Genomic DNA, 72,089 nt, shown 5'->3' with positions numbered 1-72,089 from the left:
GGAGGTGGGGTGTGGTCTGCAATAGCAAAATAAATCTATTTACCTTTCTGTGTGAATTGTCTTAAGGGGGTGTAACTTGCCATGCTGAAGGATTTTTCAACACTCTTGTTACTTTGAATACTATGGTAGCCTGCATTTTCTGTTTTTAATCAAGATTAGGGCAGTATGGCCCCAAATTTTGGATGACAATAAAGGTTATTTCTCTATTAATTGGTGAATGTGTACTATTTTCCTATCCACCTCAAAAGTCCCATATATTTCTATACTCCAGATTAACTTGGATACCAGTTGCCTAATAGTAAAAAGGGATGTGGTGGTAAATACTGATTTCTTCCTCTGATATATATCACAAGTACCTCATTTTTAATTTTATTTCCTACAGCACATAACAGCATTTCCTCTATACAGCCTAGCAATGCCAAAATTGGTGGCTGGGCTAAGTAGCAGCGAGTCACATGTCCTGTTGACATACACTATATTGCCAAAAGTATTGAGACACCCCTCCAAATCATTGGATTCAGGTGTTCCAATCACCTCCATGGCTACAGGTGTATAAAATCAAGCACCTAGGCATGTATACTGCTTCTACAAACATTTGTGAAAGAATGGGTTGCTCTCAGGAGCTCAGTGAATTCAAGTGTGGTACAATGATAGGTTGGCACCTGTGCAACAAGTCCAACCATGAAATTTCCGTGCTACTAAATATTCCACAGTTAGCTGTTTGGGGATTATAACAAAGTGGAAGTAACTGGAACAACAGCAATACAGCCATGAAGTGGTAGGCCACGTAAAATGACAGAGCGGGGTCAGAGCATGCTGAAGCGCACTGTGAACAGAAATCGCCAACTGTTTGCAGAGTCAATAGCTACAGGCCTCCAAATTTCATATGACCTTCAGATTAGCACAACAGTGCATAGAGAGCTTCATGGAATAGGTTTCCATGGCTGAGCAGCTGCATCCAAGCATCACCAAGTGCAATGCAAAGCATCGGATGCAGTGGTTTAAAGCACGCCGCCACTGTACTCAAGCAGTGGAGATGGGTTCTCTGGAGTGACAAATCATGCTTCTCTGTCTGGAAATCTAATGGATGTGTCTGGCTTTGGCAGTTGCCAGGAGAACGGTACTTTCCTGACTGCATTGTGCCAAGTATAAAGTTTGGTGGATGGGGGATTATGGTGTGGGATTGTTTTTCAGGGCTTGGGCTTGGTCCCTTAGTTCCAGTAAAGGGAACTCTTAAGGCGTCAGCATACCAAGGCATTTTGGACAATTTCATGCTCCCAACTTTGTGGGAACAGTTTGGGGATGGCCCCTTCCTGTTCCAACATAACTGCGCACCGGTACACTAAGCAAGGTCCATAAAGACATGGATGAGCGAGTTTGAGGTGGAGGAACTTGACCTTGACCCGATAGAACACCTTTGAGATGAATTAGAGTGGGGACTGCGAGCCAGGCCTTCTCGTCCGACATCAGTGCCTGACCTCACAAATGCACTTCTGGAAGAATGGTCAAACGTTCCCATAGACACACTCCTAAACCTTGTGAACAGCCTTCCCAGAAGAGTTGAAGCTGTTATAGCTGCAAAGGGTGGGCCAACTCAATATTGACCCCTATGGATTAAGACTGGGATGCCATTAAAGTTCATGTGCGTGTAAAGGCAGGCGTCTTAATACTTTTAGCAATATAGGGTATCTTCAGTTATTGCATGTCTTCTTTCCAAACCATGTCAAGCAGCTGATCCGCTAGTAGGCCTGGAATGGCCTTGAAGAGAGGGCATGCAATAACCACCAGGACATGTGACAAGCTGTGGCTTAGTCCAAACACCGACGTCACCAGAACATGTGACAAGCTGTGGCTTAGTCCATATACCAATTTGGAGTTGCTGAGTTGTATATAAAAAATAAGGTAATGTGACCTTAGAAGTAAGCCATGTCTGGTGTCAGGGAATTCCATAGCATCACTCATAGAAATGAGCATAGGCTCATCGCTAATAGCAATGAGCACAGACTTGCACACGCATGCAGGAATGCGCACACACATACACAAGAGAGTGCCCACAATTTCTGGTGCCAGACAGGCTATTTAATGGAATCTCTTGCTCACTGTCAGTGCTGACAAGTCTTTCAACTATTCCTTGTGCCTTGCTACTACTATGCTGTTTGCCTTGTGGCTGACCCAGCTTGTCTTTGACTTGAACTTGGATCCTTGTTGCTAGTTCATGACCCTGGCTGTGTTCCTGACTACATCTCTGCCTTATGATTCTGTACCTCGCTGGCCACATGCTGCTGACCTCGGCTGTTCCTGTGAGCATGCTTCTGTTCCTGCTTCTGTTCCCATGAGTGCCTACCCAGCTGTCATCTGTACCAGTTCTGCTCACCACAGTGCATTCCTGTCTCAAATCTGCTGGGAGTCCTGACAAGCCTTGCATCTGGAGTGCCCTGTTAGCTTCACCTGGATCTCCGTGCACTATTACAGTTCCTGACCGTATGTTCTGCCAGCCTGCCTGGGACCACATCATCTTCTACAAGCGCTCCTTTCTACACCTGCCAGCACTCGTGTTCCTCCTGTCCCTCAGTTTCCTCTGTTCCACCTTCAGCAGGACCTGGGCTGGAGATACAAAAAAGGTGAACCTCATTATTTCAGTCTCTGATCAGGTACAGTGGGGCAAAGAAGTATTTAGTCAGCCACCAATTGTGCAAGTTCTCCCACTTAAAAAGATGAGAGAGGCCTGTAATTGGCATCATAGGTAGACTTCAACTATGAGAGATAAAATGAGAAAACAAATCCAGACAATCATATTGGCTGATTTGGAAAGAATTTATTTGCAAATTATAGTGGAAAATAAGTATTTGGTCAATATCAAAAGTTCATCTCAATACTTTGTTATATATCCTTTGTTGGCAATAACCGAGGTCAAACGTTTCCTGTAAGTCTTCACAAGGTTGGCACACACTGTTGCTGGTATGTTGGCCCATTCCTCCATGCAGATCTCCTCTAGAGCAGTGATGTTTTGGGGCTGTCGCTGGGCAACACGGACTTTCAACTCCCTCCAAAGGTTTTCTATGGGGTTGAGATCTGGAGACTGGCTAGGCCACTCCAGGACCTTGAAATGCACTCCTTCATTGCCCGGGCGGTATGTTTGGGATCATTGTCATGTTGGAAGACCCAGCCACGTTTCATCTTCAGTGCCCTTGCTGATGGAAGGAGGTTTGCACTCAAAATCTCACGATACATGGCCCCATTCATTCTGTCCTGTACATGGATCAGTCGCCCTGGTCCCTTTGTGGAGAAACAGCCCCAAAGCATGATGTTGCCACCCCCATGCTTCACAGTAGGTATGGTGTTCTTTGGATGCAACTCAGCATTCTCTCTCCTCCAAACACGACGAGTTGTGTTTCTACCAAACAGTTCTATTTTGGTTTCATCTGACCATATGACATTCTCCCAATCCTCTTCTGGATTATCCAAATGCTCTCTAGAAAACTTCAGACGGGCCAGGACATGTACTGGCTTAAGCAGGGGACACGTCTGGCACTGCAGGATCTGAGTCCCTGGCAGCGTAGTGTGTTACTGATGGTAGCCTTTGTTACGTTGGTCCCAGCTCTCTGCAGGTCATTCACTAGGTCCCCCTGTGTGATCCTGGGATTTTTGCTGACCGTTCTTGTGATCATTTTGACCCCGTGGGGTGAAATCTTGCTTATCAGAGATTATCAGTGGTCTTGTATGTCTTCCATTTTCTAATTATTGCTCCCACAGTTGATTTGTTCACACCAAGATGCTTGCCTATTGCAGATTCAGTCTTCCCAGCCTGGTGCAGGTCTACAATTTTGTTTCTGGTGTCCTTCGACAGCTCTTTGGTCTTCACCATAGTGGAGTTTGGAGTGTGACTGTTTGAGGTTGTGGACAGGTGTCTTTTATACTGATAACAAGTTCAAACAGGTGCCATTGATACAGGTAATGAGTGCAGGACAGAGGAGCCTCTTAAAGAAGAAGGTACAGGTCTGTGAGAGCCAGAAATCTTGCTTGTTTGTAGGTGACCAAATACTTATTTTCCACCATAATTTGCAAATAAATTCTTTCCAGATCAGCCAATGTGATTGTCTGGATTTTTTTTCTCATTTTGTCTCTCATAGTTGAGGTCTACCTATGATGCCAATTACAGGCCTCTCTCATCTTTTTAATTGGGAGAACTTGCACAATTGGTGGCTGACTAAATACGTTTTGCCCCACTGTACATAACATCTAGTATGTAATCTGTATACCAATTTTTTCCGCACTTTACTTATCAATACATATGCACTATGATGTTACATATACCTATGAACAGGGGCGGACTGACAAATCATGGGGCCCCCGGGCAATAGGGGATCATGGCGCCCCCTGTGTCCTTGCCCACACTCAAATCACACCCAAAAAAGCATATGAAAGGTACCAGGGACATCTCATGGGGCCCCCTACTGACCCCAGGGCCCTCGGGCAGTGCCCGAGTTCCCCAATGGTCAGTCCGCCCCGCCTATGAAACGTGATCAAATTAGTAAAATAAAAAATATAAAGTGAAGTATACTCCATTACAAAAATCTGAGTCTGCAGATTGTTGCTAGCAAAAAAGGAAGCACTAATGAACTGCAGAATAAACAGGTAATTTATTTTATAGCAAAGCTTAGTTTAAAAATTAAAGGGCATGGAGATTTGTTTTTAGGTTTACAACCGCTTTAATTGTCATTATTTGGGCTGCACATATCCAAATCAGGACTTAAATGGCAGTTCAGTCAAAATCTATCTAAGACTAAACCTACTCCTACCCCCATTCTAAGACTATTCTATCTACGCTGTGAAAAAAAAGATGCTTATACTTACCTATTCTGAAGCCAATCCGGTCCGGTCACATGATTGGGTTCCAGGCTCCAGTGTAGAGGATGGGCAGCTGACAATGGATGCCCCATAGTAAGCCTATGGGTGGCATCACCACACAGGCATTTGAAATTGTTGTTGGCAATCTCTCCTCTTCATTGAAGCCACCGCTGGAGAGGTCATGGGAATGGATTGGAGCAGCTTCAGAATAGATAAGTGTAAGCATCTTTTCTTTCATGGGGTATATAGAATAGGCTTAAAATAGGGGTGGGAGTAGGTTTAGCCTTAGTTAGATTGTGACTGTACTTCCATTTTAACATTCTCTTTATAAAGTCAATAACCTCACGATGTAGTTTGCTCATATGGCTGTTTCTTGTAACTGCATTATATAAAGTGGCCCACTTTCCACTGACTAAAAGGTAGCAAGGGTGGTCAGGGACCTGGCTGCCATTTGAAAGATATACAGTAGAAGTAGGTTAGTAAGGCATCCTTTCACTCCGAGCTAACAATCAGTTGCAAACGAACTGTCTTGTGAAATCATTTATAGAGATGCTTTCACCTGTAGTGAATTTTTCATAATTCGATCATCACTAGTGGTGACATGTGTCTACTTTTTTTATGAAGGCTGTTTTCTGCACTTCACAAGCTTTAGAGAATTGCCTCCTTATTGCCCCTCACTCAAACACTATAGCCTATCTATTTTTTCTCTTGCTGCCCTCCAAGGCCTATGCCACAGAGGCAATGGTTTGCATACTGACGGTGCCCAGCTAACCTAGGAACAAACATTTGGAATAAATAGATATATTAGACTTCATCTTTGCCTACTATCCCTAACTAAAAAATAGATTTTTTTGTTTTTTATGTGTGATGGAAGCGACAACATGAAAATTTCCTCTATATTATACTTTGCATATAGGAAAAATTCATTGATAGTCTTCAAATAATATCTTCCCAAAGACATACCATACAGAGGATTGCGGCCTAATGCTACAAGAATATATGTTCCAATATTGGAGAGAACAAATATCACAACCACACAGAGGCCTGATAACGTGAAGCAAATGGAGTTTGAAGCTTACTCACAAAAGCTTACAATCTGTTATGTTGTAGGTGATGCATTAGTACTGATTATTTTGAAACCACTATTGTTTAAGTACGCCTCGGTTATTGTCATTTTCGGCTTACGAATGAAAATCCATTGAAAATAATGCTTCGGTTTACTAATTTTTTTCGCAATATAAATGGATTAATTGGTTTTCAATGGATTTACGAATTTTATTTTATCATGTCCCTGTACAGTATTTATGCCTTTAAAGTGCACTTTATAAAGAGTTTTGAACAAATAAGACTTTTTTTTACTTTTTTTCTGACCTCCTGAACAGATTAATTGGTTTTCAATGCATTTATGAATGAATTTTTAATCATGTCCCTGTACAGTTTTTATGCCTTTAAAGTGCACTTTATAAAGAGTTTTGAACAGATAAAATACTTTTTTTTTAACTTTTTTCTGACTTCCGGAACGGATGAATTGGTTTTTAGTGCATTGCTATGGGAAACTGTGTTCGGTTTACAAATTTTTCACAATACGAAAAGTCCCACAGAACGAATTAAATTTGTAAACAGAGGTACACCTGTAGTATACAGTATATGCAAAATAAGGTACATTATGTACACTTTCAGGTTTATTACAAGTAGAAATTTCTAATGGGTGTTATTTTGCCAAAGTATATTATGAAAGCACAAACTTTAGAGCCTCTTCATTTCATTCATTTGGTTTATTTGAATAGCCGGATCTGTAAAACAGAATTCTGGTCCGTTTTACGCAAACTTTATATGCTGTGACACAGCTGTCCATGCTTTTCTCTAAAGGAATGCCAAGAACAATTCTGGGCTCTGGTCTTGTGTATACACTTTTAGGACAAGCATTTTTTCTTGCTGCTTTATCAATAAAGATCTGTGTTACAAAATTTTTTTGGACTTGAATGGAAAACAATGGTCATGTAAAATTCTGCCAATTGATTTAAGTTGAATACTAAAAAGCTGTAATGTCATGCAAAACATTCCAAAACTGGACTGGTTTGCAAAGGCTGCTGCTATAAAATCGAATCTACAATCGTGAATTGCATATGTTGTCTCCTTCATTGATTGGCTGCTATGGGCCACTAATTAAATTTTTTTTTTTTTGTACTAGACTTTGGAAATTAGTCCAGTATATGCTAGTATGATTGTTGTATTTTCCCTCACAATGCGACAAACGCATTTTGTAAGAGTACATTAATTTCTATGGAGACAGAAACTGCTATCTAAATGAGAACAATGAGGCAGAGATTCTTCAAAAATCCAGTTGTAAATACTAACAAGCACTAAACTTGAGAAATAAGAATTGAATGCACCTGAAAGCGTGAAATAAGGTGAAGTGTATTGAAATAAGCGGTGTTCACTTCACAATTACTGTCATAGGCAATAGAAGCTTTGTCTTTTTTTGGTCTTTTCTTTTATAAAATTCAACTGCAGATGATTGGATGCTTGTGTTCACCACTCTTCATTGCACTGCGCTGCACTTCACACCTTAGAAACTTAGACTTACTGCAGCACCATAGAAATGATTAAATTTGTAGTGCTAAGGGCATTCATGTATTAGAGCTTCTGGAAATGCAAAAATACTGTATAGAATGCTTTCAAGTTCATTATAATGCTTCTAAATTGCAATATTTTTTTAAATATAGTATAATACTTGTTTTCACCTTTTTTCATCCTTTGTTGCATCTCAGTGTTACATGTCCTCTGCAGTCTCTTTGCTGCCACTCCCTGTATTTATGTATGTGCTCTAAAAATGGCTGCATGGCGTTACTCCTGACTTCCTTTAGATTGTATGCTCCACGAGCATGGGCCTTCCTATTTCTTTCCTACTGAAATGTATTGTAATTGTACTGTCTCCCTTTATATTGTAAAGTGCTGTGCAAACTGTTGGTGCTATATACAGTGAAGGAAATAAGTATTTGATCCCCTGCTGATTCTGAATGTTTTCCCACTCACAAAGATATGATCAGTCTAAAAATCGAATGGTAGGTGTATTGTAACACTGAAAGACAGAATAACAACTGTGGGAACTCGCTTCAACGTGGTAGAGCTTTCAAACGCAAACAGCTACTCGCTTTCTTTTTCAGGGCCTTTTTAGCCCACTTTTATTTACAGAAAATGTCCCATAACATAATGCTTCCCACGCAGGGGTATCCACCAACAAAACAAAGATTCAGCCTCCTGGCTTACACACAGTTCAGTGTCTGTCTCCTGCAGACTCTTCCCAAATTATAGCCCCTAGCACACAGCTAGTCTGGCTTCCACCTCCCCTAGGTGAAGCCCACCTGACTCCTATCTGCTATGGTGGAGCCCTGCTGACTCCTAGCTGCCGGGGTGGAGCCCAGAACCCTGGTCCTGACTCTATGAAGAGGCCTGTACACACCTGTGCAATCAGTCTCCTGGCCATTCCCAAAACCTGGTCCCAGGATTGGAGATTTCATCCCTCCCAGATCTCTTTGAAATCTCCAGGCTCCAGATCCCAAAACAGACCTTACAAACAAAGGAGGAAAGTGAAAAGCCGCTTTCCTCCGTATCAAACCTTTATCCTGCAGCCCCTCAACCTGCCTTGTTGAGAATCCAGGGTGACAGATCGCCACACTGTCACACAACACAAAATTCAAAAGAAATGCATGCCTCACAAATTATGCACTGATTTTCATGTTCATGAGGGAAATAAGTATTTGATCCCCTATCATTCAGCAGGATTTCTGGCTACCAGGTGTCTTTCATACAAGTAACAAGCTGAGATTAGAAGCAGTCTCTTAAAGGGAGTGCTGCTAATCTCATTTTGTTACCTGTATAAAGACACCTGTACACAGGAGCAATCAAACTATCAGGTTCCAAATTCTCCCCCATGGCGAAGACCAAAGAGCTGTCCAAGGATGTCAAGGACAAGATTGTAGACCTACACAAGGCTGGACTGGGCTACCAAACTATCTCCAAGCAGCTTGGTGAGAAGGTGACAACAGTTGGTGCAATCATTCGTAAATGCAAGAAACACAAAACAACTTTCAGCCTCCCTAGGTCTGGTGCACCATGCAAGATCTCACCTTGTGGAGTGTCAATGATCATAAGAACAGTGAGGAATCATCCCAGAACTACACGTGAGGATCTTGACAATGATCTCCAGGCAGCTGAGACCACAGTCACCAAGAAAACAATTGGTAACACACTACGCCGATAAGGATTGAAATCCTGCAGTGCCCGCAAGGTCCCTCTGCTCAAGAAAGCACATGTCTAGGCCCGTCTGAAGTTTGCCACTGAACATCTGAATAATGCAGAGGAGGACTGGTTGAAAGTGTTGTGGTCAGATGAGACCAAAATTGAACTCTTTGGCATCAACTCAACTCGCCGTGTTTGGAGGAGGAGGAGGAATGCTGCCTATGACCCCAAGAACACCATTCCAACTGTCAAACATGGTGGTGGAATCATTCTGCTTTGTTGGTGTTTTTCTGCTAAGGGGAAAGGACAACTGCTCCGCATCAAAGGGACGATGGACGGGGCAATGTACTTTCAAATCTTGGGTGAGAACCTTCTTCCCTCAGCCAGGGCATTGAAAATGGCTTGTGGATGGGTGTTACAGCATGACAATAACTCAAAACACGTGGCCAAGGCAACAAAGGAGTGGCTCAAGAAGAAGCACATTAAGGTCCTGGAGTGGCCTAGCCAGTCTCCAGACCTTAATCCCATTGAACTCTGTGGAGGGAGCTGAAAGTTTGAGTTGCCAAATGTCAGCCACCAAACCTTAATGACTTTGAGAGGATCTGCCAAGAGGAATGGGACAAAATCCCTCCTGAGATGTGTGCAAACCTGGTGGCCAACTACAGGAAACATCTGACCTCTGTGATTGCCAACAAGGGATTTGCCTTGAAGGGGATCAAATAAATATTTCCCTCATGAACATGCAATAATTTGCTAGACATGCATTTCTTTTGAATTTTTTGTTGCTATTCTATCTCTCAGTGTTACAATACATCTACCATTCAATTTTTAGACTGATCATTTCTTTGTGAGTGGGCAAACATTCAAAATCAGCAGGGGATCAAATATTTATTTCCTTCACTGTAAATCCTGTATAATAATAATAATAATAATAAATGGTGACAACAGTGAACAATAGCTATGTAATGTATGTTGAAACAGCCAATTGTAGTCTCCTTCAGAAGCCCAAATGATGGAGTGACAGTGCAGGAGCACAAATGAGAGACAAGGGCAGAGTGTTGTCACTATGCAGATTTAGAAGGACTGAACATCATTTTGGAAACATAAGGCTTATGTGAGGTTTTAGTGATTGACTTTGTGCATGCTTTAATTTTGCATACATAATCAGTTTATTTATTTAAAGGCAATTCTATCTTCTTTCTGACCAGCTTTTGAGCTGTTTTGTTAGATTTTTCACCATTGTTTTTAATGAAAAATGTGTGCTAGTTGACAACCAATTTTAAATGCAACTTTGCTACAGAAAATCTGCCAAAAAAGTCATCTAAATTTATTTTTCTGTAATTGCTCACCCATGTTAGCTTCTTGTGATGTTTTTTTTCGGTAACAGGTTCCCCTTAACGAGACCTCAGGGGTCTAAAAGACCCTTGACATCTCACCTGCCCTCCAATTATGCTAATAAAGAACAGACCGTGCTCCATTAGCTTCTTCCCTGACCATGCTGGCTGGGAAAGTGACACCAGGACGTTGCCCTCGATTGGGCACATGGAGGGGGGATGGGGGACCAGCACGTATGGGGTTGTGTGGAAGCAATTGGGTGGCTACACAGCTGCCAGGAGTGTGTGTAAATTTAATAAGCTGACTGTTGGCTATCAGATGGAAGTGATCCAGTGGCTGTGCGGCCACCCAATTGCTTTCATCCACCCCCGTAAGTGCTGGTCTTCCCAGTAAACCCCTACCCTGTGGTAGAAGGATTAAACCTTCCTCTCTCACCAAATTTCAGTTTAAACGACTAACATATATGATTTCAACAGCTAAACAAATTATTGGAAAAGCAGAAAAAAATCAATTTGTGTATTTTACGAACGTACATGCATGGACGCATTATTTTTCAATGAGAAACTTACAAGCATACTCATGAATATCCACAAGAAATTTCTCAAAGTGTGATCCCCATGGATCCAATAAGCCCATGCCTCACTTCTAATTGACAGTTATGCTTCTTTTTAAATATTAAAGTAGGGAGATGCGCATCAGAAATTCCGAGCCTTCTCTTTCTTTTTTTTAGTCTCTATTCCCTTTTCCCCTGTCCCCTATGAGAGTTCCTTCTTTAGGCTTATGTCATATTGCACTTTGATATGCAATCAGTTTTCATCAGCGTGAAACTGTTGTGAACGATGATGAATACTTAGAAATATTTTCCTTTTTCTGTAATCTTACTAAAGGTAAAAATGACAAATACATAAGTCCCTGTAACTAAAAAATTAAATTTATTAAAACAAAGAAACATATTAATCTGATACTTTCACTGCTGTGTGAAATATAGAGATACAAATACCCTTGAATCATAGCAAGAATTGAATTGAAGTAATTGCAGTTCAATGGTTCCACTACTATAAGCCAGGAGAGAGGCATAAAGAACCAAGAACCAAGCTATGTTATTTATAATCAGCTGATAATCACTTTAATTGGTTAGTAGCCTATGTTGTGTCATTGACATCATCACAGTCATAGGTCTACACCTTCTCTCGGAAGTTATATGTTTCCTAGTCTATATAGTCTATAGTCAAAAAGGTGTTTTTTTTAAATAATAAACAATCAGATTTTTTTCCTTATAGCCATAGACATGAAGAAAAAAAAATGATTTATCCCCTTTAATTTGGACTTCACAGAATATTTATTTTTTGCTTACATGCATATGCCAAGAATTGATCATTTGGTCCATTTAATTAGTATGAGTTAGTGATGTCTCGAGTATATCCATTTCACCGCTAGGGTCTGCAGCTCAGAACTGAGTACATTTTCTGGATGGTGAAGTGACACTAAAGAATGTGAGCTGCCAGCCTTTACATTCAGTAGCAGCTGTTTGCTCCCTACTATGTAATCACAGGCACATGCAGGGAACATGCATTAACATTCTTTATTAGTGATTGACAATGGCACATGTGCTACACAAAGATATTTTCAGATTTCCATGGACTTTTCCAGTATGTGAGCTTTGCCTGTGTGAGGTGGGATGTAATTAAACATTAAGCCCTGCACTGTAGATATCTGTCACATGTAAATCTTTTTATTTTAGAATGTAATATACATTAAAAAAAGCCTTTTGCTTTAGAATTATATACACTGTTCAAAAAAATTAAAGGAACACTTTGAAAACACATCAGATCTCAATGGGGAAAAATATCATGCTGGATATCTATACTGATATGGACTGGGTAATGTGTTACGAAAGTAAGGATGCCCCATCGTTTGATGGAAATGAAAATTATCAACCTACAAAGGACTGAATTCAAAGACACTCTGAAAATCAAAGTGAAAAATTTATGCAGCAGGCTAGTCTATTTTGCTGAAATTTTATTGCAGCAACTCAAAATGGCACTCAGTAGTTTGTATGGCCCCCACGTGCTTGTATGCTTGCCTGATAATGTGGGGGATGCTCCTAATGAGACAACAGATGGTGGCCTGGCGTATTTCCTCCCAGATCTGGAGTAGGACATCACTGAGCTCCTGGACAGTCTGTGGTGCAACCTGGCTGCATCGGATGGTCTGAAACATGATATTTCAGAGGTGTTCTATTGGATTTTGGTCAGGCAAGAGTGGGGGCCAATCAGTGGTATAATTTCCTTCATCCTTCAGGAACTGCCTGCATACTCTAGCCACATGAGGTCGAGCATTGTCGTGCACCAGGAGGAACCCAGGACCCACTGCACCAGCGTAGGGTCTGACAATGGGTCCAAGGATTTCATCCCATTACCTAATGGCAGTCAGGGTGCCACTGTCTAGCCTGTAGAGGTCAGTGAGTTCCTCCGTGGATATGCCTCTCCAGACCATCATTGACCCTCCCCAAAACGGTCATGTTACAGGCAGCATAATGTTTTCCATGGCTTCTCCAGACTTGTCTTCCCCCTATTGTCCTGCAAAACCAGGCATCACACATTTTCACAAAAACTTGCATCCAGAGTCAGAAATCAGTCCTTGAGCTTTGGTTTTGTTATTTTATTTAGGGGATTTGAACTGGGATAGGGTTAGGGGTGTACAGGTTGCCTAAGGGTACTGACAAGCTGAGGACAACTTCCTGGAACTATTTCTCTGCAGCACAGTCTGTAATGGAGAGCTAGCCAGCATCTCATTAGTGTAACATCCCAGACCCTAGATGAACTTCTCCTCTTCACCCAGCAATCTGGAGGTATCCCTGAGGAGGGGATCCATTTCCTGTCACTCTAAGGAGTAAGTAGTCACTGGTAGGTGGCTAATCTGGTTTTCAACCAGAGTGCTCCTTCCCCTATCTGCCCAGGGGGTGTAGGTGTGCTCACTCAGATCCTCTCCTGTACCGCTTGTGGGTTGGTGGCTGCTATCAGGCCGCTGGGCCACTCCTTGCCAAACAGCTGGTCCTCTCTCAGGGGGCCAGTGAGTTCCGAGCTTTCCTCTTTTCCATCTCCAGGTCTGCAGGTAGGCCCCATCCCACTGTGCCTCCTCGCAGCTTCCTTCCCTCAGCCTCACATCTTCCTCTCTATCTTCCACCCGAACTCTCTTGCTACTGAGCAGGCTCCAACACTTTTAGGGTGTCCGGCCCTTGCCAACCTCTAGTTGGGGATTGGCTAGGATCCCTCAAAAGTGCAACCAGCCACTCCATCCACCCACTGCTTCTAGGTCCTTCCTCTGAAAGCCTTAGAGCAGGGGGAATATCCAGAGGGGCTGGCCTGCAGATCTTCTCAGTCCTAATCACAATTTGACCTTTTGGCTATTACACCCAGGCTGCTACTCAGCCTTCTTCACTGATAATCAGGACTCTAGTTCTCTCTAGCTAAACTAGGAAAGTGCTACACCGGAGATCACAAACTACTAGCAGCAAGCATAGGTTTAGTTATATTACGGAATGCAAATGCCATGTCGACTAAGACTGAAATTATAGAAGCCATCGGAAAACCCATACATAAGCATTTTACTGGAATATTCTGTCTGGAATCATATGTGCTGGGGTAAGTTTAACATTTGTCACCATTTCCTGGGCACAGTCCCTATAATAAGGGGTCTTTTTCCAGGAAATTGTCATACCCTGATTCAACCCTGGGAACTGGGTAACATATAGTAACCATTGCAGTGTGCCCTGCAAGAGTGCCCTGCATGTGCATGGCTATTTGTGTGATGCACAGGCAGCTCAAGCTGCAACATGTAGGACTGATGCTTGCACAGTGTGACTTCATTTGGAGCCTGCAAACCACACTGCACTGGTTACTATATGGTGCCAGACTCCGGTATACAAATGCTTGGATGGCCAAAGAAGAAAAAGGGAATGGGGAAGAAGTCAAACACCAGCTGCAATACATGAATTACTTGCTCCTAAAGTGACTCCTGTTCTATGTGTGCTACCTAATCCTGACCCTTGTACTCTGTGTGTTACTGAATCCTGACCCCTGAACTCTGACCATTACTTAAAGTGATTAAAAAGGTTGTACTTTAAAAAAAATAACAAACATGTCATACTTACCTGCTCTGTGCTATGGTTTTGTACAGAGCAGCCCTCGATCCTCTTCTTTTTGGGTCAACGGCTGGTAGTCCTGGCTCCTTCCCCCTGAGCCGAGTGTCCCCAATAGCAAGTTTCTTGAGCAGACTCACTCCCAAGCTGTGCTCCTGTGAATGGACACTTTCCATTCACGCATAGCATATGGCTTGGCCTGCCCCATGCTCTCTCCGCTTGGATGTGATTGACAGCAGCAGGAACCAATGGCTCCAACTTCTGTGTGAGCCAATGAGGAGAGAGAGACCCAGGAGAGTCACTGATCTCATATACATTGCTGGATCGAGGTGGGGCTCAGGTTAGTATAAGGGGGGGGGGGGGCTGCACCCAGAAGGTTTTTTTTTACTTAATGCATAGAATGCATTAAGGTAAAAAACCTTCTGTCTTTAGAACCACTTTAATCCTGGTTCCTGAACTATCTGTATTGCCTAATCCTCAACCCTGAACTCTCTTACCTATTTCTTATCACTGAACTCTGTGCATTACTTAAGTCTGAGCCCTGAACTCTGTGCAGTACTAAATCCTGACCTCTGAACTATCTGCATTATTTAATCCTGATTCTTAAAGTGTTACTAAACCCAGGACCCTGCATTCACTATATCTGGTCTCCCACAGTACACAAAACACGGAAATGTAATTAATTTAGTAAATATAAACTGCTAAATTCCTTTTCTCATCAGCAGTTAGAGCAGTCTTGTGACTTCTATCAGTGTCCAGACGAGCACATGTTAAAACTTGTAGGAGGAGTTTTCATTCTGCTCTGGGAAGATTCAGGACCCCTGACCCTCTGCCTGGACAGTGTTGACCAAACTGATAATGCGCAGAGTGTCTCCACATGAGATGCCTTATCAGGAGATAAGAGGGGGGCACTGGAAGAAGGGGAGTATCAGAGAAGTCAGGATCAAACAGTGTTTTTTTTCGCAATGCAGAAGATTAACCCCTTAGGTTCCACAGCGAGTATAACAAGCACGTTTTACTGCATATACAGACTAATTTTACTGTGGTGGGTTTAGTAACACTTTAGTAAACACACCAGAGTAATCTCTGTTAAAAGTGGGTGTGGTCATTAGGATGTCCCCAGATTTCATTTTGAAAATCTGGTAACCATTGGGGAGTGGTGGTGGGATGGATGACATTTAGCTAAAATCATGCATGGGTTCTCTGTATGAGGGGTTGTTGCATTCTGCACAAATTACATAAATACAACGAGGCATAGAATTAGGTATTTATGACATCTGGCACTAAAAACATTGGGGTTGATTTACTAAAGACAAATATGCTGTTCACTGCCTTTTGCAAGGGAATTTTCCTTAGCTTAGTGAATTAGATGAAGCTCTGCTGATTTCCATTATCCAAACCTGACATTCCTGTAAACTGTATATTAACACAGGTAAAGTACAATTATGCGGCACTCACCCTCAATTGGGCCTGCTGATTTGCGCCAAGTTCTTTTCCCAAGTTCCCAAGACCTCCAGAATGGAAGACTATAGGAGCCCTGGGAGAATACCTCTTAAAGGGGAAGGCAAAGCTGACCTATTGTTTTTTTGTAATAGGTCCACATGTTAAGGGGAGAGTATATTATGAATGGTGCAACTCACCTGTGATATTGTTAGAGGTTAAGGAGCAAGAAAGATACACTGATTGCACAGGATCTGGAGAAAAGCCAATGTGAAGAGATTTATTTTTGTGGACATTTGTGTGTTATTCATATGTTTACAGAATTTTAGGATATTAAGGATTTGGACTATGGTTCACATTTTCACAAGGTATGCAGAACAATTTTCAGGGAATTGCTGTGAGATGGCTGGTTCATAGAAATGCACATACATTCGGCAATCTCTGCAGAATGTTAACCAGGCACACGCATACTCACAGCAATGTGCACGGAAATGCACACATGTGTACGGGCACACGCACAGTGCATGTTGGTGCCAAATGCATAATTTAAGGATGCTCCTACTCATGCTCAAGTGCTAACTGGTCTTCAGCTGTTTCCTGTGTCCTGCATTCATCCTGTGTGTAACTAAAGGAAGTTACTGTCCCGGCTTGCTCCTGACCTGAGCTTGGATTTTGCTCTTGACTTGCCACCTGTTCCTGACACAGCTTGTTCTTGACTTTGGCTCTGCTTATGATTCTGTACCTCGCTGACTGCCTGTTGATGACTCTGGCTAATCCTTTGACCACACTTCTGACTCTGATCTTGGCTACCCGACCTGTTGTGTCTGCCTGGCTGTCTGCTGTTGCGGCTCTGCGCCCTCTTAAGTGTTCCTGCTGCAAGTCTGCTTAGAGCTCTGACAAGTGAAGTAAAACAACAAGAAGCGCACCAACCTTGCGCATTACCTCAGTAACCAAAATTTATTTAGTAAAAGAATGGTACTCACAAACAGCGAATAAAAACAGGAATGTAAGTCCTCCAAGGGACTTTAAAGGCAAGAGGCCAGTGCGAATCCCATCATGCAGCTCTGAGGAAGAAGGCATGACCTTCGAAACGCGTCAGCTGTACTGAGTGGCTACCCCCATGATGGGATTCACACTGGCCTCTTGCCTTTAAAGTCCCTTGGAGGACTTACATGCCTGTTTTTATTCGCTGTTTGTGAGTACCATTCTTTTACTAAATAAATTTTGGTTACTGAGGTAATGCGCAAGGTTGGTGCGCTTCTTTTTGTTTTACTTCACAGTTCTGTTCGGGCTTCCCCAGCCTTGGTGTGGAGCTGCACGACCTTGTTTATTCCGGTGGTTGCTTTTCCGGAGTTTGATTTCATCTACTCACCACCAGCCTGGGTCCCGGAGCGCAGGAGAAATCGCATTTAGAGCTCTGACAAGCCACACTCCCTGGGCCTGCAACACAAGTGGAGCGCCCCTTTAACCTCGGTTTGACTACTGAGCAAATCACATCTACATGATACATGATTTTTTATCATTTTATAATTTTTTTTTATCATCTGGTTTTGGCTATAGTCTGTGCAACAAAGATTCATGAGTAATATTGCTGTATACAAAGGATAGAGATTATGCAACATATGTTAACCAGTTCCCGCCTGCCCACAGTACATTTACTGTGGATGGGTGGCATGAGGAAGCTGGATGACATACATGTACGCCATCCTGGTAGTTTGGGGCGCGCGTTTGTGCAACCGCTGCTAACCCACACTGTCTCTGCTACAGTGGGATTTTGTCAGCAGGTCCTGGCCAATGATTTATGGATGATACCTGCTGATTGACTGTAGCCAATCACAGCACAGAGCCCTGTGTTTACAAACACGCAGGACTTTGAACACAGATCAGTGATCAGGCTGTTTCTGCATCTTCACACAAACCAATTAGGATACACTTATTGGGATTTTTTTAAAATCAAAGTCATGTCACAGAATACATTTTGTCCTAAATTTTTGAAGACATTTGATTTTATCAGATATGTTTTATAACAAGAAGTAAAAAATATATAATTTTTTTTTAAAATGGTGGTCTTTTTTCATTTATATAACAAAAATAAAAAACACCCAGTGGTGAGCAAATACCACCAAAAGAAAGCTGTGAAAAAATTATATAAATTCAATTTGGGTACAGTGCGGCATGGCCGTGCAATTGCCAGGTAAAGTAGGACAGTGTTGAATAGCACAAAATAAATAAACAACCCCTATATACAAAATTACTTGATTACTATGAACTAAATTACAAAGTCTTATAGATAGTGACTAAGGCATTATTGGCTTCTATTTAGTCCCACAACCAATCCATGTAGACCATTTGGAAAATCAAAGAATTAATTCTGTATATTCATATATTTTCCAGAAGACAGCCCACAGAATACAAAATTGTCGGGGGGGGGGGGATTTTTCTTTTAAAGGACACCATGAAAGAAGACATGCCAACGTATGTTGAAAACATTTCAGGTCTCCTTATGTTGGAAATTATACCCTGTAATAAAAGAGGTCTGAATTACTAGTCTTGTTGTTAGTCACTGTTTTAATTTTATTTTTGGGTAACATTTTTTAGCTCTGTTGTAAGCTGTGTTAACTCATTTTTAAAGCTATTGTCTATGTAGTAAACTTTTATTCAAAATCTGGGCCTCCTTTTAAAACTCTTTCCAATTTCTTTGGATTCTATTAAACTGTCCAACAGGAATATTCATCTTCCATGGTTTATAACATGTAGCGCTACCCCTGCAGGAGCCGTTTTTGTCTTGCCCAGGGTTTCCTCTGGATTTCCTCCTGCAGCCAAACACACTGCATATTCTTAGTTAGGTGTACATAACTTCCACTCGTTACTCCAATGATCAGTCTAGGGGTTGTAGTTTTTCTGTTGTTATATTTGTTTTTAGAACTGGGATAGGAAAGGGATATAGTAGGATACTCCGAATCAAACTATGCACAATTGAGAACAGCTTTCTCAAAATGGAACTGTGTAGTAGACTGTACAGGTGTGGAGCAAAGTCCCTCTGTAGATCTGCAGACTTAGTGGACAATTGTTGTTCTGGACACCAGCCTGAGTCCCATCTAGCTTACACCTAGCAGCTGACTAAATAGGGCCCAAGGGGGAGGGGGGCTTTAAACATCATAAGTTCCAGGATCAATTTAGAACAGTCTGTACTCACAAGGCCCTTGCCGAAGGTCACCTAACTCCGTGATACCAGACAGGATCTGTAGACACCCCTCTCGGTCAGCTCTCAAAAGCATCCTGGGTTTCAGCATTCTGGCCTTCAGGTTGCCCACCTGAGGCCTCCTGTCAGCATGAGCTAGAGAGGCAGCTGCCTCCTCTGGTTGGAACTCCCTTCTCCCAGGAAGAGGAAGAACCCAGATCACATGTAGTCACTGAATATAAATACTAGTACCCAATGTTCTCATGGGCACCACTCCCTGTAATTGGCTGGAACTGCATCCATATTCATGCTGCTGATCTGCATGGGTCACTCTTGTTCACCGACAACCTTCCAAGGTCTCCTGGATACAGAGGAGTCAATCACAGTAGCAGCACGGTGAGCCACACAGGATCTCACACTAAACAATAGTAGATTTGTGTTAAGCAGAGAAGATGCTATGTTTTACCTATAAGTTTCCTGTTAGGCAGAAGTCTACACTATACTAAACTAGAATATATACATCCTAGCAACCTACCAAGGAAGGTGATACATGTACTGTGGAAATGTAGATACCTGTTATTATCCACCGTTTTAACAGCTTCCTGTCTGCCCTATTGCAGAAGTACTGCTACAGGGCGGCATGGGTGCGCAAAATCACGTATATAGCCACGGCTGTCAATCACCAGGTCCTGGCCGGTGATTACTCGCCAGCGCCCAGTGATTGCCGAGCATCTCCGACGGGGGGGGGGGGGGAAGAACTGTTTGTTGACAGTTTTCTTACCTGTCCGCTCCTGCACACTGTTTTACATGGCTGTGCACAGCACAGCCATGCGAAGCAGTGTGCTTACAGAGAAGCACACAGACTCAGCCCCTAGTAAAACAGCACACAGTTAACCCTTTGATCTCCCCACATGGTAACCCCTTCCTGCCCAGTGCCATTAGTACAGTATCAATGCTTGTTTTTTGCACTGATCACTGTATTGGTGTCACTGGGGATGTCAGTGACACCAAGTTGGTTCCCCCCAGTGTTAGAATGTCCACCGCAGTCATGCTATAATTCTCTGATCGCCACCATTACTAGTAAAAATAAAAATTCCCAGAATGTATACTGCCATTTGTAAATGCTATAACTAATTAATTTACACATATTGGGATTTTTTTTAGCAAAGACATGTAGCAGAATACATTTTGGCCTAAATTTATGATGATATTTGATTTTTTGAATTCTTTTTACTGAACATGTTTAATAGCAAAATGTCAAAAGTACTGGTTTTTCTCAAAATTTTTTTTTGTTTTAATTTAAAAATGCACAGGCAATCAAATACCACCAAAAGAAAGCTCTATTAGTGGTAAAAGGATGTAAATTTCATTTGGGTGCATCATTGAATGACTGCGCAATTGTCAGTTAAAGTAATGCAGTGCCGTATCGCAAAAAATTGCCTGGTCAGGAGGGGGGTAAATCCTCTGGAGTAAAAGTGGTTAAAATGAGTATTAGTAAATACCCTCTCTCCTGGCTCCAGTTATGGTACTTCTCCCCTGCCCCCCCCCCAAAAAAAAATCAATATTTGTATTATTATAATTCACTTCAAAGTTTAGGTGATGGATCTCCTTTCCAAATGCAGATGATATCAGCTATTAATATATATTAAAGGATGAAGCTCTCACTGATCTCCTGACTGTTGTAAACAAATTGGTCCTCAGAGAGAGTGATCCATGTATAGATTACTGAAGCTCAGTGTGAACCTTGTACCCATAGCTGTTCCTTTAATTTGAACATAAATTTGTCAAGGAAAGTTAAAAAAATGTTTTGTTAGAATAAACGCAATAGAATTCAAGATAAACTTTTGTTGATTGATAGGCATGAAATGATCCCATTGTATATAAAACTTTATTGTCGGCAGTCCATTCTGGCAAGGGATATTAGAATAAAGTGTAAGTACTTTTAATGTAACCCAAAAATAGCCAGAAGTTCTTACAATATCTCCTACCTTTTTATAAAAGATGCACAGAGTATTTTTAATATAAGAAGGGAGTCATTTCATAAATTTTTGAATGTTTGAATCCACATGTGATAAATTGCTGGTTAGGGAAATAATCCCTGAAATAACTAGGTGACCCAGTGGATGTGTAAGGGTCTTATGTATTATTGGGAGATTGTACATAAAAGGGAATACTAGGATGAATAATTTAAAAAATTTAATTATTTTTTGTGAATAGGTTCAACTAATTAAAGATGTAAATTCTTCACTATAAGAATTTGTAGGTTCTACCTTAAGTATTCTGTGGGCTTCTGATATGTAATCAGATTTATTCTCTATCTCAACTCCTACACCCTTATCGGCTTTTCTAATAATAATCTGTTCATTGTCAACTTGAGATTTAAATGCTCTGCTTTTCCTTTTGTTCATATTCTACTTCATAAAAAAATGTTTTGTTAGATCACGCAGATCCTTGGAAACTAAAGTGTTAAATGTTTCTAAAAACATATCCTACACCTTTTACGTTTTTGCCATCACCATTACATGACATTGGAGGGACACTAGTAAAATGTTTAGTAAATGTTTATTGCAGTCATATTTCTTTACGTACACATGCAATACACTTTGCATGACAGTTTAATTGATTTATTTAGACTAGTGATTCTGTTTGAGTTAGATTTTCATACTTTAAAATTTAGGCTTCAAAATTTAAATGGCTAATCATTATTATCCCCCCCCTTGTCTTTTTTTTGTGTGCTTGGGCATCATTTCCCTGCCTTAATCATATTAATTGTACTTTAAAATACATGCAGTATTGATTTGATCTGTTTTTAGTCAGTATTAGGATGCATGGCACAAACCAATTATCAAATGTTTATGGTGCATTTGCATATAGTATGTTGTAGACAGAATAGAAGCATAAAGAAGTATTTCCGCTGGTGCCTGATTCTGAGTCAGCTGTTGGCTAGTGTCCGAAGTGCTGGCTGGTGTCCAATTCAGTCTCTGGTGGTCTGTTCCATCTTATATTGGCAGCCATAGTGGGTCTAGATTAGAGAGTGCCTTGGCAGGGGTTTTGTATTGTATTTTACTGAGATTAACGGGAGCTGTCTCTGCCGGATGTATCCTATAACAATGCTTTGCTTGCTTATGCAGGTGTTTGTGCAGCGTGCTCAATTACAGCCTCAAGTGGTATACTAGGTAACACTAGTGGTACATTAAATTCAGTAGGTTTTAATATACGTAATATTAAGCGTATGTTTATAATGAAAATTCTGTGTATTATCAAATATACTGGGTCATTTGGAGTTAAATATCATGTGCTTAATTTATGAGTAACTAATTCATAATTAATTGAAGAGTAAAAAACATTCCCCTCTGGGTGAACTGGGTGATCTGTATGCATTGCAAGCATTTTAACAAACTTTGTTGCAGATTCATACATTTTGTTATTCAGAAGAAATAGCTGTTTGTCTGTGTCCGTGAACAAAGTGAATGTGAATGGGAGTGACTTTATAATGAACAATTAGCTGCTGCACTTGCAGGGTTCTAATGAGGAAAGTGGTAGGGTCTGTATCCTTTTAGATGTGATTTTCCTTTAGAAGTATCTCACCAAAATGAAATTTTTGTTACAGAGGATGCCTAAAATCTGACCTTTATTTTAGTGCAGAATTCTTTGCACAAGCAGGATATGACACTTCTGGAGGGAGTTCCATACATCAAATGTGTACTGGACGCCTCCAGGTTGTCATATTGCATTGATTTTTACACAACATTGCAGATTGAAAAGGAAAGGTGATTTGTAATATCATTCAACTACATTATGACTTGTATAGCAATTGTATGTTACATATATATATATATATATATATATATATATATTTATATATACAGTATATATATATATAAAAATGTGTGTTTTGATGATTATGTTACTCCAGAAGAGGGACTGATGTTTGAGCTGAAATGCTTTGGATTTTTTTTTTTTTTTTAAAATGTGACTTTTGATACATGAAGTTGGATCCCTCTGGTTTTACACTCTGTGGATGCACAAAGAATTATAGCTGTAGCCATCAAAGAATACACCTGGCAATTGAATTGGGTGAGTCTTTCCATGTGAGTGCATCCTTGGTATTAGATCTTGCTGTACTTAAATGTGACTCTCCTTCATTCGTCAGTGATTGAAGGTTATTCTTGGACCTAGAAATCTTTGTGTTGAGAATGACTAATATTTAGCCTAGGTTCACAGTATGAACTGCATGTAATTCGCACAGGAATCGCACCGTATTCCTGTGCAATCTGCGTGCAATTCTGTGTGGTGCAATTGGAGCCCATTCATTTTGAATGGGCTCCAATCGCACCACATCATACAAAAGAAGGGCAGGCACCCTTTTTGGAGCCACACTGCAGACGCATTGCATAGTCGTTTTGTATCATGCAATGGGGTGCACGCAAACTGCAATGTGATTGCGATGCATTTGGGGTGTTGTTGACTTTATATTGACACCCGCAGAGGATCACAAACACAGTGCAATTGCAATATGGTGTGGGAAATGCACAGAGTTTCCCACACTGCACACATGTGAACTGGGGCTTGATTGCCTTGATACACAGGTTTGTGTTTTTCCGGCAACCTACGACCCGATTCACATATATGTGGTGCAGGAAATGCAGCGAATCCTTCGCGTTACCCACACCTCATTGACATTGCACCCAATTCATGGGATCTTCCATTGATGTCATTATATTAACCTCCTTGGCGGTATGATTCTTTCCGATTTTTTTGTGCTGAAAGCAGTACCATTTTTTTGCATGGAAATATGTAGTTTTTTATTGTAGGCTGTAATTTTTAGGAATAACTCACTGAAATCTGTACAAACAAGAGTCTTTTAAACATTCCGGATATGATAAAATTTGAAACACGAAATCATAAATTATAATTTAATAAATAATCATAAAAAATAATAATTTAATAACAATAAATTTAATTCAATAATATAATCAAACCAAAAACACTGAAATTTCAAATACAGAGGCAAATTCGCACAGCGCTAAGCAAAGTCGCAAAATCGTTTTCAGTGTCTGATGACGAATTTCCCCACGAATCATTATCACTCAATTCTGCAAGTGGTTCTGATTTACTATCGCTGCTCTAAAACCGCTTTTGACGTAAAGGGACGCTTTTTGGACTCCATGGACTTTTCTAAGTTTCCAGGCAGAAAGAACATTCAAAATGCAGGCAGGGCGCCGGACAAAGCAGTAGGGACAAAATATATGTGAAATGCATTGAAACAGCAATGACAGCAAAAATGAAATTTTTTAAAAATTTCAAATTTCCTGCTGGTTCCGGCACCCGTATGTGCCGACGTCACAGGGACCGGAACACAGAAGCCGGATGCCGGCATCGGTCAGAGGAGATGGCCGGGGACGCTGCAGGGGACACATCGCGGGAGCGAAGGACAAGGTAAGTGCTGCAGGGACCCCCAGAGCAGCGCCGCATGGTAAGCCCGAGTGTAGCTCGGGGTTACCGCTCTCGGTATAGAAATTTTACCCCGAGCTACACTTGGGATTACCGCTAAGGATGTTAATAACACCCCAAAAAAAAGATTGCAAAATGCAGTGTGAATAACTCATGCAATTTGATTCCGTTATGGCAAAAAAAAGGTTCCTGCACCATTTTCATGCAGGTGTGATGCAAACTGGGATGATACAAAATGAATGGGCTCAAATCGTACTGCAAAGAATGGCATGTGGTTTGAACAGCAGTGCGGTGCAATTCCTGTCTGAATCACATGTGATTTCCTACACCACTATAGTGTGAACGCACTCTAAATAGGGGAGCACCATGGATCTGCTGGAACTCTTCAAAGTTCCTTATTCTCTTTTATTTCCCTTCAGTTTACATCCCCCTGTGAGATTGCATGGTGGCTGCTGAGCAGTTTCCAACATACTAGAGACTGTTTCCATGCGATTTACAATCTCCACTTTTTCCACAAATAAGAACTGTTAAGACATTATATGACACCTTAGAGATTGGATTAAAATGACCGTTATCCATGTGCCTATAAATGCCAGGGTATGTTCCTGATGCTCATTAAAGCTTACTAGAAAGAACATATTATATCTTCAACATTACATGAATAAGTCTAGTTGAACATTTCTAAATACTACTATCTTCATTTTATAAAAGATAATCCTCTCTTGGGCCATTCACTTACCAGTGTTATATTAGGTGATCCACTTTTGGCCCTATCACTTACCATCATGAGGTCAACAATGTTGAGTTTAGAACCTACACTTTGCATGGAAGTGAACTGGTAACGGATCCAAAGAATTCAAAAGAAACAATAGGAATATGCAATTAGAGTTATATGGAAATCTCTTCTTGGTCCTGTCCTAAGTTCTAGGCAGCATATTGTTTAGAAGGTTATGAGTGCTAACTATTTGTTATTGACCTAAAGCTACATATGCAAAATTGTCGTCAATGTTTCACCTACAGGGTATCATGCATAGATGAACACAGCTCATAAATGGCTTCATATTTAGCAAGATGGATTAATTCGCTTTTGAAATTAAATTAAATGGTCGTGGCAGTTGATAAGTTGAATGATCCATTCGTTCCTATCCTTCCCTATTATACAAAACATTCAAAATGACTATTACAAAGACGTAAGCAAGCAGCATAAAATTGTAATTATTTTTCACGATCTTGCTCCTGGGGCAGCACTTTTGTCTCCAAACTTTGGAATTATGCTCAAATCCCCTTGTTCACCATGTTCTAGTTTCCATCTAAAAATAGCGTTCTGTATCGTATCTCACTGAAAGGATTTAAAATGAGTTGTCATGTATTGAGGTGATTTCCACTATCTCGGTAATTGAACAAATGTAAGGGAGCATTTTCTGCTGGTGGCTCTGATGCTGATACAAAGACAACAATTTGCTTAGAGTGATGTTGATTTATTCCCGGAACTTGCTCAATCATCCTTAAATAAAAGTATATGTCAGCTTGTTAAGCACAAAGGAACAAAGGAAAGAGGCTTTGTTTTGAGCATGCCACACTTCTATAACCCTGTTTTTTGATAACCTTCCAAGTTCCCCATTTTCTTATACTAATAGGCAACACACAGAGACAGTAACTGCAGCTTAAGTTATATATTTGTGTGACCTCTGTGGACTTGATACCAGTTACAAGAAGCTAGAACAAGAACTGGCAGGATTAGGCCGATAGATGTATGCAGAAGTGGTCCTGTACCCGTCGAATGTTTGGTACACAAGAGAATAGGAGACACAAGGTCAAAGCATGCTGAGTTTGATACAGGATTCTAGTAAGGTAAAAACAAGTGTCAGGCTAGGACAGAATGGATAATAATGGACAAAAAAAGGTCAAAGAAAGTTTAATCAGTATAAAGAATTCCCAGAACAGATTATGCTGAACAAATAGCCAGCACTTACTCCATTAAGAAAGAAAATTACAGTCAATGTTGTTGTAATAAAAAGAGAAAGTACATGAGTTTACAAGCAAAACTCTTCCCAGTGTTCCAGAAATGTAAAGTGCATGCCTGTAATAAAGGTGACTTAAAGAGGAAGTTGACCCTGTGCATGGTAGTTACATTAGAAACAGCAAAGAAATCCTACCGCCTTTCCTAATGCATCCCTACAAGTTCAAAATACCATCCTATGAAATTGCCATCTGTTTCCAGCCACACCAAGTCCCCCATAATGTTGTTCACCCATTTCCTCCTATTAACTACCTTAGATCTCTGCTGTGGCAGAAGGTACAATAGCAGAGCTGTGCACAATCTTTCATGACCAGCTCTGCTTTTGTACCTTGTTCTCTCCTCCTATAGCACAGATCAAAAGCAAAAGACAGGAGGAAGGGGAGTGAGTGACACCATGGGGGGCTTGGTGTCGATGAAAATAGATGGAAGCTTTAAAAGTTGATAGCACAGGAACAGAAACACAGATGCATTCATGCCTACAAGTATAATTTTGGAAAACTCAATAAACATGTGCAGGTCAACTTCCTCTTTAAAGCTAAACTCTGAGAATCAACATCCCCCTTACCTCCTACCAGGGGTGTCAAACTGGCAGCCCTCCAGCTGTTGCAAAACTACAAGTCCCATCATGCCTTTACCTTTGGAAGTCATGCTTGTAACTGTCAATCTTGCAATGCCTCATGGGCCTTGTAGTTTGGCAACAGCTGGAGGGCCGCCAGTTTACACGTGTCCTACACCATTCCAATCTCCTCCCCCCATTGCAGTATTTTATGCTTTTTTCAGGATTTACCCTATCATCAGGGTAAGACTGATGACCAGTCTTCAGGCTGGTCCTATGATGCCACAGGGTCTTAATCCTCTTTGCCTTTTCTCCTGGCTGGTCTTCAATAATGCACTGCACAGAGCAGCTCTGACATAATAATATCAGGGGACGAACTATAAAATTGGCACCCCAACCCCCTCCCTGTTTAATCACATCAATGACACCAATAATGGGGCACTATTCCTCCCACTGACACCAATGACACTTACCTTGCTGACCCCTGCTCCAGCCTAGGCTCCTTCCCTCTCCCATCCACAGCCAGCATACCTGGTTGCAGCAGCACCATCTGCACAGCACACTTACCGGTCAGCTGTCTTCTTCCCTTGCTCCTGCCGCTTCCTCACTCGATCTTCGTTCTGCCGCTTGGCTCCTCCTCTCCAAGCTCCACCTCCTCGCAGGTGATTGGCCGCCTGTGTGCCTATCCTGAGCTACAGTTCTGCTGCCCAATCACCGGTGAGGAGGCGGAGCTTGCAGAGGGAGGTACAAGCTGCCATAGGCTGTCCAGTGGTCCCAAGGGTGTGGCCAGATGACAGGGGCAGCGTGTCATCCCGCCCACACATCTCGTCCAGGGAAAAGAAGACACCGGACCTGCAGATCTCTCTACCCATCCTCCAGCAGCACCTCCTGGACTGGATCGTAGTGGGACTGGGACACGGAGCCAGGTAAGACACAGAAGCCTGCTGCCCGCCCCTGTACTAAGTGTCTCTTCCGTTGGAAGGGAGGGCGCGGCATTGCCCCCCCCAAAAGTGCCGCCTTAGGCAAACGCCTTGTTTGCCTTGCGGCAAATATGCCCCTTGTTGTGAGCCTCATTTTGGCGCCCCTGTACCTTGGCGCCCGGGTACATATGTACCCCCCTGTCCCCCCTAGCTATGCCTCTGGAGTAGTGCACCGTGGTTACATCCCCTCAGGGGTGAGTCCGTGACGCTATGCACTCCCAGTAAGTCTTCAAGACATAAGATGTTTAATGGTGAAAAAGAGTTGCTGAAGGAGACAGCGTGAGAGAGGACATGAGTATCACAGCCACAGGTGCTGTTTTAATTAAAAAAATTTAGCCTAGAGTTGAGTTTTTGAACTTCTTACAAACAAACTATATTCCAAATAGTCCACTTACTTTTTAATTCCAAAGCTGAAATGCAGACATATAATACAAAATATTAATGAAATGTATTGATAATGCAACTAGTATAAATACCTACATTTAACCTGATTTTATGGCCTTGTCATATACTGTTCATTTTTACTCTAGGATAGGGTGGGGAAGCTGGTCAGATGTCCTGCTTTGACATCTGCTGTCAAGGGACATGCTGATAGGAGGGGAGAACAGCATGATGACCTCATCAGTCAGTTTCTATTCTTCGAAGGTGCAGTCACATGCTGGTGGAAAGGAGATAATCTAGCTGCGTTCCTTAAAGTGGCTCTGCTGCCAGTATGAATTTAAAATAAAGCTCCCTGTAAAAAAAAAAATAATAATATAAGAACTTACCCTTCTGCTACCCGTGCCACTGAACACCATTATCCTTCTAGTTCTGCTGACAGACTGACACTTCTGTGAGTGCAGTTCTTTTGTGTCCCCTGCGGGGATCCTAGCTGACCCCTATGTCTCTACTGTGTCCTGTAGTGTATTATTTTGAGTGCAGCAGAAAAAAAAATGTAACCCATCTGTCTGTGCTATTTATCATAGCTGAGTAAATCGCAGAACCGGATGCAAAGAAATACAAATTCTTTGGAAGGTAGAACAGCAACTATATAGGCTTTAATCTCTACATTCAGCTATTTGCCTAGAATCCAACTTTAAATTTTGGATACTGTTAGAAAAAAGATCTCAAATAATTTTTATATTACCATCTCATACATGCCAGAAACCAGGGCTGAAGCATGAGCACCAGAAACAGTACAACCTGTAAAAAATGACTGAAAACCCAGTTAAGTATTTGAAGGAAGAAAGGCTTCTTTCACTATAGACATTTTGTTGTCTCAAAGCGGAAACTAAAATTACCCTAAGACAACCCATTGATAACATTTTCACATGCTAATACTATGAAGTAGTATATATTTTGTAATAAATATTTTGTAATAAATGTGATGGCTAGTAATAAAAACTAGTGGCATTTTGCATAATAACAGTAATTTGGCAGCCCCCAAGTGGCACCATGCTCAATTAGCACGTTGTAATGAAGGCTAGGAGATGTAATTTTAATGAAAGATGATATGAATCAAAACAGACCTTTATTTCCATTAAATCAAGCAGAAAACAGGAAGAAATTAAATATTTATTAATGGATAATATTGGTGGTATTTCCCATCTGTACTCAGTGGCGCAGATACATCTATTCCAGAAACTGCCTGCTAAATTAAATTGAATTAATATAAAAAAAACATGCACCCACACATATCATAAATATAAATCAATACAAACTGGGTCCCCAGCACACTTAAAAACCTAGTACATCATATATATGTAGTGGCACTCCCTAGGGATTTGCTGGATAGATTGGTCCTTTTGCCATTCTTCAGTGGTGTACTTCCCTGAACTAGGCCCGTTCTTACTGATACATCTGTAGCATAAAGTTGGCTTTATTAACAAACAAAAGCCCATGGGCAAAAGGTTTAGCTAAACAGTATATTAATAACAATACAAGCTCAATAATAAATTCATAACCAAACACAATTAGAACTGAACTAAGAGTTAGGCCATACATGACTTGTTTTTTTTTTTTTTTTCATTCAGCCAGAGTGTTGAACGAATGAAAATTAATTGATTCCCCCATCCGCACATTCTATGCAGATGGGAAAATCCCTCCCATGGCAATATTGTACCCTAACAAAAGGGAGGCTTCCCTGTTGTTAGAGTACACTATTGCCGCCTCTATAGCCAGCGGCACTGATCGAGTGAATATTTTCCAACAGGCTGGGTGTCCAGAAGTCAATCGCAAGATCATCTTCTGTACAACCAGCTTGCCCATAGATGGACTGATCTTTGACATTAACTATCTGATCTTTCTATGAATCAGAGGACCTTGACTATGCCATTGGTCAATGGAGAGGTAGGAGCTCAGTCCAGCCCATGGATTCCTCTTGGATTGCACTCTCCTTGAGTATTATATGTACTCCAAAGGGGAGGAAGAAGCTCCTAAACTGAGAGGCAGAAAGGGCAGCGACATTAGAATAAAAGCTGGTGGCCAAAAATACCTCTCACCACAATTGCAGGTCCTGATCAGGTTTTAGGAGGCCAAGTCATGCCACATAGTTAGGATTTCCCTCTCAAGCTCTTCTTTGCAGCTTGGCACAGGAGCGCAGCAGGCAGGTCTTTAGCTCTCCCTCTCACACAGCTCAGTTCTCTCTTTGCAGTTTTGTCCTAAGCACTGTACAGCTCTACACACACAGCACTATGCCACTAGGCCCTCTGTGTCTCCACCTAGTATCACAGTTCACAGTAGCAGCTATATAGCCCAGTTGTCCCCAATGAGGGTTCAATTCCCCCTGCTGTGTGATGCCAGTGGGCAAAGCGGGTTAGGTCCAAGTTTAGAAGGCAGCCAATCTCTGTCCTGCTTTTTTCTGGTTTCCACCAAAATTGCTGCCACTTTACTTAAGCTGGGGACACTTTCTCCTATCTGCACTGTGCCTCTCTTGGTGTCTGGTGAGTGGGAATTGACCATATGGAGTCCTCTTCTCATCTACCTGCTTCTCCTAGCTGCAAAGATCTATCTAGCAGTAGGAGAAATAGAAGCAGGCTGTAGGGATGTAGCAGGGAGTGCTCTGGTTGTGTGGGCTACATATATGTATATATTTTTTTTAACATATGCATATTGGTAATGCATATTTCTCCATTTATGGCATCATTATCCAGTTGATCCTTTTATTACACATATTGCAGAAAATAGATCAATTAAGGTTTCGTTATACTGCATTACTTTAGATTTGGTAATACAGCTTAGATAAAGATGTATTATAAATAACTGTTATTATATATCTATACCAGTATTTCCCATCTTACCTAGTTAGTGATATCCTCTTTATGACAAGACACACCACTTTCTTTAATATGATTCTAAATGTTCTGAATATCTCTACACCTTCTCAGGAGCAAGGCATATCATATATAGGAGTAGTATCCTGTGCATTCTGAAAACTTCATACTTTCTTGAAATGTTTTTGTAGAAGTCCTGAAGCATTTTAGTGGGTTATCAACAATTGTTGACAGGTGCACAAAGTGGAAATATATTGCACACCTTGGGGTCAAGGGTAAATCCACAAATCTTCAATAATGTTTAGTGACTAGGTAAAATATGAAAGTGTTAACTTCATACCTCTCAACCATCCCAAATTCCACAGGATTGTCCCAGGATTATAACAGAATACCAGAGTCCTGCCGTGTCTTGGACTCAACAACCAAAACACTCATTCTGGTACTCAACTCCACATTTAGGGCTGGGCAGTTCTCTGCTGGACACTTTGCTACTACACATCAGTGTGGGGAGGTAGTTTGATAATACTCAGTTTCACCAGAAGGCCAGCTTAGAGAAGGACTACATCTCCCACAAACCCTTTTGCCTCATCAGCTGTCCCTGTGCAACTGAGGTGGCTGAGAAGGAGAGAGTTTAAATAGAATTAATTGTATGCAGATTGCATCAGTGGTGTATTTAGGTTTTGTGCTGCCCTAGGCAACACAAAAATTGGCGCCCCCCCACGCAGAGAGAGCCTGACAATGACCAACAATACCGCTGCCCCCCACCAGAGAGAACCTTCCACTACCACTGCCCCCCAACACCAGCCACCATCCCCCATAGCAAGAGAAAGACACTCATCTTCACAGCTCCGGACATCCCCAGGAACGAGAGTTGGGCTGTGCATACACCGTCATGAAACCTGAAGCCTCTCTTGGAACCCACCAGGTCCCCATGCTGCATGTGTCCCTTCTTCCATCCCTTCTTCCAAGGGGAAGTGCTGTCTCCCCTGAAAAATGCCGCCCTAGGCAAATGCCTTGTTTGCCTTGTGGTAAATACACCCATGGATTGCATGCAGGTTTTATGAATGGTCAGACATTGGCAAATCAGGTAAGACACTCCCTGTATTATGAATAGCTCTGCTGAATTCAGTCAGACATAAAATGCATGCTGCAGGGAATGTTGGACAGCTTTTTTAGCCAGGTTTGTGTGTCAGGCGTGTGACAGCTCTGAAGGGTTAAGTCCTAATATTTAGAACATAATATATGGCATCGCAGTGCACCAATGTATATGACATGACTTACTGCAGTGCCCTGGTGTGAATTGCAAATGGGCCGTCTGCTGACCACCAAAGCCTTAGAAAGGGTGTGGGGATTCTTCCTGCAACCTATGCAAATGCTGGAAGAAATTTAGCTTCCCTCTAAGCCCTCATACACTCTGGACGTTTTGATAACCCTGATAATGTTAGCTATGTAAAGTCACGTTAAAAACGTGAGATTTTCAGCTTTTTTTAGCGTTTTTGCATTAGCGTTTAGCAGCGTGTTGCTGCGTTTTGCTGCATTTGCATTTTTAGCCTTTTTTTATCACAAAAAAAGTCCACAAACGCCGGTTTGGGGTGTTTTACCTCATTTTACTGCGTTTTGCTGCTTTTTTCAGCGTTTTTCAGTGTTAGAGCGTTTTTACAGCTAAAAATATCCTTTAGAAACCCACTAGTCCTGGGTTTTTTATCCAGCCATAAAATGTCCCAGCCAAAAAACATTGATTACAGTCTACGTGTGCATGGACACATAGGATAACATGCTGGGGGGTTTACTGGCTGTAGGAAAAAACGTCAAAAGCCAAAAACAACAGCTGTAAAAACGTCCCGTGTGCATGAGGACTCCTACTCCTGGGCTGCATTATATAAGCTGTAATTTTTGTTATAGTTAGCATTACACACTTCTGATCACAGTGTTGATTGTCTCAACAATTGCTGGTTGCTCTGTAGTCCCCAACTATTTTATTTACATTATTCTTAAGGTAGGATCAAAGTGTCAGCATCTGTCTATATACTGTGCAGAGAAAAGCAAGTGTGATGAAGCAGTTTCAATTCTTAGTCCTCATGGACACTAGACGTTTTGATAACACTGGTAATGTTAGCTGTGTAAAGTCATGTTAAAAACATGAGTTTTTCAGCTTTTATTTAGCGCTTTTGCATTGGCGTTTAGCAACATTTTCCAGCGTTTTTCCACGTTTGAATTTTTTAGCATTGTTGGTGGGTTTTATATTCAAAAAAATATTGTTTTTTGGTCAACAAAAGTCCAAAAATGCCAGTTTGCAGCGTTTTACCGCTTTTTTTTTTAGCATTAGAGCGTTTTTACAGCTAAAAAACTCCTCTAGAAACCCACTAGTCCTGGGTTTTTTTTCCAGCCAAACAATGTTGATTACAGTCTGAGTGCATGGAGACATAGGATAACATGCTGGGGGGTTTACTGGCTGTAGAAAAAAACCGTCAAAAGCCAAAAACAGCAGCTGTAAAAACGTCAAGTGTGCATGAAGACTAAATAATGAGCCTTTTTGCTGTGGGTTATGTATGTAAGACTTTCATTTGTGCCATTGTAATTATTTTGTAAGTATAGGGATTGCATCAGACATGTACAGAGTGTACGCTAGTAGGTGCAGACTCTATTATGACACAGCCAATAATCACCACAATTTAACTACATCCACTTTTTGTAGGGGTCCGCGCATGCTGCAGGTCCTCATCTGCCTAATGTGTCCCTCTTTATCAAGTTTTAAAGTTTGGATTTAGGACTAATTGAAAGACCCTTGTTTTAGTTGATGCATACCACTAGATGCAAGTAGCCATATCTTTAAAACTTTGTTCTTATTGTGATTTCTTTAGTAACCTCATTGTTAAAGGATATGTTCACCTTCAGGAACATTTTACATGTTCCATCCATTTTTAGGGTGGAACATGTAACATGTTCCCACTCCTGCAGCAGCTCTGCAATCCAAGCCCTGTGTGTGACAGCAGTACGGGAAAAAGTTCCCTGTACCAATTGTCACTTTTTGAAAAGAGCGCAGCTGTGTGGGGCTCCGCCCACATGGCCACGTCTTTCATTCACAGAGTTCTGTGAATTAATCAACTCCTTTGTGGATGTCGGCTTGTAGTTCTCAATGAACTATCACTGCGCTGTTGAGCGCCATGGTAGTTCGTTGATTCTTCCTGTCAGTGTGAAACTGCCTACCTGTACAATATATGGGCAGACAGCTTACACTGACAAAAAAAACCAAAAAGAATAGCAAGTGCTTCAGGGATGATAAGCTGCTAGAACTAAAAGGTGAACCAACCAAAATATATAAATATAAGCAAAAAGTGCACCGCTAAAATTATGTATATAAAAATTGTGTATAAAAAATTCATATAACTATAAATGGGCTATATAAAGTTTAAAAACAATTGCCCTATCACTACGGCACAATCAATTATTTGCCTTAACAGCAATCAACAAGATAAATAAATATAGTAAATATATGAATTAATTAATACACCACTAATAGTGCAAAAAAGTGCCAGTGCAAAATGACATTAGTTCATGAAATTCCAATATTAAATCGGTATCCCTGTGAAGACATGTGTGTGCACGAAACGTGTCGGGAGGGACCATACGTGCTGATGTCACACTGCCGAGTCCATGTTTGGGCCGGCAGCCATCTTTGCTCCGTGTGGTGAACTATTTCCCCATAGGGCTTGCTGCCAGCTTACACTCTTATCCATTACTAGATTGTAAGCTCGAAAGAGTAGGGCCCTCTAACCCCTCGTGTGCTGTTTGTTGTTGCTGTACTGTTTCATGTATTGCCCCCCCCCCCCCTCTATTGTACAGCGCTGAGCAAACCCTTTGGCGCTATATAAACTCGATATAATAATAATAATAATAATTACTGAAAGAGATCTGCGGAGGTCCTGTTTTGGACTGGAAATTTATGTTTTTGAAGAATATTTGATTCAATATTGGACTTTCATTCATGAATGTCATTTTGCACTGGCACTTTTTGCATTAGTGGTGTATTAATTCATATATTTAATATACTTATTTATCTTGTTGAAGGCAAATTATTGATTGTTTTGTGGGATGTAGTGATAGTGCAATTTTTATTTAAAGTGTTACTAAACCCACAACAGTAAAATCAGTCTGTATATGCAGTAAAGCATGCTTGTTATACTCACTGTGGAACCCAAGGGGTTAATCCTCCGCGCTGTGTAAAAAGGATGTTTGATACTGTCTTCTCTGATCCTCCCCTTCTTCTACTGTCCCCAATATTTCTCCTGATAGAACAGAAGCTTGGGGGGCAAGCTGAACATGCTCAGTTTGGTGTGTATTGCTAGAGAGTTTTTTTGTTTTTAGGAGAGTTCATGTGATCAGCACTGTCCAGACAGAGGGTCAGGGGTCCTGCAGCCTCATAGGGGAGAATGCAAATTCCCCATACAAGCTTTAACCAGTGCTGTGCAGGGCACTGATAGAAGTCACAAGACTGCTCTAACTGCAAATGAGAAAAGGTATTTAGTACTTTATATTTACTGAAATAATTGCATTTCCATGTTTTGTGTACTGTGGGAGACCAGATATAGTGAATGCAGGGTCCTGGGTTTAGTAACACTTTAATTTTATATAGCACGTTTGTAGTTATATGAATTTTTTATATACATCATTTTAGTGCTGCAGTTTTTGCTTATATAGCTTACACTGACAGTCTGCAGGAGCCCTGCATGGCACCAGGGATCTTCCGATTGCTGGTGTAATGCTTTCCAGGCTCCTAAAAAAAACAGTAAATGCACATATTTTACCTGCCAAAAATGGGCATTTATAATTTTTTTTAAAGGTGAACTGATTGGCTGCCTTGTATAGCTGCACCAGATTCTGAGTGCACTAGATTTCATTAATCTTCTCCTATGTGTCCAATGTACAATGCTAAACTGTGAATGTTTAAAGCAGCTACAGTACAAAGTTTAATCAAACAATCTTTATTAAAAAAACATACAAATAAGTTAGCAAAAATAAAAAAAAGGCAAACCCACACATTTATAATAAAAAATGGCTGTTACACTAAAATTGGTCAAACAATACTGCAATCAGTAAAAACCCATTGGCCCCAGTGAACAATAAAAAAAACTTTATTTAAACCACATCATTTTATATAAATCACACCCCTTTGATAAAAATGGCTATGAAAATATAATACAAAAAAATCTGATACCAAAAGATGGAATTTATATGAAGTTTTTTTAACGTTGTCCAAACCATAATTATTATTAATTATAACTTTGTGGTGTTTTAATTATACTCCTTAAGGATATTATTAATAAATATAAGTTGGGTTAAATTTTAAATAAAGTTAAATCGAGTTCTCTTTCATTTAAATTAGCTAGGTGTAATCATATTTAATTTAATAATTTAATTAAATAATTATGTGTTATCATGGCAACATTTAAGGCCAGTTACTTAAATATGGCACATAAAGGAATAATAATAATTATATAATTAATTCGTAAAACAGCAACTGATCATCAATTAGGAATTTCTATTAATGTTCATGTAGGAAAAGATGTCCAACACATATCTTAAGGATTTATTTAAAGGCGGTTTACGGTAGAAACAGCATTCTGTATGAAGTTCTACATATTTACATTAGACAAGTGCTTATGAGTTTACAGATTTTCATGCTAGAAACCCACTAGCATTCATTTCTTGGTGTCATTTGCTCACAAAGCTCAAAAGAGGCTCAATTTGCAAAGATAGCACACCAAGATAAGGCTCCTTATTTTAAAAAATGTGACAGAGTTTTTTTTCAGCTAAAATTGCAAAAATTTGTCACATAGCTGAAAATAAACATCGACACACTTGTACTAAAGCTTAGTAAATTTAGCCTAATGCATTTATTTTGTACCTCTCCTTGTGTTATGTTATCACTACCAGGACAAATGCTGGTATGAAAATATTTCCAATCCAAATCATTACTATAGTCAACTTAGTGCATTTATGAAAAGTAAGTCTTCCAAACTGTGAGTTAAACTTCATCTACTTTCTCTTATAGCAGGCAACGTGATATAGAGGAGTGAAACAGAGCACAGTGGAGCACAGTGATGTTCACAAATAAAGAGACTTTATCAATTTGTCCACTGAGGGAAACCCTCACCTACTGATACCTTCATAAAGCCTCCTCTCAGCTTTCAGAACCAGTTGACCAGAGTCAACAGGGGAGGTCATACTCTCCCACATGCATGAAAGTACCAGTTATTTAATGAAAGCTCAAAAAGAGCAATTAAGTGCCTGTTTTTGGGAAAAATCCTAAAACCTTGGTATTCAAATAAATCCTTTGGCCTACAGTAGATCCCTTGTGTTTGATAAACTAATGTTTGTTCAGGGATGTATCTCATGAGGATCTATTATGTTAAAAAAATTTTGTGCATACAAATACAGCAATAACAATGTCTGAAAAAGTTTGTGAAAAAATGATGGGTACCTTTTGCATGAAAACAGTGTGGGATAAACTCCCAGGAAGTGCTATTTCAGTGATAGTAATGTCACTTTCAATGACATTTCATTTTCAATTTCATTTGGTACAAGCCCAAGTAACACATGCCAATCAGTGGAGCATTTCTACTTCCATTGCTGCTAGGTTCCAAGCCCATTGGAGCATGCTATGTCCAGCATAGCTAAACCAGGCGTATTACTGCTCTTCTACAGCAAAGGACCCCAGGCAGAAGCTTTGTTAGTGGTGTGTCCTAAGACAAGCATCATAGGAATCATGGAAAAGTTAATTTCTCCGAGATGGAAAATTGTCTTTGGATGGATCACCGCTCAAACCTCTGAGCTGGCATTAACAACAGCCACAAATGGTGTAAATATGATGCCCCTCTGCACAGAAAAGGAAGGGAAAATATATTTTGACAGGTTTAAAGATCTCCCAGTCCAGGAGACCATCTGTATGCCGTATTTTTAAATACTTGATGGCTGGCATGATGAGCTCCAACTTGGTATATATTCTCATCTGGTGGTATGCTCACACTGCTTACTGAAATAACCCAAATTTTACTTGCAAAATAGTATGTTTAACATCTCTCAAACAAAATGTAATGGTCAAGTCATTTTTATCTTAATTCTCCTCTTTTGATGACTTCCCTGATATCCCATGCAACTTTTAAAAGACCTTCACATTACTTTATTTTCTATGATGTTTAGATCATTCAGCTTAGAAGAAAAATGTATCTAGAAAATAAAAGCATAATGCACCAGACATTAGCCACTAGTGTGAGATTCACTCCTCAGTCTCTTGCTATGTGAATAGTAGACCCAAGTTTCATTATTAAATACCTTTACTCTAAATATTAGGTTGGACAAAAAAATACTGAGATCTAGGTTTAAATACGTTATCCATTTTGTCTCCAAATACCTTCTATGTCACTTAATACCCTGTACCACCATGTCCATGGCGTTATTGAGAGGAGATTTAACTTCTAAGTCATTTTATCAGACAACAGTGCTACAAGAATCGGTCCATAATATGTTACTTCCAGTGTGCTATTAGCTTACAGGAAGGTCCGCAAACAACATCTTGCATAATTTAGTTTCCAATATGCTGCTCAGAATAGTTTATAGACACCTCTCCAGATGTGATGCTGTCAACGATCGAAGACAATGAACTCATGTCACGTTGCTCTGAGGAATCATCACTTAGAAGATTTTCTGCAGGAGGAAACAGAAGGAGTTAGGATGCCAGAAAGATAGCAAATATGCATTCTATAGAGACATAATCCTAAAGCACTGCATCTTTGTCTGTATATCATTTTACCTCCACTTATCCATGAAATAAATCTCATGATAATTTATAAATAATTCATTTCATCACGCATTTTCTATTGTTTTACTCATTTTCATGACATGGGTTACCTCAGATTTGGCTTTGAAGGGCCACATTTGTCTTTCCATTTCATCCAATACTTAAACAGGAGCCACATATAATGAGGGCAGATGTCACAGCCTCCATTTCTCCATGAGGAAGCTGCAGTAGGCGTGGTGAAACATGTTGGTGACATAGCTTGCTGACCACAGCACGTTAAGCATGAAGGAAGCACACTTGTATGTGAAATCATGCTGGCATTGTTTTAACCACTTCAATACCGGGCACTTATACCCCCTTCCTGCCCATGCCAATTTTCAGCTTTCAGCGCTGTTGCACTTTGAATGACAATTGCGCGGTCATGCAACACTGTACCCATATGAAATTTTTTGCATTTTTTTCACACAAATAGAGATTTCTTTTGGTGGTATTTAATCACCACAATTTTCTTTTATTTTTTGCTAAATAAAACAAAAAACACCTGAAACTTTTGCAAAAAAAACACACTTTTTTCATTTCTGTTATAAAATTTTGCAAATAAATAACATTTCTTCATAAATTCTGGTCAAAATGTATTCTGCTACATTTCTTTTGTGAAAATAATAATAATAATTGAATTTGTATTTTTTTTCAAATATTTCTATTATTTTTTCATTTTTATTAAATTTTTTCTTTTTTTTACTATTTTATTTTTCAGCACACTGTGACCAAAGCAATACAATGTTACATAGTAACATTGAACTACACTGGGCAAGTGATCAGGATTTTTTTTTTTATTTAACACATTATGATTGCTAATACCAATGTATTTCATAGATATTTGCAATCATTGTTACTGAATTAAACTGATTAATTCAGTCTTTTGTTGTGATTAGCTGTGATTGGGCAAAGCTGATCACATGATACAGATTGGCCCTGTGTGTATCATGTGACTGCCTTGACCAGTCACAGCTAACAATATAATTGTATACAATGGATGGCATGACAGGAATCCATCCATTGTATACAATTGACATATGATCTGCTGTGATTGGTCACAGTGGTTACATGACACTGGCAATGGGCCAGTGTAGTGATATGTCATCGGCTGTGTCCCGTGGACACAGCCGGAGACAGGTTGCGCCCCTGCGTGGCTCCGCGGCTGCGTGAACGGCTCTTTTTGACAAGACGTCATATGATGCCCAGTCACAATGGCGAGTGTTTCGCCCGGCCGTCAATCTGCTATAGGCCAGGCGGGAAGGTGTTAAAGAGGCAATTGCTCCAGTGCACAGGATTTTTGCATTGGAAGATGTGAGTATTTTTTCTGTGGATTTTTGTAATGTTTTAATTAATGTATGGTGTCTTAAATACTGTGCAATGAGGATTCTTAATTCCTTTTGAGCACCATTTCATTAGAGATACTGTTAATTGCTTTCTGCAGAGCATGGAGATCCCTTGTGGTGAGTAAGTTCCTGAGTACATCTGGAGAGGTCTGAAGAGTTATTGAAGCCTGGTTAACGGGCAAGGCGCTTGTATATACATGACTGAGGTGAGCAGCTAATGTAATTGATGGTGGATTGCACTGGGTGAACATGATCATTTATCTTGAACCATTATCAATGAAGATTGTTTATGGACACTGATCACCTATAGTGTATCAACCAAATTGTGGACTGGACTTTTGTATATAACATATTTTATTCACATTTATATATGCACTCTACATTGTGGGATTTTTAGTTAGTATGACGTTTGATACATGCTAATACATGTGATTTGTCTGCACATTAATTCATATTCCACTCTAAACTGTTAGGTCATATTGCATTGAAGTTGGATTTGCACATTAACACCATGTCAGTAGTATCTTTCTTTTGATTATATTGTGATTGTGCTGCACTTTTTGAAGGAATAATATTATCACTGGTGTGGGAACGCATGCCAGGGCTGGTTGCAATCAAGTTTTTTTTTGTGTTAATCAGTTGCACTATCACTGGGGTGCAGGGAGACAGCAATACTTTATTTAATTTGCTTTATTAACTCAAATCTGGCTTTGATGGGCCACATCTGTCTTTCCATTTCATCTAGTGCTTAAACAGGAGTTACATTTGTGAAATCAACAACAAAACGGACTTGATTTTGTATTGGTGCCTTATGACACAGGAGACAGTTTATACTTGTGAATTATTCAGGGGTTGTTATAGTTTTCCTAGTAAAGTTATCATAGACCTCTTGATAGTAAACATTCTTTGCAACAGAAGAAGAAAATTATGTAAAATGTGTAACTTTAGATATACTTCTGGGCAGATACCATGAACAAAAAGATCTGAGTGTGATTAATCTGATCCCCTTACAGGGTATGGGCACATATTACAAAGGACAGTACTGGCACGCTTGCATTGTTTAAACATTGTGGTACAATCTGAAATATTTATTTTGAACATTATGTTTTTATAGTATTGCGCCTGAAGCTACTAAGTATGTTAAAAAGTTATGTTATCTTTAGTTGATACATAATAAGGAACATATCTTAACACTATAAAGTCCTTTTAGAGCAGTGGTTCTCAACCTTTCTAATGCCGCGACCCCTTAATACAGTTCCTCATGTTGTGGTGACCCCCAACCATAAAATTATTTTCGTTGCTACTTCATAACTGTAATTTTGCAGTGGGAGGACTAGCGCCCCATCACTGATGTCCGTGGGATGAATAGTGCCCCATCATTGGTATCAGTGGGATGAATAGTGTCCCATCGTTGGTATCAGTGGGAGGAATAGTGCGCCAACATTGGTGTCTGTGGGAGGAATAGTGCCCCATCATTGGTGTCAGTGGGAGGAATAGTGCCCCATCATTGGTGTCAGTGGGAGGAATAGTGCCCCATCATTGGTATCAGTGGGAGGAATAGTGCCCCATCATTGGTGTCAGTGGGAGGAATAGTGCCCCATCATTGGTGTCAGTGGGAGGAATAGTGTCCCATCATTGGTGTCAGTGGGAGGAATAGTGTCCCATCATTGGTATCAGTAAAAGGAATAGTGCCCCATCATTGGTATCAGTGGGAGGAATAGTGCCCCATTATTGATATCAGTGGGAGGAATAGTGCCCCATCATTGGCATTAGTGGGAGGAATAGTGTCCCATCATTGGTATCAGTGGGGGGAATAGTGTCCCATCATTGGTATCAGTGGGAGGAATAGTGTCCCATCATTGGTATCAGTGGGGGGAATAGTGCCCCATCATTGGTGTCAGTGGGGGGAATAGTGCCCCATCATTGGTGTCAGTGGGGGGAATAGTGCTCCATCATTGGTGTCAGTGGGAGGAATAGTGCCCCATCATTGGTGTCAGTGGGAGGAATAGTGCCCCATCATTGGTGTCAGTGGGGGGAATAGTGCCCCATCATTGATGTCAGTGGGGGGAATAGTGCCCCATCATTGGTGTCAGTGGGGGGAATAGTGCTCCATCATTGGTGTCAGTGGGAGGAATAGTGCCCCATCATTGGTGTCTGTGGGAGGAATAGTGCCCCATCATTGGTGTCAGTGGGAGGAATAGTGCCCCATCATTGGTGTCAGTGGGAGGAATAGTGCCCCATCATTGGTGTCAGTGGGAGGAATAGTGCCCCATCATTGGTGTCAGTGGGAGGAATAGTGTCCCATTATTGGTATCAGTGGGAGGAATAGTGTCCCATCATTGGTATCAGTGGGGGGAATAGTGCCCCATCATTGATATCAGTGGGAGGAATAGTGCCTCATCATTGGTGTCAGTGGGAGGAATAGTGCCCCATCATTGGTGTCAGTGGGAGGAATAGTGCCCCATCATTGGTGTCAGTGGGAGGAATAGTGCCCCATCATTGGTGTCAGTGGGAGGAATAGTGCCCCATCATTGGTGTCAGTGGGGGGAATAGTGCCCCATCATTGGTGTCAGTGGGGGGAATAGTGCTCCATCAATGGTGTCAGTGGGAGGAATAGTGCCCCATCATTGGTGTCTGTGGGAGGAATAGTGCCCCATCATTGGTGTCAGTGGGAGGAATAGTGCCCCATCATTGGTGTCAGTGGGAGGAATAGTGCCCCATCATTGGTGTCAGTGGGAGGAATAGTGCCCCATCATTGGTGTCAGTGGGAGGAATAGTGCCCCATCATTGGTGTCAGTGGGGGGAATAGTGCCCCATCATTGGTGTCAGTGGGGGCAATAGTGCCCCATCATTGGCGTCAGTGGGAGGAATAGTGTACAATCATTGGCGTCAGTGGGAGGAATAGTGCCCAATCATTGGCGTCAGTGGGAGGAATAGTGCCTCATCATTGGTGTCAGTGGGAGGAATAGTGTACAATCATTGGCATCAGTGGGAGGAATAGTGCCCAATCATTGGCATCAGTGGGAGGAATAGTGCCCAATCATTGGCGTCAGTGGGAGGAATAGTGCCCCATTGTGGGTGTCAGTGGGAGGAATAGTGCCCCATTGTGGGTGTCAGCGGGAGGAATAGTGCCCCATTGTGGGTGTCAGTGGGAGGAATAGTGCCCCATTGTGGGTGTCATTGGGAGGAATAGTGCCCCATTGTGGGTGTCATTGGGAGGAATAGTGCCCCATTGTGGGTGTCATTGGGAGGAATAGTGCCTCATCATTGGTGTCAGTGGGAGGAATATTGCCCCATCATTGGTGTCAGTGGGAGGAATAGTGCCCCATCATTGGTGTCATTGGGAGGAATAGTGCCCCATCATTGGTGTCAGTGGGAGGAATAGTGCCCCATCATTGGTGTCAGTGGGAGGAATAGTGCCCCATCATTGGTGTCAGTGGGAGGAATAGTGCCCCATCATTGGTGTCAGTGGGAGGAATAGTGCCCCATCATTGGTGTCAGTGGGAGGAATAGTGCCCCATCATTGGTGTCAGTGGGAGGAATAGTGCCCCATCATTGGTATCAGTGGGAGGAATAGTGCCCCATCATTGGTGTCAGTGAGAGGAATAGTGCCCCATCATTGATGTCAGTGTGGTGGAGGGGGGAATAATGCCCCATCATTGGGGTCAGGGGGGGGAATAGTGACCCATCATTGGTGTCAGTGGCGGGGGGGGAAATAGTGTCCCATCGTTGGTGTCAGTGGGGGGAGGAATAGTGCCCCATCGTTGGTGTCAGTGGGGGGAGGAATAGTGCCCCATCGTTGGTGTCAGTGGGGGGAGGAATAGTGCCCCATCGTTGGTGTCAGTGGGGGGAGGAATAGTGCCCCATTGTTGGTGTCAGTGGGGGGAGGAATAGTGCCCCATCGTTGGTATCAGTGGGGGGAGGAATAGTGCCCCATCGTTGGTATTAGTGACACAAATGATGGGGCACTATCCCTCCCACTGACACCAATGATACTTACCTTGCTGACCCCTGCTCCAGCCTGGGCTCTCTCTCTCCCTCACCCATCTACAGGCAGCATACCTGGCTGCAGCAGCAAAATTGCACTTACCTGTCAGCTGTCTTCCTTCTCTGGCCTCTCTCTTCACTCGCTCCTGCAGCTCCCTCGATCTTCTTTGATCTACGCGTGCTGCCGCTCGGCTCCTCTTCTCCAAGCTCCACCTCCTCGCCGGTGATTGGCCGCCTGTGTGCCTGTCCTGAGCTACAGTTCCGGTGGCCAATCAGCGGCGAGGAGGCGGAGCTGTTGAGTGATCCTGGAGGTGTGGCCAGGTGACAGGGGCAGCATATCATCCCGCCCACACATCGCCTGAGACAGGAGCGGTGTCTCGGTTCCTAAGACCATCGGAAATATGTGTTTTCCGATGGTCTTAGGCGACCCCTGTGAAATGGTCGTTCGACCCCCAAAGGGGTCGCGACCCCCAGGTTGAGAACCGCTGTTTTAGAGGGAATGTATATAGTTTGTTTTATATCTTTACTTTGTCATGACTTAAAATGTTAATATTAAATTATATTTTTCTTTTTTAATCAGGTAAATACAAGTAATTAATCTTGAATACATTATATTTAGATCCTGGTCACCAGTGAAATCCTAGGCTTCTTTTTTTTTTAATTATTTTTATAACTTAGGCTTCTTTAATTGTGAACCTATTTTTTGCTTCTCTGTTAGGCTCGGTTCACACTCCTGTGACTTAGGATCTGACCTGTGAGACCCAAAGTTGCAGGACATGTGGAATGCTATGTATCTCTATAAGAGCCAATTTACACTACTGAAGTTTCTACGGCTTCAGAAAAGGTTCCTTTGATCCAACTTTGATACGACTTCAGTGCCAGAGAGTGGAAAGGTCGTATTAAAGTCACTGTAAAGTTGTATCATAGTTGGACTCCAAAGTTGCACTGAAAATCGCTCAACATTGAAGATGACTAGTGTAAACTGAGCCTTAACAATATAAGCCAGTTGTTTACAGAGTTCTATAGCTCAAGCTTAAATGTACACAGTTTATTGAGTTAGATAAGAGATGACCCCCCCCCTTCCTCAATGCTCTCTTTAGACAAGCTGTACACAATCTCATTCATAGATGAGAGAAATTTCAGTTTCCAACCTGAAAGGAAAAAACATTTAAGAAAAATTATAATTGTATATGGAATTATACTACATGAACCTGATATACTAAACAGTAAAACAAAGTGAAGAGTGGTGGAATAAATTGATTTTCATACATGTGGGCAAGAGAAGGTCCTTTCTTAAGTCCTCTGTACCGGGGGAGGACTGACAACTCATTTGGCCCCCGGGCAATAGGTGATCATGGGGCCCTGTGTCCTTGCCCAAACTCAAAAAAACCTATGAAAAAGGTACCAGGGGCATCTCATGGAGCCCCCTACTGACCTCGGGCCCTCGGTCAGTGCCCGAGTTTCCAAATGGTCAGTCCGCCCCTGCTCTGTAGATGACTGTATATTGGTATTAATTGCTTCTCATTGTATTTCACCTAAAATATTATTTTTTCAGTGGAAGTGCTTTTTTTCATTTGTAACCTTTCATTCCAAACTAGAGGAATAAGAAATAAAAAAAAAAAAATAAGTGAATGTATTGTGTTATGAAAAGATTCTGAATCTGCAGCTCTCACTTGGAAATATACATTTTTCATGCATTTAATGTGGCCCTTGCATGCTTTATTTTTTGAGTTGCATTGCTTGAACACACAGCTAAAACTTTGCTGGTCTTTTTGTTTTCTGCCTGGCACTTCGCATCAGTGTATATTACTGCAAATATGACCTTCACAAACCATTTATTGGGGGCATGTGATTTTTTAAAACAGTGCATATCATTTGTAATGCAGAATCTGAGGGCCTGAAGGGATTTCTGTTCTTATTTAATCCATTAACAAAGTACGGAATTTTGACCTTTGCTAGAAAAACAATTCATTTACACTTCATGCAAATCTGTTCGGATCTGCTGGGCATGAATACAAAGCCCATGGACACTCTCAATTATTTACACATGTAGTTCTTTTTTTAATACGTTATACTAGCTTTAAAGTATTTTTTGGTAAAATAGAGTGTTTATTTTGAGGTTAAAAAGTGGTTGTTTTTAGGTAATGTTGTAGGCACTCGTGTTTTTAGTAAAAATTAGTAGTAGGAAATTAAAGAACAGTTGAAAGTACTTCTGGGTTTAAGGCATTTCAGAATTTTTCTTTATACTCAAAGTTTTAAAGATTTTTTTCGCTGAGATGCATGTATAATCAATTGGGCTAAATGACAAATACTGTAAACTCGTACAAGAAAAATATTAAAATCCACTCATTTACCCTAATGAATATCTTTTACTTTGATATTTAGGGTAAAGCGACAGGTCCATTCTTATCTGCTAGTGCTTTTCATACCTTCCCTAGTTGCTCAGTTGTCCTTTGTGAATACTCTGTCACACTCAGTATGAAGGGGCATCTGATTTCATCGCAGATGTACATACTTACTCAGGCCTGTACCGTGCAACTTTCTCTCTTTTTGATTCCGGTATTGCCAATTAAATTTCTTGGGCAGGTTCAAGTTGATTCATGGCTTTGAGAAACTTCCTATTAGTAGTTGGGCATATAAGGGGCAGTCAACAAATGTCAGTTTAATTAAGTTAGAATGATGAAATGTTACATCTGATTGGTGACTGTGTATTACTTTAGCATGTTAACTAAGCTTAAATATTGTCTTTCTAATAATTGGAGTTTTGTTTGCGATTGCATTTCTCTTTATTCAAGCACTGCAAAGGTCAGAACAAGTAAACAGACAAGACAATGAGAAACAGCTGAATGTGTTCATTGGGTAGGGACATCATTAGCAAACCATATTAGTTTTTCCTTACTGATCATTTTACAGTATATATGTCCACATTCACATTTCACAGTAACACACGGGGATGACCGACAGCTTGAATTTAAAAGAGTAGGCCATTAACTTGAACTGAAGGCTTAAAACCTAGAAATGTTGTTTTTCAAAATCAATTCTTTCGATAATACCAATTTATACTGATATACTGATTTACTGATGTAATAAAATGTAAAGTTAGAGAACTTAAAGGAAATGAGTAGATAAAATAGGAAAGAATTAAAGTCCCTGTACATTTTTTTTTTTGCTGTCTGCGTCATGTTGGGAAGATTTCCTCAGCAAAAGAAAGTGAGAATAAATCTCTGGAAAGTGGGGGGAATTCCCCCTATTATAATGTTTTTGCTGGAAGACCCATTGGAACATTTCCCCTCACCTATTGTTCTGATGACAAATGTAAAATTTAGATTTCCCATAATATTAGGTCTCAATGAGAGTCAATTGTGTATATATATATATATATATATATATATATATAAAAGTATATTTTATATGTACCACACAAATGACAAATGTGTCCAGCTGTCACTGAGAAAAATGTTTCATACCAGTGAAAGGAAGATCAATATGATAAATTATAAGATCTTTCCTCTTACCACTTTGACTTCCACTGAAGTCAGACTCATTCCACTCAGGGCTACAAGATGAGGAACTTGATCCGCATTCACTGGATACCTAAAATAGAAAAGAATTACATGAAATCATGACTTCAAGTTGACCTTAGATAGGCAAAAGGATCAATTCACTTATTTAGTCATTTATATTCTGCCATATGTATGTACAGTTGTGTTCAAAATAATAGCAGTCAGACATCACTTATCTGATCAATCACTGTTTTTGGTAGAAATTATATTTTTACATGGCAAATAATTTACTGGCAGGTGTAGTAGAGTAATAGAAATCCAACAGACCCCACTACCCGCTTTCGTGGTTCGGTAGAATCAATGCGATCCGTATGACCTATCTTCCCAAATTATTGTATGTGTTTCGTATTTTACCTGTCCCTGTTCCTTTGCATATATTGCGTATTCATCAGCGAAAACTCCTGCCTTTCATTTGCAGTTCTTCTCGACTCAGAATTAGTAAACATATTTTATTTGCTCGTAAGTCCCAAATCTTCAGTCCTACTATCTGGCGGCCAATATTGCCCCCTTAGCCCATCTCCATGCATCTCACCATTTCCCCTTGTGGGCTACTGTAGACCTGATGGACTCCCACCCGACACCACTCTCTTCTTTGCCGTGGCTTCCTTTTACTCATCGGCCTTCATCCCTTAGTCCGACGCTGACGCTAACGCTTCGTCTTTGGGATTCTATTAAATATTCCGCTGGCCTCATCTCTGCCCACCTACCATTACTACGTTTGCTACATAACCCATTATTCCCCCCAGGTTGTGATAATCCTGGACAGTTTGCCTGGTGGCAAGCAAATGGCTTCCATGATGTACATTTGATGCTATCTCCCACTCGAATACTCACCTTTGAAACTCTGTGCTCCTCTCATGATATCCCATTGCGGGAACATTTTGGCTACCTTCAACTCTGCCACTTTATTAATACACTAATACGGACACACTCGGGACCCTACAGGTTGTCCCCCTTTGAAAGTCAATGTAGACATAGACCCCATGCTCCGGGCCTAATTTCTCTGGGCTACTCTTCCATTATTTCTTATAGAACACCTCCGGTCTGTTCCTATCATCAGCGTTGGCAGTCGGAACTCGGGGGCACTTTGGATCAACAGGATTGGTGGACCATGACCCAAGCATTATCTAAATGTTCTAGGAATGTTATCATTCTAGAAAATGCCTATAAGGTTCTTTATCAATGGTATTACACACCTGCTCGTCTAGCTCATTTTATCCCTACATATTCTCCGACTTGTTTTCGGGGCTGTCAACAGATGGGTACTATGGTTCACATCTGGTGGACTTGCCCTAAGGTTTGTAGATTGTGGATCAGAGTTTATGCCCTTCTCCGCACTATGTTTCACACAGACATTAAGCGCAACCCGTATGACGCGCTTTTATTTAAACCATTAGTGGGCCTACTCCATCCCGAACGGCAGCTGGCATCACACCTATTTATGGCTACCAAGCTGACAATTGCGAGGGCTTGGAAGACTCCCCTCCTCAGCTTCGAGGCTGTCAAAAACCGGATAAACTTCATAATGGTTAACGAAAAACTGACGGCTATACTGTTGGATACCCACACAAACTTTCTGCAGATATGGCGTCCCTGGCTTGATATAGCCCAACCATCGAGATTTGACCAGTCCCTTCTGTCGATATAAAATTTATGTATTAGTATCTTTTTCTTTTTTTTTTCTGTTGCGATCGCCCTGGAGCCCTTTTAGTTTTTGTCCTCGTCTCCTTACTCTTCGTCCCTCTCTTTTCTCTTGTCTAACCTGTTTTTATACTATTTGCACTGATTGTGATTATTGCTTTGAGTGCCACACCCGCAATACTAAATCCTCATGCTGGACTCCATCGAGAGCCCTGCGTGTGGAATACCTATCTACATTTGGAGAGGCTCCATTATATATCTTCTCCACTTTCTGTATGCTGATATAGTGACAATTTTTCCTTAGAGTTTATATTGTCATTGGTCTCTAATTGTTTACTCATTGTTTTCTCCCTTTTTTTTTTTTTTTTTTATGGCACTTAAGTATACAGTATATTTCTATGTCTCTCCACTAGTACATATTCTGTAATTTTCATCGAATACCTTGTATGTCTTATTCCTGTTGGTTCTATAATAACATATTTTGTAATAGAAATCCAACAGACCCAACAGTCATGACATGCATGTTGCTGATTCTGTGTAATTGAATCACTAATTGAAAGGGGCATGTTCAAAATAATAGCAGTGTGGAGTTCTACTGGTGAGGTCATTCATTCTTTGAAAAACAGGTGGAAATTATTGCCCTTATTTAAGGAAGGAAGGCAGCAAATGTTGTACATGCTGGTTACAGTGCATTTCTCTCTGAAATTCTGAGGAAAAATGTGTCGTTCCAGACATTGTTCAGAAGAACAGCGTACCTTGATTAAAAAGTTGATTGGAGAGGGGAAAACATATAAAGAAGTGCAGAAAATGATAGGCTGCTCAGCTAAAATGATTGCAAATGCTTTAAAATGGCAACCAAAACCTGAAAGACGTGGAAGAAAGCAAAAAACTACCATTCGAATGTATAGAAGAATAGCCAAAATGGCAAGGACTCAGCCAACAATCAGCTCCAGGAAGATCAAAGAAGGTCTAAAGTTACCTGTGAGTACTGTTACAATTAGAAGATGCCTATGTGAAGCCAAGCTATCTGCAAGAAACCCCCGCAAAGTCCCACTATTGAAAAAAAGTGGACTGATGAAAGTAAGATTGTTCTTTTTGGGTCTAGTGGCCGGAGACAGTTTGTCAGACGACCCCAGACACTGAATTCAAGCCCCAGTACACTGTGAAGACAGTGAAGCATGGTTGCGCAAGCATCATGATATGGGAATGTTTCTCATACTACGGTTTTGGGCCTATTTATTGCATACCAGGGATCATGGATTAGTTTGAATACATCAGAATACTTGAAGAGGTCATGCTGCCTTATGCTGAAGAGGAAATGCCCTTGAAATGGGTGTTCCAACAAGACAACGACCCCAAACACACCAGTAAACGTGCAACATCTTAGTTCCAGACCAATAAGATTGACGTTATGGAGTGGCCAGCCCAATCCCCGGATCTTAATCCAATAGAAAACGTGTGGGGTGACATCAAAATGCCGTTTCTGATGCAAAACCAAGGAATAGAGAAGAATTGTGGAATGTAGTCCAATCATCCTGGAATACCTGTTCACAGGTGCCAGAAGTTGGTTGACTCCATGCAACACAGATGTACAGCAGTTTTCAGAAACAGTGGTTATACAACTAAATATTAATTAAGTGATTCAAAGGAAAGCAAAATCTTCAAACATTTTTCAGTTTATATAGTGAATGTTTGAGTTTGTAAAGAAGAATACAAACACTGCTATTTTTTTGAACAGTCTAATATTCACTTTTCTTCAATTTTTTTAGAGGAATAACACAAATTTGATATATTTTTATTCATGTTTTGATTTGGAATAGAATGTGTAGTGTTCCCAATGCATTTGTTTGTATGGAAATAAAAGCTATTAGAAGGATTTTGAGATGTATTCACTTTTTTCAACACACTGCTAATATTTTGAACACAACTGTATGTAGCAAGTATATGAAATATTTTTCTTCATCATTCTAGGCTAGAATGACAGTTCATTCTCTTGTTCCTTATGATCATAGAAGCAGTTTGGGTTTTTGCTGTGAAAAAGTGGAGTGATAGGTATGACCTGTTAGAAAGCTAGAGCTACATACCACTGGGACTACAGCACATCAGTAACATTTTACTTGTGCTCAGGAGAGTAGCTCCACTGTGGCAACAGGGCTGTAGTAGAGAGGCTTGTAAGGAGGTTGGAAACTGCTTAGTATGGTACCTGGGTAAGGTGAAGTGTCCTCCAATAGTGAAGGGGCAGCTGTTTAGGGTCTTTCCCCTGTGGTCCATCTCCCATAGCAACTGGGAGCAGACCAGAGTTATGGAGGTTCTCAACCTAGCTGCATGGTATGGGAAAGAAGGAGTTAACAAAGGAGACGCATGAGATCTGCTCAATGTATCTAGCTGGATTTCATTCTGTTACTGGGAGTGAGGTAGAAGAGATATGTTGGCTGGTGGAGGCCCACCACTCTACATGCAACAAGTAGAAGTCATGGCGTATTTCAAAAAGTTAGTATTTACACAACATTTGCAGACCACTATAGCATTGGATAATGGAGGGACAGTTAAGGTAGGTGCACACTGTCAAGCTTCAAGGTTGCTTTATTAAACCTTTAGTGAATACAAGCTTTAATAATTGTCACATAAACATGTTGAAGAACTGTTTTTCAATACAGAAAAACTATATTGCTTCATTATTCACTGTTGTCACTTGTAGTGATTAACATTCTGTTGGTCAATAAACGTTTAATTCACCTTCAACAGCCTATCTAGTTTTTAATTTCCTGTATTAACATACCACTGTATATTTTATAGTGTATATTTTATCATCAATCCGAACACTCGCAAACATTCTAATACAAACAATCTTGGCTCAACTGAGGCAAAAACCAAATGGCCAACAATTTCAATTTGTTTTTGGAAGAACACCAGAAGAACTGGAGGGAAATTACACAAACACAGGCAAGAACATTCACGCAAGGAACCTGATAACATCTAAACAGGACCATGGGGCTGCAAGGCATCAACGCTAACCATAACAGCACCAAGCTGGCATTTGCATGGTGAAACAAGTACAGGCTCACAAGTCTGGTGGGATGATTCAAATCACCTTCTTTAGTTTAACTAGGGCCATAACTAATATAAATGCAGCACTTCTCTTTTGAATGTAAGAATGGACATTAAGACAGTTTTCACTAATGGTACCTCCTTTATTGCTCTTGTCATTACAGACCGTTTGTTAATTCTACACTCATATTAATAAACTTTTTCACTGAATACAATTATAATTGTTAGGTTTCCAAGTACTAGCTGTGCATATGAATGCAATGTGTACTAACTTGGGAGTCAGCTCAGTTACAGCCTCAGGTTTGTCTGAAAACAGGCCCATTGATTTCAAAACACAGTGATATGAATATTATTTTGAGCACCAGATTTGATACATGTGTTTAGCCAAAGGCAAGAAGGATTTTTGTACATTTTCCTGTTTCTCTGTTTCAATTTAAAATAAATCCTCTTAGGTGATGCCTACCACTCATTATAGAAGTGATGCATGATGGGATACGTAGAATATAAGAAACACTTATATAACTTATGTGTCATCCCACCTTGCGTACAAATGTAGTGAGTTTAACTAAGCTTTCCTGATATTTGTATATCAGTTTTCCTATTGATTTTTCTCCCTGTAGTCAGCCTGTTTGTGTGTGCCAATTCATATAATTTACCAATATCTCTGTTAGGGAAAGCTGAAATTATCTATTCTGTACATTATTATGAGTTATAATGTATTCTTTACATTTCTTCAGCTATATTCTTTTATAACTAGCCAGTAGGTCATTCATTGTTATGCAAAATCATAAGAATGAGAGTTTAGGATAAACTCAAGACAGATATAAGATAGTACACAATTTAATCTATTTAATACTCAGTCCTCAGCTTTATTTTTACGTAAAACCAGTATAATTACTTGAATATATCTTTGTATCTGCCTCTCATAATCCTTTGAACAGACAGCCCCAAAAGAGGATAGTAGGAATGGCCCTGTGAGCTCATCAAGTTGTATTTCATTGCACATTGCTTTCAGTCTGCTTGTTGAACATACTAACACAGGGGTGTCCAACCTTTTGACTTTCCTGGGTCACATTGGAAGAAGAGGGATTGTCTTGGGCCACATAAAATACACTAACAATAAGGACAGCTAATGAACAGAAAAAGTCAGGCAGATCACAAGTTGACAATCACTTATATAAATAATGTACTGTGACATGGGGTATTTAACGCTCGTTGTAGATGGGTTATTTGAGTAAGCCCACGGCAGACAAGAACTATTTTTTAAGGGCTTGGTAACACACTTTTATTTAAAAGAGAGCAAAAGTCCACAAACAAATGATTTCCCATGCAGTGTATCTTCCAACTTTAACAGAAATCCTCCCTGGAAAATGTTGAGCCACCTGGCTCACAAGCTCACTCAGCTTCAATTGCAGTGCCCCTCCTGGATACTTGGCTCTCTAGTCTTTAGACACAGCACCAGGCTGTAAGGCCCACCAGGGGCCTATGGATTGGGGTTCTCCTGACGCCCAAATAGGAGCTGCTCTGACTCCTGGAACTGAGAAATCTGTCTCTTGGCTGCTGGCTGAGTCCTCTGATTCTTCAATGAGACCTTCTATCTCCCCCACTGGGAGCGATCTCCAAATGGGAGCCCTGAGCTATTCTCAGACCTGAATATATAACGACACCTCACAGCTGTATACTCAGTCAGATAGCAGGTGTCTAGCAAAACCTGGACACAGGAATGAATGTTTCTATCCAGCCCTACAAAATCCAGAGAAAGCCAAATACGCAGCTTTCTCTGCCCAGAAACCTTAGTCTGGAACATTGCATTCACCCTAAATGAGAATCCTGTACCACATTTTCCGATCCTCTCACAGTGACATCGTCTCGTCCTGTCACAGTATCTATCTGAGTAATAACATTTAATTTTTTTTTGTAATGTTTATTTATTATAAAAGTAAAAGAGGGCAACATAAAACTAGCACAATATTTGACACTGTTTTTGGTAAACTAATGCATCTATTTCTGGTTAGTTAAGTGTAGCATCAATTTCTAATGAGTTCTCAAGGTGCTCATCAGATATGTTGGTGCTAATTTTGCCTTTCATGTGCTTCATCCTTGAAAATAGTTGCTCACAAATATAGGTGCTGCCGAAAACTGATGATATGAATAAATTGTGATTGTAAAGAGTGGGATATTCTTCTTTGGGAAGATAAAACTTATAAAAGTAAATAGTAAAGAGACACTGTCAAATTATTCTTAAGTCACATGAGTTCACTAAGTGTAAACGCATTAAAGAGAAAAAAAAATTAAAGTAAGTGTGCGATTTTGTGTTGGGCCACATTTATATCTGTCTTGGGCCGTGGTTGATAGCCCCATCAGTGTCCACTCAGAAGCGTGATGTAGGCTAGGGACCAAGCTTTATTGCTTGGAATTGGCAATAGCAGTGGGCAAGAGCAGTGGGCTGAAGCAGAGGGCAACAGTGGTGGGCAGGACTTAGGCTGATGTCAGAGAGCACCAGAGGCAGATGTCTTATGGACTCTTCCAACATGTGCACAGGACAGTCTGACCACATTCCATTAGAAATTTTAAATGAAAGACAAATGAGTGATAGGATGGGTCTGGTTCATCAAATATGAACTTAGCATTTAGCAGCAAAGAGAAATGTAAGGTGACCAATCTAGTCATGCTGTCTGTTTCAGCCTTGTCCTCGTGGCACAGAAAAACATCTTAGAATGTGGATTTTATATTTCTTTATAACAGAATGTTTTTGGCATAATTTCATTACTTAAGTAAAATACTGGCAAACACGTAGTATACATGACCCATTCAATATCTTTTTCATGTTCTGGATCAGTGACTCGGAACTTATAAAAGCCTTTTTGTCAGCATAACATCCAGGCAGCCAGAAAGAGGTAAGATCAATGGCACCTTATGTATTTCTCTCAGTACGTATTTAACTTCCAGTGCTGTGAAAAATATTATTATGTACTGATATGCTTTCACTTTACTGGGCTGTTACTGTTAAATAGTGCATGATATTATTACATGATTTTTGCAGCTAGGAGAGCTATACAAAGATGTACAAATTACATTTACAAGTCTGTACAGCCTGTAGTACATGACATGACTACGTATGATCCTTCCTACGCAATGGAAACTAGAACGGGAGAACATAACATAACTCCAGCCATCTTTCATCTGATCGAATGAAATTAATACGTTTAACAAACAAGATGGAACCGCTTAAAGCCATAAATTATTATGCAGTCTAAAGCCATGTGTTTGTCTTTAATTTCAATTGAAATGACATGTTAATAGTTTTAGGCACTTCCAGCATTATAGCTCATTGCCTTAAATAATACTGTGAAATTGAACAAATATACAGGAATTACTGCAAGCCTAATGAAAAACAGAAGTGCCTGCGCACTTGGATCTACGTAACGTTTATCCAAGCATGCTGAGTGAATGGAAGTGTGATAATAGGCAAAATGATATTCCAATATATATGGAACTTAGCTAACTCATTTAATGCATACATGACGTAGGGTGACTCAACTAGTGACACACATGCACAGCCTGTTGCTGTCACTCATCAGAATTTAGACTTTGTATGAAAAGGGTTATTTTTCTTAACTAAAGGAAAAAAGTGAAAAAAAAGACAGTGTGAAGAGAAGTGAGAATGTACAGAGTATTATAACCCACAGCAGCTATTCAGAATACTAACTTTCTCCCTTTAAAATGTCTAGAGACAAAACTTTTTTTTTGTTTTGGATAGAGTGCTGAAGGGATAAAAACCCTGTCAGTTTTTTTTTTTGCTAAACAGTTAACACAAAGTGAGTGTAGCGCCCACTAGGTGTGGATAGTGTAAGGTAACTTTATTTTTGGCTCATGGTAGTGAGTGAGCCTGAATTACTGTGGGTTCAGTGTGAGGTCAGGCTGGATTACTCAGCAGGTTAGGACCTCCACCTGGTTCTGGATGACCATGGAAGCTTCCAGAAGCCAGTAGGCAGAAGGATGGAGACCACAATCTGCATATTTATGGGAGTCTGTCCAGTCCCAGGCTAAGAGGCCCTGGTAGTGCAGTAGATATAAATAAATACATAATAAGTGAGAGCCATGCTAGCAGGGGAGTTGAGTGGAAGATGGATTGCTGAGAGGTTTTGCTGTGTTGCCTGGAAGACAGCCCAAGAGGAGGGGGGTTCTGCTTCCAGGCTGGAGGCTGAAAGCTGAGGAGAAGCTGAAAGAGGGAGCTCCACTGCCCTGCCATCCACTAGGGAAAGACATCCTGCAAAGCTCAGAGAAGAACCAGCCCAGCTAGAAGGCCTGAATGCAGTTCTATTCACAGCTGCAGGACAAGGACAGTGTGAGTGTATCTACAACCCCAGGGCCTAAAAGGGAGAGATCAGCTGGATGCAAGTTTTGGCAAGTCTTCAGGGGACAGTTCATAGCTTATCCAATCCCCTGTCCTGGGATCAGATATTGTAGCCAGGTGGGCTGGTATTCTGTGCACCAAGGGGACCAAGAGCTCCTATACATTGTCACATTACTAGAAATCCCCTCAAGGACACCAAGCTTCTAAAAGGGGTTTACTTTACTGAGGAGTGTAAAGGTTGCAGCTGGAAAGCAGTCAAATGTCTGTTGTTTTTTACTAAGTATGCTGGAGCAGGAAAAGTCCTAATTCTGCTATTTCTTCAATCAAATTGGGCACCCATAACCCCTTTACCCTATCCAAGTTTGATCCCTTAATAAATAAAAAAAAAAAAGTCCATGGACTGTTTACTGACTTTGAAGGTACAAGTGTGGAAAATGTGTGTTGCCTGGCTGTGCAGAGCATAGGGAGACCCAATCAAATCCAGCAGCCCTTACAAGGGTAGTACTACATGAGCATCACACCAATTATCCAATTATCATAGAGTCCAAAATTCTAAATGTATTAGTTCTTAATGGTGATAGCACAAAATGTTGTAACCAAAGAACCTTCAGGGGTTACAAATGCCCCCCCCCCCCACTCCAGAATCACAAATATGAAATCAAGGTATATAAATTAATAAATAAAAAGCTATACATTTATTAATAATTAGAAATAATTAAGGATGGCTCTGAAATGCATAGCCTGTAACATCTTATGTCATCTTGACTAGGGAATTCTGGACCATATAATAACTCATGTGATGCTCACTTTATGCTTCTAAACATATACTGGGCATTTCAATAAAGCAGTTTTGTCACTTTTCTAGCAGTAGTGCCCTTTAAAACTACCTACACCTAATTCATGCAAGCAGCACATGTTTTGGCAAGGACGTGTGCAACAAAATCAGGTAGTTGTTACTACCTGACACTTTAAGAAGCTGTTGCTGTGGCAGTGACAGAATTACTACCAATTCACAGATTAGGGAAACTGGCAGTAATTAAGGCCAGCTCTGAGTTGGCATACAGAGCTAGACCATTGCTCAGAGTGCGGCATGACTGTGCTGGGAGCCTGCCATGAATGTGACAGCTTCCCACACAGGGCTCAATCTCCACGAGTTATTGGTGATGTCATTATGCAGATATATAAATGCTCATATTTGGGACATTACAGGATAGACAGACCTAATGGGGAATTAGTTCTCATGGCCAAAGCAACTCTTGGCTGGGTGAAGCCAGATAGGGAACTGAGAGACTTGTTTCCCATCAGGTCTGCCTTGCTTTTGATTAACAGTGGTTGGCAGTGGCTGGATTCAAAAGCCGCTATAGGCTGCTATTGGTGATGGATCTGTGAACTGCCACAAGCTTTTGGGGAGAGAGTGCAATGAGTCAGTGGTGTCAGGTATGAACTCTCCAACCTCAGTGGTGACCTCTAACGGATTCATGTGCCTGTTTCTGACAGGTATGTGAACCAGGCACAATTACTAACAATTTTGGTGTTGAGGCCTGATGGTTTTTTAAAGGGTGTCTACAACACCATTTATGAATTCCATAGGTGTTCCTCATGGTCCCCTGGTGTAAGTGAGTTACCTCAGCCATAGCATTATGCTCCATGAATCAGTCTAATATCCAGTGCCTCACACCAATATTCATCATGCTTTTTTTTTCGTTGTCTATGTCCTCATTAGGAGAAATATGTAGCTAAATAACTAACTGTCCTGAAGACTGTCAAATGAATTAGAAGAAAGGAAAAATACCAAATTTTGAAATATCACTTGAAAACAGAGGAAAATTCTTCCAATGCAAACTCTTGTTTCAATGATAACCAAAAGGGCATTTCACTTACAATTTCTTCTAAAATCCTACTATGTCTACAGGAGGTAAAAGGGAAATCTCCCAATCTGATAGCAGTTTTTACAATCTCTACTCTATAAAAAAAAAAAAAGTTTGGCCCTCGATATACTATAAAATATATTTTCTGATCATAGGTTAGGCTCTATTCACATCAGACAGATGCCAGAGAGGTAAACCCACAGCAATTCTGCTCTGGCTGCAGTAGGGGTAGTTGAGTGCATCACACAGCACCCTTTTTTTCCACACTCAACTTTATTTGAAGTGTACAAAAGTGCACTTCATTTGTGACACTGTAAAGCAGCGTGATACAGTGACATACGATACTATACAGTGTCTGCATTTTATTGCCAGGGCTTAGGGGTGTGTTGCAGTGTGAATGGGACACAACAAATAGTTTTCTGTGTGTGAATTCAGCCTTAATGTTCTTGCCTCTTCCTGTTTCTCAGGTCTATGTGGATGTCCCTTGTGTTACTAATGTATTTAAAATGTAGATAGATAGATAGATAGATAGATAGATAGATAGATAGATAGATAGATCTATCAGCTTCTCTGCTTGGCTACCCTACTTTCTCTCCTCTGAAATAACCACTATCATTCTTGGAGATTTTAACATCCCCATTAATGTGAACAACCCGGCTACATTCCAACTCTTCAACCTAACCTCATCTTTTGCTTTAACACAATGGATACAGTCCTCCACTCACTCTGATGGGAATACATTAGACCTTGTTTTCTCCCATCTTTGCACTCCCTACAACCTCACAACCCCCTTTCCTCTCTCAGATCACAATCTCATCACCTTTACAGTGTCCTTATCTTCAAACACCTATCCTTCTTAGCAGCAATTACCCGCAGAAACCCTCACAACTTAAACCCTTCTGTTTTCTACTCTGCAACTGACCGCCTCTATGACATAATCTCTACCCCCCCTGTCCTGCCCTGACCTGGCCACTGCTATCTACAACAGTTTGCTTTCATACACACTATACTCACTTGCTCCTCTAACAAAGTATCAGGCCCCAACCATTACAACTGTGGCAGACTGATGACACCAGAAATCCTAAGCGACATAGTCGTGCACTGGAGCGATTGTGGCGTAAAACCAAATCTCAGCAAGAATTCACCATATATAAATCTGCTTTCTTAAAATACAATTCTTCCCTCCATGCTGCCAAACAAGCCTACTTTGTCACTTTTATTAATACCCTGTCATCCAGTCCTCGTCATCTCTTCTCTACTTTTAACTCTCTACTTTCAACTCTCTACTTTCTCCACCTCCACCCAGGAACTCACTCACTGCTTACAAGATTGCAAATCATTTCAAAAACAAGATTGCTGCAATTCGTAGGGGCATCTCTGCTACACAGATCTCTATCCTACTTAGCATACCTTATACTAAACCTCCCTCAACACTTTCCTTTTTTGACCTTGCTACTACTGAAGATGTCACTAGAAGAAGCCCGTCTCACCACGTGCCCCCTGTATCTTGTCCTCTCTCAACTACTATGCTCACCCTCTTCTTCTGTCCTATGCTCCCGCACTCACATCTTCAATCTCTCACTCTCTAATGGTGCCTTCCCCACCCCTCTAAAGCATGCACAGATCACTCCTGTACTTAAAAACCCTTGATGGATCCCACCAACCTGAACAACTTAAGACCCATCTCCCTGCTCCCGTTTACCTCTAAACTCTTAGAAAGTTTAGTCTACAATCGTCTGAGCTCCTACCTCACTGGCAACAACCTTCTTGACCCTTTAAGCCTGGCTTTCACTCACTACACTCCACTGAAACTGCCCTACTAAAACTCATTAATGATTTACTCAACTGCTAAAACCAGTGGCCACTACTCCATACTCTTACTACTTGACCTCTCTGTGGCTTTTGATACTGTTGATCATCCCCTCCTCCTCAAAAAACTCCATTCTCTTGGCCTCCAAGACTCTGCTCTCTCCTGCTTCTCCTCCTACTTAACGCAGCGCTCATTCAACGTTAACTATAACTCTGTCTCCTGCTCTCCACTTCCTCTTTCTGTAGGGGTCCCTCAAGGTTCTGTCCTTGGACCCCTGCTCTTCTCCATCTACACCTTCTCTCTTGGTCACTTGATAAACTCCCATGGCTTTAAGTACCATCTCTATGCTGATTACATACAAATCTGTCTTTCTACTTCTCACCTTTCCCCTTCAGTCTCCTCTTGCATTACTAACCTACTAAGTGACATATCAGCATGGATGTCACTCCACTTCCTCAAGCTAAATCTTTCCAAAACAGAGCTCATACTATTCCCTCCACTTTTAGGCGATCTCTGAAAACCTATCTCTTCAGGGAAGCCTATCCCGCCTTCAGCTAATAATGGAATCTTCTATTCCTCCTATCAGTTCATCCCCCACAGTTATTACCTTTTGTGCCACCAGCCCCTCCCTTTTAGATTGTAAGCTCCAAAGACCAGGGCCCTCCTAACCCTCTTGTATTAAACTGTATCATTACTGTATTGTCTCCCTTTATATCGTAAAGCGCTGAGCAAACTGTTGGTGCTATATTAATCCTGTATAATATTTATAATGATAGATAGATAGATAGATAGATAGATAGATAGATAGATAGATAGATAGATAGATTGATCTGTGTAGAAGGATCACTTGTTATCATTAGTAGTAATATTTTGAGGTATGACTACAACATGGAGGTGGGTCGAGAGAACAAAATGAATTGTCAGCTTCATCTACAGTATTTTGTGCCATCTACATGATCTGTGTACATTAATGTAGCTCTAAATGCTCACCACTCCAATATGACTTAAAAGTTACTTAAAAGATTAGTAGGCATCTAGATTTTCTTGCTTTCCAAAACAATTAATTCTGTGCTGTTCAGACAGCTCATCTAAAATGAATAATCTGAAGTTAAATATTTATTAAAGATTAGCAAAATATAAAGGTTGTCTACATCCCAAGAAAGACAGATTTTTTTTATAGCAATTCATAGGAAATAGTTTCTGGCTATTTTTTTAGACACTAAAAAGACCCCAAATGCACAGAACTGTGACTTCGGCAATTGCATTCCATAGTATCAATTATCTCTGCACTCACAAGGGAAAAACTGTGAAAAGGCAATGACATTTTAGGCGTTATTTATCCAGCTGCCCTAAGGTTGTGGTCCTAAAGATCTGCTGTGGACCAGAAAAGAACAAATTATTGCTCAAAGGCCTCCAAATCATGCATACAATATAGACACACCAATGCTGCAGCTCTATAAAGTACGTATCTGGCTTTTTTACTCAAAAACATTAGATGAAGTTCAGGAAAGTCAGAAGGCAGAGTAAGAACCCCTCATCTGCATATTTTTTCCAGGTCAGTGATTTAGAAAGTATTAAATACCCTGGATCAAGATAACAGACTTTTCATTTTCTGCATATGATGTCAGCAATGGCAGCCTTCAATTCTTAAATACAGGTTTCCATCAAAAATAATCTATCATCTGGAAAAGAATGCTTGCATAGCCAACATTTCACTAATAAGCCAGCTAGAAGTTTGTATCTGAATCTGTAACAGTCTGGGTTAATGTTAAGTTACCACCAGACATAAGATGATCTTCCTTATCTGAACAGTAGGACACGTAAACAATTGTATGTCAGCAGGCTATTCTGGACCAAGTTTATGCATTTATTTTACTTTTTTTGGTTCTTGGAATTTATTCCTCTAAAAATTCCAACCACACACCAGGCATACAGACAGATTGTGGTTAAGGATGTGTAGCATGTGTGCATAAGCATGTGTGCTCCAGTATACGTATACCAGCCAAAATACCGTTCAGCTTTAGGTGAATGCATCAAGAGGACAACAATGAAATTCATAACACCCAATCCCTCTGCCCCCAATATCAAAGCTTCCTGCTAAGTAATGAACCAAATAAATTTAGTAGCATAAGAAATGGTCCAATATATGGATTTCCCATTAAAAATCTATATAACTGGAATCTTGCCTTACTCATAAAATCAGCAGTTCATTAATTAGACAATATAACATGTTTTGGCTGAGTTAAGTAATTGATAAATGGCCATATTGAATAATTTGCTGCAACGATCAGCTATGACCCAGTAAATTATTTTCACAGTTTCATGCACAGGTATTGGAAGTTTAAATAAGACATACCAAAACTGCTACATTTCAATGCTGATTACGCAGCAATGCTTGTGTAATTTAAAAAAAGTAAAAGTAATTTCTCTGTTATCTTTTAACCTGATCGCCATCGATACATCACTTATGACAGATAATCTATTGCAGTAGATCAGTTTAAATAAAGATAGGTTTGTTTTAACACAAAGCAAAAGTAATTGGTGGATTTAGTTTACACGTGGTGGATGTTATCAAAGTAACTGACTGACATACTGAGCAGTGAACATAACAGCCATTCAAAGCTGATTGCCCAAAGTCCCATGAGGATTAGTCCCAGCAAGGCTGCTACATGCTGTTTACTGTCACCAGCTACTCACTCTGTACCCAGTGACCAAATAACCTTTGCTAGTCCAGGCGATGAGGTCACAGATAAGCCCTACTAGCATTGACATACTAAGGAGTTCAAGTGCTGCACAAATGTAAAAGGCAAGAAACCAGCCTAATGACAGCAATGCGTTTGACACGCTTGTCACCAATGACAGGATCCACAACATGTGTTGTCTTCCCAGCCTTTAAACAATTCAGCAAAATCTTAAAATCCTATTAAACCACATCTTTATTATTAATGAAAGAATTATAATTATATAGTAAACATTTCAGACACATTTTAGATACAACCAGCATAGTTCACTGAATATTGTAAGTAACATTGAAGAATAGCTTTAATCCATATAATCCATTTTTAATCCAACCTAAATACAACAATTTAGTTTGACTATGTATGCTAAAAATATATTTTATTTTGTTACTAACTTGTTTTGCTTGCTTCAAATTTTTAATGTATGAACCACCATATATTTTTTTATTAATGATCTTCACAAAGCACACAAATTGTGTACTTATACATCTAAATACCTCTCAAAACCTTTCTTTCTGCTTCTTCTGTTTAAAATAGAATTCCCCATAACATACAGTACCGGTGTTATTGTACTATGTTTGCTGTCTATGTTTATAGCATTTCTCCACCTTATTGTAGTGGTAAATACCTTTTGAGTAAAAAAAAACCTAGACAATTAATATCTTAGGAATTCTGTATAGCTGTGTTAAGTTAATGGAAAAAGTGTGTTTATCAAGCTTGGTATTATTATTATAGGTACTTATTTAGTGTCGTCAATTTAAGCAGCACTTTACATATATATTGTACATTCACATCAGTCCCTAACCCTCAAGGGGTATACAATCTGAGGTCCTTAATGTACAAACATACATACAAATACTAGGGCCAATTTAGACAGGATCCAATTAACCTACCAGCATGTCTTTTTGGAGCGTGGGAGGAAACTGGAGTACCTAGAGGAAACCAATGCAGGCACATGGAGAACATGCAAACTGCAGGCAGGTGGTGCCGTGGTTAGGATTTGATCCAACAACCCTAGTACTGCCAGGTGCTAACCATTTAGCCACTGTGCTGCCCATGTTATAAATTTTAGGTGTTCAACTGTCCATAATTAACATTATGCATTACCTTCGTTAAAAAAATCACTATTTGCTTTACTGTCCCTCCTGGGTAATGACTTTCAGAATTAAAGATCCCAGACCTATACATAACAAAGCTAATGAGTTTCTTGTACTGAGTGGTCTACATTGTTATGCTGTTAACATCCAGGCTTGGTCAAGGTCAGCAAGGAGAGATTAATTGAGAGGGCATTCTCCGGTTAAGTAGGCAAAGGATTTCATTTAGGAAAAAAAAACTATGATTATATGGGAACGTGTAAGGTTGTCCATACATAAGCAGAACTCTCACCAAGAATGGCAAGTGATAATAGATCTACTGTACTTGTTTCAATTGTGAGTATTATAGACCTGTTAAAACCCTCTTCCCAATTTGCCTAATGTGTAGCTGAGCATGCAATGTATTATTCTTTTTTCAACTGAGAAAAAGAACCATACAGCAGCTATTTTTCAAGATGTTGGAAAATCTCAGTGTGTGCTAATAAGTACTTCTGATGTTTGCTATTGCTCATTCGTGATTCATAAGGGGTATGATTATCACAAGTGACGCTTGAACATATCAGCTCAAATAATAGCAACCTTAGAATTTTTAGTTTGTGTTCAACTTTATAACCACAACAATAATTACCAACAACAAAGGTTAGGCATGATTTTAAAGCTGGCCACCTGATTGCAAAAAGTACTAAACCTGTGTAAAAAAAGAACTTAAAGACAATAAGTTATTTTAATTACTGTTTTCATAATGGGAAAAACGTCCTGATTTGATTACATTTATTCATATAGGAAACCATATCAATACTCCATATTATTGTAGTAACGCTCAAGAATAGTGTTAATTGTTCTGATCTATTCATGCATATGCATAGTTTATTTTAGCAAAATTCAAATCTATCAAACTAAAATGTAAGTTGGAAAACTTCTGTATTTTAGGGATTAGTTATACATACATAACATTTTTCATATAAAATGTATGCATATATGACTTATAGACAAGGCAAACAGCAATGTACTCAGTGCAGTACCGAGCAAATAGTCATCAATCATCTAACAGTGTTCTGATTGGTCTACAATGATGAAAGTAAACTATGACTGAATACTGCCATTGTATGTAAACTATACATCATCTTTGCATGCTGGCACACCTTTATTGTACAGCCTTTAAAATTTTGTGAGTGATGCCATGGTGGTATCTCTGTTACTACATGTACAATGTATGATTTGACATTAATTAAATATAATGTACTGATTCAAACATCTGAACAGGTATCTCTTGATAGAGAACAAGCAAAGTATTGTATCTATATCATTAATTTTCCATAAACAGTGATGCTTACCACACGCTGAGCTCCATTAGTTATGTATAGCAAATCTCTTTGGTCCCTCTCTTGCTGGTTAAGGGAGGCCAGCAAAGCTTGCAGGCGTTCTATGTACTGGATGGCACTCCTCAAGATCTCAACTTTAGGAAGTCTCTGGTTAGGGTTTAACAAAGTGCTTCTTTTTAAGGCTTCAAAAGCTTCATTCACTTTCTTCAACCTGCGTTTTTCCCTCAGTGTAGCTGCTCGTCTTCTGTCCAAAGACACTGTCTTCCGTTTGCACATTTTGCAGGCCCATGGCAGGCATTGACCAGGGCAGTGGTCCTGTTGGCCTACGCTGGCATGGGGAGATAGCTTTTCTTCAATGCCTGTCCCTTGCAGTATAACACCATCAGTGCAAATACCCATGGAGCCACGATCTTGAAATCCAGTCTGATCATAAGTGGGGAGCCTTGTGGAAAAATAATTTTCATTGTCGAAAAATCTTTGCTCTGGGAAAAAGTAAGGGCTGGTTTCAAAGAGTTCCATCGTGTTCAACTGTTAAGATGTGTTTCCCTTCAATGACAACACAGCAACTGCACTTCTCCCCTTCACACCAACTGCTTGATGCCATTTAAACCCTCTGCCCGGCATTAAATCACAGAGATAAATATAGAAAAAGGCTCACGAAACCTGATCCACTTTTTAGCTGTTGCCTGACATCAAAACTTTTTACGTCTGAATAGACGGGATTCTCCCTAGAGGATTCTTTTTTCTAGTACAAGTACAAAGGAAACATTCCCTTTTAAATTTTAAATACCACTGACCAATAGATGGATGGATAGATAGATAAATAGATAGATAGATAGATAGATAGATAGATAGATAGATAGATAGATAGATAGATAGATAGATAGATAGATAGATAGATAAAAGGACATCCTAAAATACTACCAGAAGTAAAGGCAGTTTTTTTAAAAAAATTATAAAATAACAAAAACTGATGGATAAACTCATTTTGTGTAGATGGACATCATATATTAGCAGTCCTTTGATTTACATATTTATTTTAATTAAATTTTAAATATAATAAATAAATAAATAGGCAAAGAGATCTATCTATCTATCTATCTATCTATCTTTCTATCTATCTAGCCATCTATCTATCTTTCTATCTATCTATTAAATATCTATCTAATAGATAGATAGATAGATAGATAGATAGATAGATAGATAGATTAGTTCTGTGTAGAAGGATATTATAAAATAATCACTAATCACTTTAGAAGTAATTTAACTTGCTTGTGATTAAGATAAAAAGAGGTACAAATAATAATATTAAAAACGAAATTATAGATAAATAAATTGTATCTAGAGATGTATTCTTAATCATAGTATTAGCAGTATTTTGACCTACTTATGATAAAGATAGATAAATAGATAGATAGATAGATAGATACTTTTTTGCCTTCATCCCTATTAATAATGAAAGAGACAGAAAGGTAGACATGTACACTATAAATAGCTGTAGAAAGTTGTGATATATTATAATACTATACAGAGATAAAATTGAGTCAAGGTAAAATATGTTTTCTAACGTTAATAGCAATCTTCATGGCTGGACCTTTCTATGCATGGAATGTCCGCTCATAGACTTGTGAATAATGTATGTTTGTTTTATTCATGGTGACATTATACAGTATGGATGAGACAGAGATGTATCAGGAACAAACAGACTGTGACATGCATGCCAATTTCCCCACACCTTCCATAATGTAAGATTGGGGAATCACACACACCGTGGTGACTGACCTCTGCTGCTATAGTGACTCAAGAGACATGACATGAAATATGATTAGATCATATGTCCTCATTGTAACATTGGACCCCTTAGTCAAGGCAGTGACATCCAGTTACTTTTCCAAAGAGGTCACCGTCGTACGTCTATGTTCCTTATTATTTTATATTGGTTATACAGCATGACTGCATTCAGATAATCATTTCCCTTTGATTTATTTTATTGTATAAAACAGAAAACTCAGATACTAATTTTCTGGCTTTATTCTGGATTATGTTTGCCATTTATTTCTAAAAGAATATAGTATAACTTATACAAGGTTGCTGATTTACTAAAACAGCAAAATCTAATCATTTGCAAGTACATTTTCACTTGACTTCGTGAATTTGATGAAGCTGTACTGACTTTTATCATCCAATATGTGCACAGAAAATCCTGTATTTTTGAAGTAGAAGAAAAGCCTAAGGACACTTTCACAAGGGCTTTCCAATCAGGTCCACCTATGTGTTTTTCAGACAGACCTGATTGAAATCTCCATGCAACTCAATCCATTTACATCAGTCAACCTCTGAATCTTTCCAGACCCAAACGTCGTTTTCTGTTTTTCTGAACCTAAATGTGACAGATCGGAGGTAGACTGATATAAAAGTACACAAGTCCATTTATATCCATCCGCCCATAGATCTATCATAGGGCTGCCCTTGTCCGTTGTGTAAATGCGGACACAAACTGAACTGGGCACATATGTCAAAAACCTGACATCTGTCCCGTTAAGTTCCAATTCAGCAGGGCACTTGGATAGGGTAATAGGGATTTTGGGATGCCCAACTTGACTTAATTAATGTAAAGGGACAACTTCCTTCCTATTTATAGAAAAAGATCCTGGACTGTTCTTTTCCTTGAAGGCAAACTTCCATTTTGGATCAGTAGCAACTGCCCCTTACTTACTAGGGACTTACAACTCCTCTGAAAATTAGCTTAGCTTGTTGCAAACTACATGCAACCTCTACTCTGTAGAACTGCTCCCAGCTCCACAGCCTGCACCCACTACCAACCCTCCTGGCTGCTCTGAAGATCTCCCAGGACAAGGATAAAGGATTAAGCACAATGCTGTCCTTTGAAGGCTTGCTACATGTGAATCCCCAGGTGTGCTGATGTACTCACTTTGTTCTCCTTGCTCCCATTGCTCCCAGGCCTTGCTTCTGTTCATGCCATGATGCTAGACTTAGGGGACTCCCCCCAGGCCACTGACAGTTTCCTCAGCACTCCGTATTCCACCTGACTCCCCTGCCAGCCTAACTTTTCCATATTTATGGGTTAGTCTCTCCACTCTACCAGGGCCTCTAAACCTGGGATTGGTTAGACTCCCATAAATATGAAAATTAGGTATCTACCCCTTCCATTCACTGACTTCTGGAAGGTTCCATGGTCCTCCAGAACCAGGTGGAAGAGATAGAGTCCAAACCTCTTAAGATATTCAGCCTGACCTGCAGTAACCCGACCTAATTACAGACTCACACAGTTACCATGAGTTATACACAATACATTTACCTATACTATTCTAGTAACACACTAGAGGGCGCTACATAAAAAAGATGTGTATTCACCGATGTATATTCTTTTCTTACCATTGATTGGAGAAATGTTGCCTGTCTGATGAGTCTCAATTTACCTCTAGATGATTTTGCATGAAAATTCCAGTAGATCAGTAGTTTTTGAAATACTCAGACCAGTTCATCTGGCACCAACAACCATGTCATGTTTAAAGTCACTTAAATCCTCTGTCTTCCCCATTCTGCTGCTCTGCTTGAATTTTAGCAAGTCATCTTCACCACATCTAGATGCCTAAATGCATTGAATTGCTGCCATGTGATTGGCTGATTAGCAATTTGTGTTACCAAGCAATTGAACAGGTGTACCTAATAAAGTGACCAGAGAGTGTAAAATCTGTACAAGGCCCTTTTCTGATAATACCTCACAGCCTCCTGAATTGCTAAATTTGTACCTCAATAGTCTCCATTATGTTTCTGAGCTTGTGGACAGGAAGCTACAATGCTTCATAATTGGTGGACATGTCCAAACATATGCAGACTTTGGCTGTGGGTTTATAATTGAATTTACTTTAATTTACACAGTATTTTGAGCAAGGACCTGATACAGGCACTACTGAATAAACCCTCCGAGGGTGTTTCACACTCAAAAGCAAAACTAATTACCTTTATCATTACCGCCACAAAGCAAACAATTGCTCACCCATGGAAGTCCTCCATACTAAAGTCCACTGACATTTAAATGGAACCTTAGCAAACGAAAAACTTCAAGCCATCTCTTCAGCCCCCATTGAAAAAAAAAAATATGGTCACCATGGATCACATGCTTACAACCAAACCACTTGCCATCCTGAGGATTTACCCCCCTTAATGACCAGGCCTTTTTTTGCTATTCGGCGCTGCACTATTTCAACCGATAATTGCGCAGTCATGCAATACTGTAACCAAATTAAATTTACGTCCTTTTTTTCACACGAATATAGCTTTCTTTTGGTGGTATTTGATCACCTGTGCGCTTTTTATTTTTGGAGCTATAAACAAAAACGTTTTGAAAAAATAGAAAAAAAACCCCATAAACTATATTTTCTCATTTCTGTCATAAAAAATATCCAAAAAACTCAAATTTCATCATAAATTTAGGCCAAAATGTATTCTGCTACATGTTTTTGGTTAAAAAAATCCCAGTAAGTGTATATTGATTGTATATATGTATGTTTTTGGAAAATAACAAAAACATTTTTTTTTTTACACAGAGTTGTCATTTATATTATATATTTCTCACACAAGCCATGGGTATATGTGGAATTACACCCGAAAATACATTCTGCTACTTCTACCGAATATGGGGATACTACATGAGTGAGACTTTTTGGGAACCTAGCCACATACAGGAGCCTGAAATCCAATAACTACTTTGAAAGCCTGAAGGTGTGTAACTTCCTCATTTCACTTCCTCACTACCACAGTTTCGGAGGCCTTGAAATGCCAGGATAGCACCAACCACCTTTGACCCCTTTTTGGAAAGTAGACACCCCAAGGAATATAAAAAGAGGCTTGGTGAATATTTTGCAGATATCATTTTTTCTCACAAGGTTTTAAAATATAAAAAAAAAGAAAAAATATGTTTTTGTTTTCTTTCTTCATTTTCCAAAAACTTGTGGCAACAAACGAGATCTGAAAAATACTCACAATGCTTCTTATCAAATTCCTTGGGGTGTCTACTTTTCAAAAAGGGGTCATTTGGAGGGGTTTGGTACTATCCTGGGATTTCAGGGCCTCCAAAACTGTGATAGGTAGTCAGGAAGTGTAATGAGGAAATAAAGCCCTTTAAATGCCTGAAGGTGCTTGTTGGATTTTGGGGTCCTGTATTTGGCTAGACTGCCAAAATGTCTCTCACATGTGGTACCCCCATACTCAGGAGAAGTAGCAGAATGTATTTTGGGGAGTAATTCCATATATACCCATGGCATGTGTGAGCAATAAATCATTTCATTGACAGTTTTGTGTAAAAAAAAATATATTATTTTTGTAGTTTTCCAAAAACTTGTGGTAAAAAAATAAATTCTTCTATTGACTCAACATGCCCCTCAGCAAATAGTTTGGGGCATCTACTCTCCAAAAAGGGGTCGCTTTGGGGGTGGGGGCATTTTATGCCCAGCATTAGAAGTTTATGCCACAGATCATTTACTCTTCTAACCACCTGAAGACCAAGCCTTTTCTGACACTTTTTGTTCACATGAAAAAAATCAGTATTTTTTTCTAGGAAATTACTTTGAACCCCCAAGCATTATATATTTTTTTAACCACTTCCCGTCTGGCCTTTATATTCAATGGCAATGCAGGGTCAGGTGGCCGTTTATAAACAGCCTCCCCGCACCCTGCTTGTGCGCGCTCCTCGATGATCGTCGGACGGGACCTCTGTTCGAGGTCCCGATCATGTGATCACTGATTGACCAATCAGTGATCACATGCAGAGTAGTAAGCAAGATGTCACTTCTGACATCATTGCTTACTACGTGTGAAATCTGTGAATGATCACAGAGGTCACATGGTACAAGGCTATTCACAACAGCCTTGCACCATGTGACAAGCTGTGACCAATCACAGCTCACACAGTAGTTCTCAATGGCTGCAAGAATGCAGCTAGAGAGAAGGAGAAATGATTGCTTTCACAGCCTTTATGGGTGTAAAAGCAATCATTGTAAAAAAAAAAAA

General features: G+C 40.2%; 1 protein-coding gene across 1 annotated transcript; it reads right to left on the bottom strand.

Annotated features, from left to right (window-relative positions):
- Positions 1 to 36,414: 36,414 nt before the first annotated feature.
- MYOG (myogenin) lies at positions 36,415 to 66,645 on the bottom strand. Its single transcript, XM_089668202.1, has 3 exons — positions 66,069 to 66,645; positions 48,131 to 48,209; positions 36,415 to 39,152 (listed from the first exon to the last, which is right to left on the bottom strand). The coding sequence occupies exons 1-3, from the start codon at positions 66,573 to 66,575 to the stop codon at positions 39,031 to 39,033; spliced, it is 708 nt and encodes a 235-aa protein (XP_089524328.1). The 5' UTR covers positions 66,576 to 66,645; the 3' UTR covers positions 36,415 to 39,030.
- Between the last annotated feature and the right edge of the window lie 5,444 nt (positions 66,646 to 72,089).

The sequence above is a fragment of the Staurois parvus genome, unplaced genomic scaffold (genome assembly GCF_062004578.1).
Source record: "Staurois parvus isolate SC_StPar_1 unplaced genomic scaffold, SC_StPar_1.0 ptg000056l, whole genome shotgun sequence".
NCBI classification, from domain to species: Eukaryota; Metazoa; Chordata; class Amphibia; order Anura; family Ranidae; genus Staurois; species Staurois parvus.
Note: the sequence above shows the minus strand (reverse complement) of the source record. Positions and strands in the feature narration are given on the sequence as shown.

Excerpts from the sequence above, each read along its gene's own strand:
- MYOG (XM_089668202.1), bottom strand. The coding sequence starts at position 66,575 with ATGGAACTCTTTGAAACCAGCCCTTACTTTTTCCCAGAGCAAAGATTT. Across the intron at positions 48,210-66,068 it reads CTAATGGAGCTCAGCGTGTG|GTATCCAGTGAATGCGGATC; the intron begins GTAAGCATCACT and ends TTTCTATTTTAG. Across the intron at positions 39,153-48,130 it reads CTTCAGTGGAAGTCAAAGTG|AAAATCTTCTAAGTGATGAT; the intron begins GTAAGAGGAAAG and ends TTCCTCCTGCAG.